We start from the raw sequence: 69,928 nt of genomic DNA, 5'->3' as shown, positions 1-69,928 counted from the left end.
TCAGTAGTGGCATTTTGCTGCACACTATATTTACACTGAAGACTAAAATCTCCCTTGCTTAATTTTTTTCGTTTGTTCTGTAGTTTGCATGGTCTCTTTCTGTCCCTTCTAGTGCTGGACAAACTACTTCTAAATAAGAAAGTGAAAAGATCCTGCATAAAAGCCAGTAAAGCTGCAGATTTTGGCTTCACCACTACAGGGCAGTCTATGGCTAAGAATGTAAAATCACTTAGGACACAAAAAAGCAAGCTGCCTCCAAAAGAGAGTTTGTACTTCCTCAAGTACAGGGTTCTACCTCTGAGAAAAATGAATGTTGGTATTTCCCCGCAGACACTTGTATGCTCTTAATAAGCACTGAAAAAAAAATTATTCTGACAGGAATTTACACGCATGCGCAGTGTTCCTTGTGTTGGTGTTCCTTGCAGTGCTCTGGATTATAGCAGCCGCTTCATTTTTGGTGCTGGGTCAGTGCTGCCCACAAGCAGGCTCCAAAGCGGGTGCTGTCAGAGAATTCTTGCTTACAAGTGTTTGGCAGTTCCAGGTCAAACTGTACATGTCAAACCTCCACCCCTTTCTGCACTTCTAGTCACCTAGAACTTTGCAGTTCAGTTCACACCTGTATTTCCTTTGGAACTGGATGACAAAATTGGACAGATTAAACTTTTTCCAGCAGAGAAATCCATAAATCATCTTTTGGAGAGAAGGAAGGAAATAAATTTTAATTGTCTATCTCTACAAAGAGAGTATTAGTGACAGTGAGCAGCACTTTTACTTGTTCCCACAACCCTCTTGGAAGTAAATGGAGATCTGTCCTACCATTTTGTTTCTTAAGAAAGAGCTGTTGGGTCTGCAGGTCACAAGCAGAGATTCATCTGAAAAACCCAGGGGACAAACTGAAGAAATATCTCACAAGGCAATGTCAGCCCTTTAGGGGCTCAGAGGAGGTGGTGGAACCTTCTGATCCCATTGTGTCCCAGGCAGGACCTACTGCAAAGGGCATTGGCAGCTTCATAAAAAGCATTGGTGCTGGAAGAGAATGTACTTGACTCCCACTGGCCTCCAAGAATGACTCCATTCTCCAGGAATTTCCTTGTTTCTAGAGTCTAGCAAGAAGGGAGCAGTAGCAAGAGCCCCAGCAGAGTTCAGCTGGGTGGTAGAGTGGCTAATACATTGTCATGCCTCCATGCCCAAGTCCTGTGTTCATCTCTTCTTTAGACTCTGTCTAGCCTCCCACTTTTGTTGATGCCAAAGGGTTTCTTTTTGTTTTGTTTCTTTTTCTCCAGTTACTCCAGTTTCTTAATCTCCAGTTACTCAACAATTTTAGTTTTGCCTTGAAAAAAGGGGAGAGGCAAGTGGGACTTCTAGACACACCGCCTTTGAAGGCACCAAAATTCAGGATACTAGGTCTTGCTCTCCAAGAGCTGCTTGGTTTGGCCTCACTTTGTCACATTGTCCCTAAGCAACAGATGAGAAGAGTTCCTCTAAACATGGGGATTGAACATGTCCCTGAGGCCCTCAAAGAATGACTTGAACCCTCTTGGACATTCTGGTGAACAAAACAAAATGAAACAAAACAAAATCATGGCCTTATTGCTGCTTTCCCTAAGGGAAGGAAGGGCAGATACAGGCTGAAGCTGGGATTTACCTGTAGCATGATTATTGCCTTGGTTGCCAGAGGCTGTGATTTTGAGTCCTTGCCTCAGGTGCAGACTCCTCCAAGGCATCTGGAAGCTCAAGAAAATCCTTCCCAGGCAGCTGCAGTCATACAGGAAGCTCCTCACAGCATAGAGCTAGCTGTAGGAGACCACTGCCAAATGCTGGAGCAAACCCACGTGGGTTGGCTGCAGCTCAGGGAGGGTGCTGTTACCACACGAGTAAAGAGCACTGCAGCTGAGGGCCTCCCGTGCAGCTCTTGACACACTTGGCCACTCTAATAAGCAAAAAGAAAAAGCTCACTGTCCCATTGCAGTGTGGGTTCTTTAGGGGAGATACACACGAGTATTCCCTTAGATGCACCCCAAGCCTTCCTTATGGTAGGTTACACGCTTCCCTGGAAGCAAGGCAATTGTGGCATGCACCTTATCTGTGGAAGTACATGGGCTTCATTCCCAGTTGTAGTCTTCTCCAAGGTAGACTGAAGCTCAGACAATTTCTTCCTAATTACCTGGAGTTGCACTGAAAACTCAGTGTTGTTCACATAACTCTACAGTAATACAGTGAGAACTTACCTCTGGAGTTAAAAAGGAGTTCTCAGAAGATTTGCTGATAAAGTGAACACAGCTGTATGAACTGTTACTGACAAGTGTTTTGGGAACACTAGGGGCAGAAAGAAAAATGCTTGTTAGCAATATGGAAAAATCACTGCTGCTATCTGAGGTGAGGCAGATGGGCTTCAGAAGGGAAAAAGACACATGCAAAACACGAAAAACCCTCCCCAGAATAATCAAGGTAGAGATTTCTGATCTAATAACTACCTTGTTTAGTGATATAACTATGCATTATAACGTTATCATTTTGTGCTGTAGAAGAGGAAGATGAAGATAAAATTTTCTGTATGTTTACTGTTGGAGTGTATTTTGCTAAACCACACTTCACTGAACTAAGTACATGTAACTCTGCACGTAAGCCCCAATGAAAGGACCAGCAAAGGCAAAACCCAAAGTAAATAATCATGTAGTTACTGTGCTTGTTATTTGAACTTGTGGAGCAAAGCAAACTCAGATACTGGGAAAAGAGGCAGAAATAGACTTACAAACTCTAAGATCATAGGAAAGAAAATTCTTGCGAACTTTGGGTCCCACAAAAACTGAAATAACTAAATAACTGTAGCATTGATTTATAATTTCTGAAATTCCATCTCCCAGCAGAATTTTTGAAGGGTAGGATAATTTTAAGGCAGAACAACTTCTTCAAGTTAAGTAGCGCTCTTCCTAGGCCAGATTTACTAAATTAACTCCATCTTTTCAGGCTGCCACAAACAACTGTGTTCTTAACTGGCAACCTCCCAGACTAACTTCCAACCAGGCTTCGTAAGTCATATTTCCATCACTAACGTAGAAAATCCTCTAAGATCTTTTTCAGTGTCAACCTTTTAAAATCTGATATGTTCAAACTGGACTTCCTTTAACGTTCCAGTTTTTTCACCACTCATGTAATATTCTTGAATTTCTTTCACAAATTTGTCTCTAGAACAGTGAAAAACACTATTGTAATTTTTTTCTTATTTCAAGACTTTGAAAAAACTCACCAAACATAGCAGAACTCATAATGTGTTTTCGAAATTTCTTCAGTGCAACAACTTGCATATCAGAATGTCTTTCTGTTGCAGAGTGATTTAAAGACAGAAAACACTTTATGTTACCTTTTGGCTAGCCTCCTCTCCGCATCTGACAAAGAAACAGGTTCTCCCAACTGCCATTGAGTTTCCTTCATTCCAGGAAATCATGGATCTTCCAGTGATAAGCAATGGTTTACAAAAAGTAGCTGGTAAGAATCATTTGGAAGTTTGTTCCTGGTCATATTAAATTGTATATTTGACAGGTGAAAACCTTCTCATTTGCTTTGAAGGCTAAATAGAAGGACTAATCATGAGATCCTAGTTCAGTTAGTCACACAAATGCTTATCTTTGCACATAGAAGCTACCACCTGACCATACCAAGACTGTTAATCTCAGTCTGACCTAACGATAAGAAAAACATCACGGATTTTCAAATCATACAAAGATTAACATGTATGTGGGGAGCAGGATAGAGAAGAAACTTCGGATATTACATTAAGCAACATGCATACAACTACCCTAATTGGCAGAAATCAAGTAGAGAGAAAGTATGGCAGAGCTGGGGTTGAGAAGGAGAACCTTTGCTTCATGCAGCTCTCTTCCAAGCAGTAACAAAAGGCAACAGGAACTGTGATCAAGGAACACGGCTTTACACAGTGCCTGTGACCTGACACAGCACTGAAATTTCCATAGCCTGTACCTTTGACTTGTGCAGTTGAGCATTTTTTGGACCTATGAGAGCTCTACACTCATTCTTCTTAAAAACACGGGGAGCCTGAGCTAAACACAGCACACTAAGGGCAGCTAGTTATTGGGTGGCTAAATCTGCAACACGCTAAGCAGAGGCCTGAGGAAAGACTGTGGTCTCATTTGTCTAGCTTTTCCTCAGTCTGGATAGTCATTTGAATTTAAAAGAAAATTGATATTCAGCTACCTACGAAACAGCTTTGGTTTTACAGTGTTCAAGAAAAGGCAAGCTCTGAAACTTGGATGACATAAAAAAATCAGTTGCTTACTGCAAAGTGCCACAGTTCATGCTGGAAGGATCATAATCTCATGAGTCCAGTAGAAATGCTCTGACAGAATTTTAGATCAGATCCTTAATAGAGACATAATGTAAGTCCAATTTAGAAGAAAAACCAGGCCAAGGTTGCTTAGCTTCTCGCCTCAACCTGTTCTCTGTCTTATCGCTCTGCTTTTCTTTTGTCTTGCCATAAGTTTCAGTCTTGGTGGACGTGGTTACTGCATATGAAATTTCATGTACGTTCAGGGTCATACAGACTTCAGTATTAAGTATGCAGTGGCTTTTTCTGTATTGTCTTGGCATCCATGAAATAAGAAGTTGCTTTTAAAAGAAGGGGTGGAATGTGCCCTAGACTGAAACCCATAAAGCTCAAATTCTTAAAGCAGAATGTTCATATCCTTTCCCCAAAGGGAACACGGGGCCCTGGGTTCCCTTTGTTCTGCTACTCCATATTTTTCATCAGGAAGGTTGTTTAAAAAAGAAAAATCTTTCAAGTAGAAAAAGCTCAAGGGCCCAACCTCCTGATGAGATGGCTTTCTATGCAGGGAGTCTTTCTTACGTGAGGAAGTGCCAATAGGTCAATGAGACCTGTGCGCACAAACACAAATCAGCCATGTCATTATTCCTTGTATGTGGATTTTGAAAGATCTACATCTTAAAAAAACCCAAAAAAACTCCACCAGAAAACAGAAAAGAGCAGCTGAACTGATTCCTTACAAACAGGAGTAATTAATCTCCTTGATTAGTTCAGGAAAAGTCAATAAATCCTATGGCAAGATGAGACGTTAAGGAGCTTTGTGTTCATTCTAAGGTAAACTGTAAGAAAACACCCAACCATCTCTTATCAAAATTAAAATACTGAAGGCGTTCTTCATATGTTTTAATTGACATTTAATGACAGAGATCCATTCCCAGCTTTTCCTCTGCCTGTTACAGATCACCTTATCACCTGACTGCCAGTCATTTCAAACTGAGTGGTGAATGCAAACCTGATGGATCAAATAAATCTTTGATGTGAATTTACTAAATTTTATGTGATTATATCATGGGTAAAAATATGATCCATATTGTTCTTGAATTCTTCTGGCAAATTAGAATGTGCAAATTAGTGTTGTAACCATCAATTATGTAAAATATTTTGCTAAATTCACTTCAGATTTTTTTATCATGTGGATTATCAACACAAGAGGGCTTGACACCAAACCCAAAATATTGTTTTCCTAGCCAGTATTATCTTGTTAACGAAGGAGACAGCATTTCTCTAGAGTTATTATCTAGGCTGTGCTTGTAGAACACCATTTTATAGTGGATTGACATTTTAAGAAGCAGTATCAGTTTTGCCTGAAATGAACTAGAATATTAGAGAATTTCCAAACTGAAACCCACCAGTGCTTGGACTGCCCCAGGATGGTATGTTAGAAAAGTCTTGGTATCCTTAACACTTTACGTATGGGATCACCTTTTGACAGAAGGGTATGATACAAATGCAGCTGCCAGGCTTCAGTATGGTGGCTGGCTATGAATGGCATTAATTCACCAGATGTTCCCAATCTGAGTGACTCTTTACCAATTCTGTATTAAAAAATATGAGATGCGAGTCACTGGTGTATTACATTAGCTTCATGGTGGTTTATCTCCAGTGAGTCAGTGGTGATAAAGAAGCTGAGTTAATGTTTACCTATTGTATTTACTAAAATCACATACCCTTTAATGGCAAATGATCCATGAAATGGGCTGTAAAGGGGCCAAGAGGAATTGTTCTTTTTGCTAGTACAGCTGCAGCAGATTGAAGGCCTGTTATGCTGCAGGGCCCAATAAAGGGAGGAGTTATTAATCCCAGTATGTCACTGCAGGGGGAATAGTTATAATTTGCATGCCTGCAATATCAGTGATTCAGTGGTAAGTGATCAACATATTCACAAGCTCCCTGTCAGTCTGAATTTCCTTCTGAAAAACTACCATGTATTTCTTCTGAAAACCTCAGTGTTGCCACACTTGAATATAAAAACATAATTTGAATGCAAATATCCTTCCCCTGTCAGTAGCCCTGAAATCATTGCAAGGGATTGAAGCACCTGGTGATTTCTAAGGAGTGTAGCCAGCACTCTCTGTGGAGAAGTCAGAAGCAGCTCTGGTTAGTCACTGAGAGGAACTGTTCTCCCCAAGAAATGGCAAAGGAATGGCAAAAATAACAGAGCAGACAAGCAGAGGTAAGAAATTGGCTAGATACAGAGCAAGAGGACTGGGTTTCCTGTTTCTCTGAGTAGCAAGTGATGTACTCTTGCTTTTCTCAGGGGAGTATCTCAGGTGACTAATACTACTTTCTCTGCTGAGTGGATGGTGGTTCAAGGAACTATTTGTTTTATTCTGTCTGTTCCTTGGACACAATTTTAACATGTGCTGTTCATGTTTTTTCCAGGATAAGCTGGGAATGTTTTTCCTAAGTGCTAAGTGGGGCTTGCAGTGTGAAATCCTGCCTTAGCTCATCCTTCCTGCCCACCCTGGGTTTCCCCTGAACCACCCCACATGTAAAAGACAAAGGGCTGGGAGTTGTAGTGGTCAGCCTCACCATGTCTTTGTCATCTGAGGACTACTCCAACCTACAGGGTATCTTTGGCAAGTAGTTCATATGCGGTTTCTGCTGCTTTTGTGCTGCCCGCTGGGAATAAAGGGATTTTTTTCTAGGGTCAGGAATCACACTCCTAGAGTCCTGTTCTTCTTTCTGCTCTCATATGAATGAAATAGGTGTTTTGATTTACTGGGTGGGAATGGGAAAGGAAGAGGACCATGATTAAAAAAATTGGACTCTATCTCAGCAGAGTTCTGCATTGGGATTTTGACACTGTCTTTGATTTGGGAGAATTAATAGGTTTCAGCTTTTCGTCTTTATCCTCAACTAAGCTCTATTTGTCAGTGTCTGTGGTCTACTGACCTATGTTCTTCTTCTCCTGGGCTTCATAGCCCTTCCCCACACCTGCCATTAATGCTGTGGCATGAACAAGAACTCAATTTGAAAGTTACCATGGGGAATCTGCTAAATTTGAGTGTTACTATTGCACTGTATTTGATTTCAGATCATTCTCATATCTACAATGTCATATCTCATGGTTCAGTTTATCTACTAGATATTCTGCTGGTTTACTTTGTAACTATTTGGATGGCAATCAGCAGGGAAGATGTGTTGTGATTAAAAGGAAAACCAGCAGAAACCTATTACTTCCATTACTGGTGTCGTAAAGGTTGTTGGTTCTGTATTCCAGCCAAATTGGCAGGGCTTCAAGAACAGACTTTACCTTCCAGTAGTGCCCTGCCTCAAGTGCGACTGACAATGGGATTAATGGGGCACGGACAGTGGGAAAGGGGTAACGTGAACTCATGTTTCATGTACTGCACAATGCTCTCGCCTGCTAGTGCAGGATTTTCTTAAGGGCAACAGCAGCAGCAAATCTTCATCTGGCAGATGTTTGCACCTGCAATTCTATAAGTCACTTGGTAAGCAGGTCATAACTGCGTAGGGAGAACAACTGAAAGAAACAGTGGGCCAGCTTTAGGACACTTAGTAAATGCCAGAAAGCTTGGTAAAGCAGTGAGCAAGGCCCAGTCCTCAAGGACCAGTTTGCTGTCTGCCAACCAGATAAAAGGCCATGCGTATTCCCCAGTGAGTGCATGGACACACTCGACCTGAGGACTTGCCACAGGGGTGAAACTACATCCACTTTAAACTGTATTTGTGCCCACTTACTACTGGCAATCATTCTGGCATTAGTACATTCCCAAAGGGGCATGGAACTGTTGAAAGTGTGGGAAGGACTGTTCCCTGTGTTTGACTTGCAGGGGATAGGTGAGAGGCTTCCTCTCTGTCAGGAGCAGTTCCCACATGGCACGAGTAAGGTCAGATTGTGCCAACAGAGCAAGTAAATCTCTAAAAGAGACCCTAAAATTACTGACATCAAACATCTGTGACAGGGGATCTAAGAACTGTCCTACTGTGGAATGTAGATCAGGTCATGACTGAGCCCACTGAATTTTTTATGGGTATGAGATAGGGTATTAAAGCACTCTGATAGCACCAAGGGACCCTTTTGCAACAGTGTAATTTAGGAGGTGAAGGAATGGATTGTGGTCTACATTTTGGTGGGACTTGGGCCCTGCTTTTTGGAGAAAGTGGTGTTTGGAGAAAGTGGTGTTTGGAGAAACCACCACTTCTGTGTGCTTAAAGAATAAATTAACTTTCCATGTCTGATGGATGCAATTGAATCCCATTTGTGCAGCAGAGGTGAGAAAGTTGCACTTTGTGCACTAATGCCACTCCTGGTCTGTTGAAGCAGTAAATCTCTGGCCTTTTTGGTAAGATATTTTGGATACACTTCTTAAAGGACATTACCCTCCTGCCAAAAGTTTTTGCTCTAAATAAACCATACATTATACCTGACCTTAGAATATTTTTTGCTCTAACACTTTGAAGTCACCATCAAACTAACAGAGGCAGCACTTTTTCTTGAGCTGGGGGACTGTGCTGATATGCAAGCCAGAAAAAAGCCCTGAAAGAGGGCAATGATTTCTTGTTACTAATCAGACGCTATAAAAAAGAAAACTATTGTTGCCAAAGAGAAAGCAACAGTGTAGAGGTGGGGGATGGGGGGACCTGTATTAAAGAAAGGGAAGAAGAAAAGGACAGCTGTCTTGACATAAAGCAAGAGCAAACTCTATACCTGTCTTGTCTGAAAGACAGGAGGTTGCTGGGTGCTAAACGTGAACCACTGAAAGAAAATTGAATGAAGCTCCACCTTTCAGGGACCCTGCCGTCAATGTTTTGTTCTCACGCCAAATTCCTGGACTATAAAAATCTGCCTATAAGCCAAGAAAAAAACACTTCCCTGGAAGGATTTTCAAGTTACTGCTTCATGGCAAGATGGAAATGAAAAAGGGGAGGTCATTTTGGATCTTCTGCCTAATTTGGAGTTGTTGCAAGGGCAAAGAACCAGTTCAGATAGGTAAGAAAAGATCTCATTCTCAGATTATTTGCTCACATATTGCTCTCCATAGGTGAGAAATAGAGTTGTCAAATGAAAATGTGTAATTTGTTCATGTAAGAGCTGTAGGCATGCCAGATACTGTTTAACATTGTACATTGTCATCTTTAATGTCAACCATTTAAGTATTTTAATTTTTTTCTTTCACTACTGGGCAGTTTATCAACTGGTTTATGTCTTAAGTGACTAATCTTAAAGAGGAGACTCTCTGGAAGAAGTTTGCATTATAAAAAAAATGGTGACACCCTTTTCAACACATTTCACATATTTTCTTTATAGAAGTATGTTACCATAATTCCTGCTAGGCTTGATTGACCAGTATGAAATACTGCATTAGGAGTAATCACATTTTTTGTGGTCTGCTGCACTGTTACCTCCTGGTTTGGTTTTGAATGTCTTACACTTTTCCCAGTTGTTTAATACACAAACAATTGATGTGATAATTATTGCAGTCTTAGTAACTCTGGCTATTCTTGGAAGAGGAGTTGCTAAACTTCCTCGTTTCCCCTCCTTGTGTAGAAAAGTGCTAAATTACCCTACTCCATTTTAGTGCTGTAAATGTCTATGGCAAATTACAGTCCCTCTAAATAGCTGTTTCTGTAAGGACTTCTTGGCACTTGAGTTTGTGTTACACATTTCTAACATCAAGATCTGAATTTTTCAGTGTTCCCCTGCTGGTTCTTAGGTAGGAATATTTAATAATATTCTAGAGTTCACTGAGTACATTAATGACTGGTTTTGATTTGATCTGTGATGGATGTTGCTATGATGATTTTCCTGAATGTGCTGCAATAAACAACACAAAGAATTCTGCCCGTTTTCAAGTATTTTCTGAAGTCATGTCTTATATGCACTTGAAGTATGTATCAATACCTTCGACAGAGGTACAAGTCAGACATCCAAGGCATGAGTTTTAGTTGAGATGAAAAACAAGTAGCTCTGAGCTGACTGCTGAATCTGGTGGCAACCTCAATTGCTGAGATCAGCAGCTGCCGTTTTACTGAAGAGTCATGCCACTTGTGATATCTCCTGGAAGGGACTCAATTTAAGACTTTGGACCAAAGTCTTGCCTGTGTTAAGAAGCATGATTTCAAGAATAGAAATGAGATCTAGGCAGCCAGGAGGGGATTCCCCTCACTTCACTTTAGACATCTAGAGTGGAAATGTATCTACAATGTAAATGCCGAGGGATGTCATCCACATTGGCATCCCTCAGCAACCTTTATAGACAATGGAGAGAAACATGCACTCTTGGATCATCTTCGACCTAGGTAGATATGTAAGATAGGGAAGCTGAACCTCTTCTACTTCTCACTGTTAACTTCAGAGGAGCCTGGGCTCACCTGCTCACATTGGAGGTATCTCTGGTATGGACTTCAAAAGTTCAGTGAGGTGAAACTCCTTCCCACAAGGTAGTATCTTCCAGGGGTTAACATTTTTGCCTTTGAAAATATCTCCTTTAATGTTTTTCAACAAAAAAAAGCTAAGCACCTCACGTGTGGTGAATTACTAAGCTCCCCTCCTATGGCTCTTTTTTTAGTCCAGGTCTCTACCGTCAGTAGGAGTGAATGTGCCACCTGGGGCAATTTCCACTTTCATACATTTGACCATGTTAAGTTCACTTTTCCTGGAACCTGCACATATGTCTTCGCTTCACACTGCAATGACAGCTACCAGGACTTTAACATCCAAATCAGACGCAGTGACAAGAATAGCTTCCTGATCTACTTCACTGTCACTATTGATGGAATGATCTTGGAGGTGAAGGAGACAGGCATCACAGTGAATGGGAACAAGTGAGTAAAGACCATACTGTTGTTTTCTTGTGCAGCAGTTTTATTGCTATGTATTAGCAACAGGTGGTCTGTCTAGAAGGTGGTCCTATTCTGCAGAGATGCAAACGGCTGTGTATGATATGTTCATAACACTTTGAACAGGGTATTACGAAGAGTCCACCCTCAGTGGTAGAGGAGGCAAGAAGCATGTAAACTACATCTCCCAGAGATCAACACCAACATGTCAAGCAAAAGGCAATGTCTATGTTATAAAAACAGAAGGTCTAGGTTTCCTGATTCGGAAGGGAGGGGTGGAGGGAAAGAGATGAAATCAACACTTTATTTATAGAAGGTTTTGATTTTGTAGAAACTTTGTATTTTTTTCTCAGAACATTATTTCTAACCCTACTGTTATACGTTGCTGTTCAGGAACAGATGGTCCTTTTAGAAAAAGTTTTCTGTTTCCAGATAGATTAGTCTAGAAAATTGGACTGCTTTGCAGATCACAGCTTGTCTTGGGATCTTCTTACACAAAAGACAGAAGTTTCAAGAAGTCAAAATCAACGCCTTTAATTCCAATCTGAAATGAACCAGAAAGCAAACTGCAAACAGAAGGGTAAAAATACTCCACAAGTAAAATGTCATATGCAACAGTAGTTGAAAGTTGGGCACAATTTTAAGGGCAGCCTTCATGAGAAATGCAGTGACCTGCTTCCAGCATATAGATAGGTATGAAGGGCCAAGACAAGCTTTGACTCTGGGGAAAAATCCTCACAATCTTGTTGGAGAGAAAATTGCAAACATATGGGCTGTCTTCTCTTGACATTCTTCTACAAACAACCAAATATAGAATAGTATCACTTAGATGTAATTGTAGTAGCAAAGCCCGTATGTATCTTCTAAATAAAAGGAGCAAGAAATCTCCTATCTTTTAGTAATTTTCTGATTTTCTAAGTTTTTCAGACTCCGGGAAAATGAACTGTAAGTGCCTTGGTGAGATAAAAAAATAATGTAGGTCTGAGTCATGTCAGTACTTGAGTAACAGAACAGAGCTCTTTTCACACCTCTGTGAATCCCAAATGCCAAGGAAAGGCTGTAGGGATGATGAGAAGCTGCAGTATCCTCATGTGGAGGGTCATTTTCCCAGTATCATGAACTTGTTCCTTATAGGCTTTTGGGTTAGGTCCTTGGGATATGTAAACAAACAGAGCTGCACTGGTATCAGTCAAGTGGCTAATGTAGTATTGACACACTCATGACCATACTACATTGTGTTGCAGATTAAGGTTGTTAAAAGGTCACAGTGGACAAGGTGATCATACCTAAATTTAATGCATTGTGTGGATGAAGGCTGACCTTGGAAAGAAGATCCCCATAGCTTATTTAACTCCTTTTGACTCTAGTTTTTCTTCCTGTATCTCTGAGAGGATTTCATCAGTCTTTTTTTCAATGCAATCTGTTTTGTTCCCTCCAATTTCCAGGATCCCCATGCCCTTCAGCTTGAAGAGCATCCTGATTGAGGACACCTGTACTTACTTCCAAGTCACTTCCAAGCTGGGCCTGACACTCAAGTGGAACTGGGCTGACACTCTCCTAGTATGAACAGCCAGTTAGTTGTTTTTCTCTTGGCGAACCTCATTAGTGCTGAAAAGCAGAGCTGGATGCAGGCACCGTGCTGATATAAGAGATTGTGGGGGGCAGGTATCACTGTATCCACAAGCTGATAGGGACATGTTAAACTAGGTAATAGTTTCATGGGGCAGGGGCATGGAGTTACAACCCCCAGGAATTCCCAACTAATTTTATGTGACACAAGGTGCCACTGTTAACCCTGGAGATAGCACCTCTGTAGTTATCTGCTTCCTCCATGGGGCACTGGCAGCAGCATGGATAGTCCCTCCAGCTCTGACTTGTTAGTTACTCTCTGTCTCGATGCACATCCTGTGTGGGAAACTAATCTGTGTGGCCAGTTCAGACCTTGGCCTCTCTCATTCCAAAGTCTTGCTATGTGGGAATTCCCCTCTGTACATTTCCCCCCCCCCCCCCCCCCCCCAATATCCTCTTTTGCAATAGTGTATTTAAACTTTTGGGTGTGAACACTTATCCTCCACCATCAGGACTGAGACTGAATAAATGAAAGTTATATGTCATATTTTGCAGTTCAGAGAGACAGAGAGAGGGCAGAAGGTGAATAGAGAGGAAAAAAAAATCAGGAAGCAATCAAGTGGTATTCAAATTCTGGTTTAATTAAGTATTTGCTTCCCCCCTTCCCCCGTACTAATTAATACCTGAAGTATTACAGGCACCACTGTAGAGTGGACACAGTTTTAGGGTGACACACATGTAGGAAAAGCACCGCCTCTTTTTGGTGGACCTGAGTGATGCCAGTACTAATCTCCAAGCATGTAGGAGTGATTAGGTGCAATAATTTTATCTAGCAAGGCAATAATGTGCTAACCTGGCTCTTTACTGCCCCTGAGGATGGGCAGAACAAGTTATGCTGGACAGACACCCCCCTGAAATGCTGTGAAGTTTCCCATTTAGCCTATGGACTAGAAAAAGCCTTAGATATGGCTAGCAGCTGACCAGAAGCTGCTTCTTTGCAGCATCCAGCATTAGAGCACAATTATCTGAACTGCCCAGGGTGGAGCTGTAGTACCTTGCAAGAGGTACCACCTATCTATATACCAGTTTCTTTATACTGGGAGACACAGGTCAAAGGATTGGTCCAGTATTCAGCATGTTTCAGTTAGCTCTTTAGTAGATAAGAATGACAATTGCTAGCGGATTATCTTCCTATTTAATTCAACCTGTCTGCAGGTAAGTTTTATGGCAGTTTTGTAACAGAAAAGGAGACTGCTACAAATTGGTAATGAGCATTTCTGCTACCATGCTTTTCTATTGTGAACCACTTTGTAACATGTGCTGCTGATGTGGGGAAAAGCCTTTAAACTCTGGGTTTCCTCTTTCCTTTTGTTTTGTAGCTGGACCTGGAAGAAACATATAAAGAGAAAATCTGTGGTCTATGTGGGAACTATGATGGCAGTGAGAAGAATGATTTGATTTTGGATGGTAGGCCACAAATACATCGTATTCCACATAGAACAGAACTGTTAAAACATGACACAAAACTTGATATCTGCTTCTTCTAAGCAGGGTTTCAGATTTTCTGACAGACAATCTGAAATACATGAACATTTCCATGTACAGGAGCTGTATTTTAAGAGGTTCTGAGATGATTTGGATTCCTCTGCTGTTTGCAAACTCGCTAGAGTCTCAAACTTCTTTGAACCAAATTAATTGCCTTACTATCATGCAGCAGCTTTGCCAGGTTTCCCACTGATAGTAGCAAACTTTAAGGAACTTGTAGGCTCAAATGAGGCACAAGTGCATTTTCTGTCCTTCCATTTTCATCATTTTACAGTTGGATATCAAGTGTGATAATTTTTGCCTCTGTAATGAAATGAAAGCATCATCACTGAGCCAGAGAGAATTCACTGAGCATCTTTGTAAAAACCGTGGTGCCATCCACTGACACCTTCAAATATTGCACTGAACTGGAAAGAGGCCAACACAGCAAACAGCTGAGGCTACAATCCCGCAGCAGATTGCATGAGCTGAAATGAAACCTGCACCCTGGGATATTAGCTGCAGAGCTGAAGCCAAAGTTATAACGTCATCCCTTCATATAATGCTTGGGCTTCTTAAGTCACCAGAAAAATATTATCATCTATCTCACCCATTCAGAAAGAATCCTGAGATTTCATTAAAAATACCACTTGTAGTGGGGTTCATTTTCATATTTCATATTAAGATTTTTAGATACATCTTAGTCATGGTTCTGCTCTTTACTTCCCAAGCGCAACAGCTGAAAATTAAAACTGGCTCAACTTTATCTGAAGAAACAGTTTGCTGTTGAGAAGCAATGCTCTAAGAAAAACAGGCTCTTCTTTTATGCGTCTGGTTCCACAGATAACAGGTTCCTTCATCCGTGGACCAGGTGGACTCCCATGTCCCTCCTTTCTGCTCTGAACACATTCTTCTCCCTGGGTTGAGAAGGCAGCAGTCAGTCTGCCTGCCCAGGCTAAGATCTACTGCACATAAAGGTGCAAAATTTATTCTCACTTTCACACTCTTTTCTCTCGAGGAAAAGAATTATCAGGAAGAAAAATCCTATTTCTGCGTGGCGTATCTCTTCTTGCAACTTTATTCGTCATATTATTTAATGTCAGTTGAGAGCCTTGGCAAATCACATGGCTCCAAGAGCTCAGGGCTTTAGAAAGGCTTCTGTTTCCAGAAAACTTAGTGGTAAAGCACCTGAAAACAATGCTTTTGTGGAAGTCATTCTCTCAGGCCTGCACTCAGTTAAGGGACGGAGCCAGTATAGGAGAATAGACCTGGTCAGAAATCCGTCTATTAAACCTTTTTTTAAAAAAAGAAAAATAATCGGAGAATGGCAATTAATGCATACTCCCTATAAAAATACATAAATTTCAAACTTTGTCAGAAAGATTTCTCACATCCAGGATTGAGTTTCTGGTAATGCATTGGGAAAATGCACTCCTCTAGCTAGTGTAATGGTTACATACATGTATTGTGTGCCTCTCTTCCTCCTGCTCTGTCTTCCCAACTTTTCTAGCCTGTAAAAAGTAATAGATTTCCAGATGATTGCAAGCGTATGCACCTAAGGCTGTACTTTAGGTTGTGATAGTAGAAGACAAACTAAAATGTATGACCATTACACATGCAAATACAAAATTCTGTAAGATCAAATACACCCATAAAAAACAGATGTCTTTGGAAGTGTTAAGGAGCAATAGGAAGGTTAAGGGCTTCATGTGATTATAAATTCTCAGGCTGACAGCAGACCTTGATAGAAGTGTGCCAGATTCCTGACTCTAGCTCAGCAGAAGTTACATCAGGCTGACATCCTCTACAATATGGATGCTGTGGTTAAATTGGGGCATTTGGTGAAGAGAATACTGCCTTAGAGCCCAAAGATTAAGTGCATCTGTATAGCCCATTAACTGATCTAAAGAATTGCAGGCAGTTACTCAGATGCATCTGGGGATTTTGCAGGGTATAAAATGCATCCGAGGCAGTTTGGGAACTTTCACAAAGTAGAGGATCCATCAGAAAAGTGTGCTGATGTGAGCCCAGATGACCACACTGGAAGGCATCCTAGGAGGGAAGACAATAGATGCAGTAAATACGTAAGTATGCATGGCCAAGAACTATAAACCTTCCTGAACAACAGCCCTGGAGAGAGTGTGTTGAAGCAAGTGTTAATTACAGAGCATGCACTGAACAGAATTTTTTGGGAGTCTACCCATGAATCTGAGAAAAATATTGATCTTATAGATGAAAGAATATCCTATTATAGTGTTAAAGAAATAGATAGTGGGAAAAGGCACAATTGAATGAGAGTTTACAGTCCAAGAAAAAGGATCTCAGGACAGAAAGTAAGAGTGGATAATCTCCCGAGGTCCCTTCCACCCTGAATTATCCTGTAACCCTGGAGTTGCACCATCAAGAATTGGGGTGCACATCCTTAAATCTGAAAGCTGGTAAAATGGCAAGTGTCACTTTTCTTTTCATTCTTCTCTTTTTTACAGAAAAAAAGATGCAAGAAACTTATGTCCCGTTTTGGTAATTGCCCCAAAGTGGTTGCTTTTGATGACTATGTAGATACCTGCACCGAAGACATGTGCCACTGTGCAGTTAATTCTTCTCACTCTGATTTGGTTTCCAGCTGCATATGCAGCACTTTAAACCAGTATTCTCGAGACTGTGTCCTCAGGAAGGGAGACCCTGGGGAATGGAGAACTAAAGAACTTTGCTGTGAGTAACTACTGCTCTGGCGATTTCTTTCAGGTTAGGCATATATGCATGTATTCTGATCCCAGCAGAGCAAAACTAGGAGATCTGTTAACTGTTGTGAATCAATCTATAGAAGTACTTTGACAGAAATATTGTTAATGAAAAAGCTCCTACAAATTCAACTTGACTTTGCTCCTTAAATTACAAATATATCTTAATATTGTCCCCCTCCTCCTTATGGCTAAGTTTTCTCCAGTTCTGTTTTGAATTTTACCATGCAGTTAACTCATAAATAGCCTTGTTTTAAATGTTGACATCTAGTCAGAAGAAGTCACTGAGAAGTCTCATGTGTTTGTCCTTAGCTTATCCTGTGTTTTCATACTCAGTAAACCCAGTGGGAAGACTACAAGTAGTTCTCCCAAACTGCTGGTGTAGATTGGGATAGAAAATTAATGCCAGAATGACTGATGCTTCAGGCAAAAATAAACTATTATGACTCCATAAATAAGTCCAGTGTTCTTTGCTTGTATCATGACTTCAGCCAACCTTGAGCTAGTGAAATAATGTGAAGTATTTCCCAGCAGTACTGTTTTCTCCAAAGATGAAGTAAAAGTGACCATAAAGAGTTCCTTTAGAGCTTAAACAAACATGACACATCTGGATAGAAAGTTTAGCAAACCAGATAAGGGGGAAAGGAGGAAGAAGGATTTGGGTGGTGATACAATGATTTGAGAGCTTTTATAAATATACCATTAACATACCCTATTTTCATTTGGTCTTGCAGATCAGGAATGCCCAAACAACATGGAGTACATGGAATGTGGAAACTCCTGTGCTGACACATGCGCTGACCCAGAAAGAAGCAAGATTTGTAAAGCTCCATGTACAGATGGCTGTTTCTGTCCTCCTGGTAAGGCAGTGCGCTTCTTCCAATGGGTCACACATATCAAGGGACAAAGAGGGAGTTTGTTCCCTTTCAGTTAGTGGCAATTTTTTTTCCTTTAACATTTTACACTAAAACCAATTAATAAACTTTTTATTCTAGCATAATTTAACAACTTTCTTATTGGAAGAGCTAGGTCTCTAAAGAGTCAAGATCCTGACACTGGAGGAGGGAAGGGAAAAGTTTCTGAGGACTAGAGAGAAAAAAATGGTACAGATGTGGGAAAATGGGAGTTGTTCTCTAGACAGTAAGAATGCAGGTGAAGATGTCTGATGAGGTGCCTCCCTGTTATGGGGCTAGATCTTGCTGTAGGTGAAGTCACACGTAATAATGCATCGCCAGGTTTGTGCATGTGTAAGTTTGCACATGAAGTAGAGGCTAAATAGGGGGTCTGATCTCTGTTAGATTCACTGTTAGAAAAGGATGGAAACTGGCTCACAGTGACACATTTCAGTAGCATGAAGAGATATTCTTTGGGTTTTGCACTGCTTTCGTATGAGCTCTAGTAAGAAATGTTTCCCATCCATTAACACCTGAAAGAGCCTGGTGTGGTGTTTTCCTTAAAACATATCACTATCCAGAAATGCTCAATACTCTAGAGTTTTTTCTTACTCTAATTTTCCGTGATGGTGTTTCCCAGACTCACCAAAGACGTATTAATTAGCCAATGTGTCCGAACAGGAACCATCCTTGATGACCTCGGTGGCAAAACATGCATCCCTAGAGACAGCTGCCCCTGTATGTTTCAAGGCAAAGTCTACTCATCTGGAGGGACTTACTCCACTCCCTGCCAAAACTGGTACTGTTGTGAACTTGATTGCACTAACAAGGCAGAGGCGTTTATTTCAGAGTGTTCATGAGTTGTATTCTGCTCTTTTTTTTTTTTTTTTTCCCCCCTATTCCTAACATTTGTCTTAAATAACAATGCAAAACCTGGGTCTGAATTTCTACAGTACGTGAAACTTAAGTGAGTCCACAACCTCACATAGTTATCACCCTCACTTGGAACTGCCAGCAAAAACTGAGCTCAAGATTTCAGAATGCAGAAGAATGAGACTCTTTGATGATTAGTTCAGAGGCATTGGCCACTAAAGTGAGGCAAGGAGCCATACCGTGTTAATGAGTTACAGTTCCAACCACCTCTAGATCTACAAAAGGCTCTTTCAAGGCCTGGATCTCAAAATTCCTGATCCTTGAGAATGATTTGATTTAGGAAAAACCCTGTAGCTTGAACCCATCTCCCCTCTACACTACTGAAAGGTGATAAGACTTCAGGTATAGTATTCTCAAAACAGTTTTATTTCTTACTGTGATAGTTATCCAGTGAATGAACAGCTGTATGTGTTATTTGAGCTCCTGCGACACAGCATCATTTTTTGAACACAGCCTAACCTTTACTATAGGGAGGAATGAAATATGCTGTGGTGCATAGTGGGGTAGGCCAGGTGTTCTGCAAACCCCTCTGGATTGAATATTTCCTGCATTTTAAGGTAATACTCCTCAAAACCTGCAGTTTTGAGGAACTGAACTTGATGGGCTCTGAATGGTTCCCACATAGCCACATTCTTACTCCTCACAAAGCCTGAGCTAACATGACTGTGCTGTTCTCTTGTGTGCACTGCTCTAAGAATTCTACCTGTTCATTACCTCAGCTTCTTCACAATCAGTTGCTGAAATGTTGCATCAGCAACTTGCTGAACAGTTGCATCAGTAGCATAAAATGTTGCAAGATCCTGCTTGAAGCAGTTCGTTCTTTCTTTAAAAAGTCAAGTAAATGATTTAGGCCCTGAAAAACATTTCTTGCTTGATTAACTCAGTATCCCTCTGAAGGATAATCATATTCTATGATTCTCCTGAAGGATTTTATGATTCTCTGGCCAATTTCAATTCAAGCTGAACTTCTGCTTTTCCAACTGCATCTCTGCACGCCCTGGCAATGCCCATGTAGTTCTCAACGGATGTTTGTCTGGTTTTCCATCTCTGGTTCACTTCTCTTTTGGTATTGAACAGACTCAGAAGCTCATATTTAAGCCAATGGGGTCTTTTGCTCCACCTACTTCCCTTACCTTTAAAGGGGATGAACTGTTTTTGTGCTTCCAGGTGTGCATTCTTGAAAAACTCCCAGCACTTGCTAGCTCCTCTATCCTCCATGGAAACTTCCCACAGAACCCCTCTCAAATGGGCTCTGAGCAAGCTGAAGTTTTCCCTTCTAAAATCTAAATCCTTGGTCTTAGTACTACTAACCTGCAGTGTGCTCAGCAGGTTCCCAAACTCCACAATATTGAGATCACTACAGCCAAAGCTATCACTAGCCAAGATATTACAAACCAGGTTTTCTTGGTTTGTGTGTAGCAAGCCCAGCAGTGCCTCATTCCTGGTTGGCATAGCTAACATTAGTATGAGGAAGCAGTCCTCTAGGCATTCCAGGAATTTGATGGATGACGTGTGAGCTGCTGTATTGTTCTTCCAGCAGATACTGCGTAGTTGAAATCACTCAGAAGCATCAGGTTCTGTTGACCCAAAGCTTCCTTAAGTGACCGAAATATTGTTTTGTTGGCCTTACCATCTTGGTTTGGAGGTCGGTAGTAGATGCTTACTGTAAGATTCCCCTTGGAGATGACCCTGTAGCTACTTCAAAGCCCAGTGCAGTTAACTCTCTCACTAAGAAGCATTCAACCTTCACACTTTAAGGGCCTAATTTAAAGTCTTCCTCCCACAGGGATTTAATAAGAAGCCAAATAACAAGTTAAAAAGACAGAGAGGGTGTCATCTGTGCAGATTCAGATCAAGATGTTATTTCACCTTTGCTCTTTTAAATCTATGTTTATTCTAACTGCTCCTTTTTGGGTTTTGTACAGTACTTGCAAAGGAGGTCACTGGAGCTGTATCTCTCTGCCCTGTTCTGGAAGCTGTAATATAGATGGAGGATTCCATATAACAACATTCGATAATAAGAGATTCAATTTTCACGGCAACTGCCATTATGTCTTAGCCAAGGTATGAACAATCTCCCATTTCATTCCTAAATCTCTTGAGTAGCATGAGGCATTAAGCTCTGCTGGAGCTTGATATGGCTTAATTTAATTAAACGGCACCAATCCAGCAAAGCACTTCAACACATGCTCAGTCTTAAACCCCATAAATTTTCCCATTTGCAATGGATTGCAAGTCAATTGCTTGATGCTTAGTATCAAAGTTTTGCTGCTTCAACATAATTTTACATCTTTGATTTTTTAATGAATTAGTTTTCTTAGTGGGTGTATTAGTGTAGATTTAAGCATTTCTCCTGAAGCTTTCTTCATGTATAACTGTTAAAAGGAAGTGGATGAGCAAAAATTCCTGCAAAAACATTGAATTCCACGTGGCAGTCTGCAAATATGTGATCCACACAAGTTAATAGCAAGGAAACAGAGGAAAGGCGGTGAACATTATTGATTTTGGCAATAAAATAAAGCAGTTTGCTCCAGTTCTTTCATTATTCCATTTCAGCTCTTCAGAGACACCTTTTTTCTCTTCTAGCTCCCTTCCTGTAACATACTAACAATATCTGCACATCCTTTTTCTTACATGTTTTCAGAATACTGATGACACATTTGTGGTGATTGGAGAGATCATCCAGTGTGGGACATCAAAGACAATGACTTGCTTAAAGAATGTATTAGTCACACTAGGAAGAACTGTAAGTAACTTGCTTTAATCAGTGACACATAATATGTCACTTTTATTTAGGTTCAAAGATGGGATTTCTCTAACACTGCGGACTCATTTTGATCTGTTGCAGTCCTGAGACCGCAAGATTAATGCCAGCAGATGATGCAGTGCATGTGTTTATTCAGTTTTGTTCTACAAGAGTTATTTCTTTTCAAGTTCTTTTGGATTCTGGTTTTCCCATTTTCTTTAGAGGTAGATGGCTAAAAATTATCCTTGTTGGCTTTCTCTCTCTTTTTCATGACTTCGAAATTTTTCACTTGTTTCTTTTTGAAAGATTGATATTTCTACAAGAAAAGATCCCCTTCTTTTTCCAACAGTTCTGAGTCCACAGGTTTTTCCTAATGCAGTGAGTGAAATAGCGGAATTTTCCAAATGAAGGCCAGAAGTTTCTCCTATTGAAGATTATGCCATGATTCAATTCAGTGGAAGCTGGGTTAGGGCTGGTATTTTTGCACTCCTAAAGATATACAGATACATTCTGTCCATCTGGAACTTAACTGGTGCAGTCCTAACCTTGTTAGGAGATCCAACATCCTAATCTCCTTCTATAATCAATAAAGGAAGATGGGGATCTCCAAAGGACAAGTCAGCCCAAGGTATGACGAGTCCTTCTGGAGGGGCCTGTCTCCCTCCATTGGTTACTGAGGGAGTTTGAGTCAGATAGCTCTCATTTTGGGTATGTTACGTTTCCAATGGGGTGGATCCAAACCTACACGTAACATCTCACATGTTGTTCTCAAAAAGTTAACTAACCTCTTAGGTATGTGAGAGCACTCAATAAAAAATGTTGCTTATGGAGAGGGTTTTTCATTTTTAACAAAAATGAAATGAAAATGGCCATAAAAATGGCCTAGAGATTTGCTCCAAGTTACTGTATGGCATCCAGACACTGAGTTATATTGACCCCAGAGGTGATCATGTTTTGAAGACACTACTTCTTAATGCTTAATGAAGCTTGTGAGGTTGCTATTATCTGTCTCATGTCATATGCATTCACTACTGTGGGCTTTTTCTTTTTCCCTGCAGACTATAAAAATATGTTCCTGTGGAAATATCTACATGAACAATTTCATTGTGAAGCTGCCAGTAAGCAAAGGTAAATGTCCTTCACATCTTCCCCAGACTAGCCTACACCTATTTACACAGGGATTCCTGCTCCTTTCTTTTAAAAGCACATGATCCTGCTCATTGTTAGGTCATTTGACTCAGGTGGATACTAGGTCTGGGAATCCGTGGGAATTCCTGTGTTACACTGGATGCACTGGTAAACAGAAGTTCCTATTTACCCAGCTTCATAAAGATTTGCAGGTACATGCATCTTTTTTCTTTCTTTTTTTCCTCTTTAGATGGCATCACCATCTTCAGACCCTCTACATTTTTCATCCAAATCTTGAGCTCAACCGGAGTACGGATTCAAGTGCAAATGAAACCTGTAATGCAGCTCTCCATAACAGTCGATCATTCTTATCAGAATCGCACATCTGGTAGGACACATCATGTTCCTTCAGTTTGCTATTAAATTGAGTTATAGCTGCTTGTCTATCACCTTAAGTGAACAAATTATTTGATTTTATATTGACTTTGATATGTTAGAACACCTGGTTAAATCTATAGCCTTCCTGAAACAAAGTGTTGGCTAAACCCTTCAATTTCCTGAAGAAAATTAGATAATCTCTGTGATGTTTAGTGTGTCTAGGTTTTTTAGACTCTATCTGTAAAAGCAGACCTTCATCAGAGACTTGTGAGATGCCAGCTATAGTCTTGATTTTTCCACCAATCTCCTGTTTACATCATTTAAGCTTTTTGTGCTTCTGTTTGCTATCCCTGTAATGGGATTACATCCTGTCTCTCCAACCCATTTTGTTTTGCTTTTGCAATTTCCTTTGCTTATAATCTTTTGGGGAAGGCACTTTTTTTTTGTCTGCCAGTGTTTACTGAAGCACATTTAAACAGCTTCCAATCTCTGTGCTATCACTAAATGCTACTGTAATGCAGAAAAATAATAATTACACTCTAAAGACAGGGTCCTGTCTGATTTGTGGGAACATCAGGAAGTCTGACAGAAAATGGGCTTCTCTCAGGCGAGGTCCGTTATAGAGTTAAGAGTGTTCATCTAGAAGCCATTCCTCTTCCACTCATGAATTGATTTCTTCTTTTCTTTTGCTTTTTTTTCTTCTACCCACACAAGGTCTTTGTGGCAATTTCAATAATATCCAAACCGATGACTTCAGAACAGTCACTGGAGCTGTGGAAGATTCAGCTTCTGCTTTTGGTAACTCATGGAAAACTAGAGCCAGCTGTTTTGATGTTGAGGACAGCTTTGAAGATCCTTGTTCAAACAGTGTGGATAGAGGTAGCAGACTTTTTGTCTCTGGATTACTAGTGCTAAATAATTTTCACATGACAGATAACTAAAAAAGTTTTAGAAATCTCACAAGCATCAAAAGCCACCACCTTTGAGGCTATTACTAGAGAGAACACATTGGGTTTTACAGGTCTTTAAGGTGACAGCTTTGCTTTTAAAACAAAGAAACCTTCACTGCTGGAGAAAGACCCAACACCTTCTTCACTGATGACTTGAAAAGCACACACAGCATCAATGAGAACAATTTAGGTTTAAGGCAGACCATATTTGGTTGTCAATATTTGGGCAAGATTGTCATCCAATCTAGGTTGTTACAGATGTGCTGAAGTCAAAAGGAATAAGTTATCAACAGTACTGACTTCATTGTACTATACCTGGTGCCCTGTCTGATTTCTCACTTTGACTGGATTTGGATATATATAGGATATTCTCTAGGTATTGCCACATGTAATTAAAGCTGCAACTCAGAGCCACGCAGCTCACTGATTATTACATGCTTGGTATTATTGCTTGACTATAAAGAATTTCCTGACTGCAAAGAAATAGGAAAGTTTGATGGAGAATGATGAAAATGGGAAGTTTTTGCAGATGTTCTGCTAATCCAGACACAGTAATGTGTTAATACATGGAGGGTGAAACCTTTCTCTTAGGGAGGTGGCTGTTCACCCATCCAACTATATTTATCACCTTGATATGTTAATGCCCTGTATTTCCTTCTGGCATTATCTGAACACTTCAAGACATTCTAGTTCTGTGTGATACCTGATAAGAATATTGATTCAGAGAGTAATGTGGTTTAAGTGACTATGGACAATGATATCTTTTTCCCGCTTCAGAAAAATTTGCCCAGCACTGGTGTGCTCTTCTGTCTAATACAAGCAGTGTGTTTGCTGCCTGCCACTCTGTTGTAGACACTTCTGTGTACATCAAGGTAAGGCACTGGTCCAAATGGGTGGTTTAATCCACTTGAGAGACTGATCTGCCAAGAAGGTAGTCTGGCCTAGGGCAGTGAAATAGGTTACAGTAATGCCTTTTTACAAAGAAGTTCACCGACGCTGATGAGAAAAATAGCAAAATGAAAGTTTATGCAAGATATGATGGACCTTTTTGGCTGCAGCCCTGAAAATGTTGTGACTGCCATCACTGACAGGTCTGTTGCATGATCCAGAAGCAGGAAAAAAAATGGGTTTACTGTTCTTGAAAACTGCTCACTCTTTCAAAGGCCAAATCAGTGTTTCTGTGTGGAATTGAACTGATATCTTTTTCAGCCCCATGGATTCCCTCTGGCTTGGTTTAAAAGTCACATCTAGGGGGAGAATATATACTAGATTTACATTGTTTATATCCCATTTATTACTGTGGAATCATGTTAGTCTCCTCATATTTAGAATGCAAGAAGCTGCCCATAAGTACTCTTGGTGTACAGCTCTATAATGCTGCTGAGGAAGTTGGCTGAGCTAGAGAGTTGCCGCATTTATATGAATAGTAAAAAAGTTTCTGCAAAAACACAGAAAATTCATGGAGGGGGTGTGTGTGATACAACTTACTGAGAAAATACCTAAGCCTGAAATTTTATCTAAAATTTAATATGTCTTCAAGCACTTTTAAAAATATGGCTTATGCTTCACCTCTCCCAACTTTCCCTCAGAAAATATGTCTGCTTGAGAATTCATCTTAACTATAAGTAAAATAGGAACTTGCAATTTTCAATTAAGGGAAAGTAAAAACCAGTTTCTTATGGATATGTCTGTTATTCCTGCTGATCTCATCAGATTTTAAACCATCATTCATGGAAGCATTCTCCACAACATCAGTAATGGCAGGATAAGTCACCACCTATGCAGTATGACCCTACTGCTCTTGAGTGACTGGCTGTATCTGGGTTCTTCTGTCCAGCCACGCAGTTAAAAGAACTTGAGCTTTGAATCTCCTTTATACTTACCTAACTAGTTCTTTAGATGTCATTACATACGATTTCCTATTAAACTGTTATGTGCCTGTCATTTGATTGGGTGTATCTTATCTACACACTACATAGGTACACAAGTGCCAGTCATCGCTGTGCAGTATTTTCAGCTCTGTATATTTTCACATGACATATTTTGACATGTCCTAGATTGTACATCCTCATGGGAAGCTGGTATAGACATTTCTTAGTGCATTAATGAATTATAGGTGCCCTCATCATTCTTATTATTCATCTATTCACCTGTGTTAGAAATAACATTGTTGCTGTTGCATGACTGTAATTGATTTCGTATTTCTCAGGTTTGCATGGTATTTCATTAGCATACATTTTCTCTTAGAGATATTACAAATTAAGTTTCACTGGTAATAATACTTTCTAAAATATATATATTGGTTGGCTACTTTTTAAATTGCTACGTATTTCCCTGTTTCTTTTGTGAACTGGGCATAACAATACCCATGTCCTTTTCTGTCCCCTAGAAATGTATGTATGACACCTGCAATGCTGAGAAGAGTGAAGTTGCACTGTGTAGTGTGCTCTCTACTTACTCCAGAGACTGTGCTACAGCAGGCGTGTCCCTGAAGGGCTGGAGGCAGGGCATCTGTGGTATGCGTCCTAAAATACCTTGGGTAGGGATATTGGGGAACAGCTTCAGGAGAGAGCAGCCTGTGGCAGTCAGTACCTTTGTGCTTAGTCATCAACTTAGTTGGTCTTTGAAAAGCAGTATAACATATACTTTATAAAAAACTTTTGCCTGCCAAAATCAGTTCATGTCCACTTAATGCTCTTATGATGCATGTTCCTTGTGCAAAATACTAGGTGACTTCAGTACTCAGAGAAGCAAAAGAATATGAAGTGTATTAATCAAATCACAAGAAGGAGTTGCAATTAGGTTAGTTTTGAACACGTGGACCTCCTCATATATTTTAATTCTGATACTTTTTTTGCAGTTTATGTCAGCCCTATTTCCCATGCAAATGGTATCACTCTGATTAACTGTATTTTTCCATGTTACAGTAAAATAGTAATGGTTTTTAGTAAATATATATTGGTGATATCTGAGAATGTGGAAGTGTTTAAAGGCATTTTCAGCTCAGGACTGGCTAACAAATGAATAAAAGTTTCTTGGACACACACATTGTCACTAAATCCTGGGTTCGGAGTCCACATGTGTATATCTTTGGCACAGCCAGAATTTATTATGAGATGGTATCAGAGCTGAGAATAAAACTCACAAGTCCCATCTTCTGAATTTTACTTCAACATTTCCATTTTTCCACTGACAATCAGATAGTTCAAGTGAGATTTGTCTATATCGACATGAAAATAGATATATTGGTTTCTTGACCAATAGCATCTGAATAGGAAACATAACAACAATTATTTTAATGCAGATTTGATGCAGGTATGATCTATTTAATTGCCTGATTTAGAGGCTAGCTGGGATATTTAATGGAGACAAACAATGTAACCGCTATGGTGCTTTGTCTAAGGCATTTAAAATTGCAGTAAGAACAATTTAACAAATTTGTGCTGAAATAATTCAAAGGGAACACAGTGTAGTCCACAGCAAATTATCCTATAATCAGAAGATTTATGTACTAGACACAGTCCGTGTTTATTGAAAGCCTTGTTATCAACATAGAATTACTGACATTTTTTATGTCTAAACAAGACTGGTTTGCAGCATGCGTTAGACTGAAATCTGTGGACTCATGGCACAGTAGTTCATATTGATTCAAGCACTACAGTAACCTTGTGAAAAAAATGCTAATGGCTTAATCAGTGCAAATATTTTAGGCCTTATTTAAGAAGAAATAATCTTTTGGGGACGTGCCTGTGATAAGATTGAAGGTTGCGCTATTCATGAGTGAAAGAATAAATAGTCCTGTGGTCTGTCCCATTGCGGGGGTTGGAAGGGCTCTTCCAGCTCCTGCAGCTGTGTCCAGCTGAGCCGGGCTGCAGGCAGCATCCAAGGCAGGTTATATCCTGAGGGCATGTCTACCTTGCAGTCAGCAGAGTGTCTGAAATAAGTAAATCCTACTAGCTAACTGTTGGCAGTGTGCTTATGTGATGCAATCTTTAGTGGAAGCATGAGCTGTTATTTGAGTTACTGGTTACCCAGAAGACCACTGGGGTCAGTAGTCTCTGTTAAGTCTGTTTTTCTAGTGCTCCTTGTGCAAGCTAGCTTGAAGCTATCTTTGGTATGCTCACATTCTCTGCATTCACATCTCCAGCTGTACGTGTGTAATCTAAGATTAGAAATCTGTGACCATGAGTACTACAATCAAATAACTTTTTTCTTACCAGATCTTGCTTTACCAAAATTGATCTTTTTCCTCTATGAAAAATTAAAGGGAGAAAGTAAACACCTTATTTTATTGTATTAATAGCTAACAACTGAGACATCCATTCACGTAAATCTTATGACAACTCATGTTCAACATCTTTATTAATAACCTCCTTATTTGGCCTATTTTTATTTACAAATACCAGTTGCTGCATCTTCATTGTATGCCTATAAATCAGGAGAATATGGCCTGCCCAATTTATACACAGCATATTGTGTCTGCTCCAGCTAAGACCAGGAAACCAGCTGGATTTTGTTGGTGGAGGTGGTGGAGTTGAATGCATTCACCAACCTAGAACACTAATTAATCTAAGAACGTGTACTATGGTCATGGACTGGAAAGCCATACAGAGCTTTGTTTAAGCACTGAACCTGTTGCCGATATGGTGATAACATTGCTGCAAAGTTGATTAGCACAATTACCCGTGAACAACTCCCCTGTACTTTCTAGTACATCTGTGTATCTGAAGAAGAGCTGTGGGGTTACATCTATGGGTGTTAGTTAGAAAGAGGTCTAGATGACTAGATCCCCAGTTCTTGTTGAATTTCAGAGGAATCTGGATGTCAGGCTTTCTTGAAAGCCACAGCCTTAATGTGGCTGATATTTCCTGACAATATTTGATGTTATCCCTATGGATCACTACTGCAGATTTTATGGCAGAATTTTGAAGGTGTTTCTTGGTAGCCTGTGAAAATTAATCAGCTTTTCACTGTCTTACAGAGTCAGCTGAGCTCTTTAGATTTTGGTATTTAACTGTTTGGTCCTCCCAGAGCTCTTAGAAACTGTTGTTTCTTATTTCCCCAGAGGATGACAACAAGAGTTTTCCTCAAGACACCTATGAGAATTCAAACACACTTTCTTCAGTAGCATCAAATGATTAACAGAGTTCCTTGGTACCACCCATTTAACGTCAAAATCTGCCCTTTACAAAATATGCTCATTTCTTTAACTATTCCCAGTCAAAGAAATTATTAGTAAAGGACAGAAAATTAATTTTTAACTACAAGGACAAGACAGAAGTTATTGGTTTCAGTTCTTGGCATAAGATAGCTAATTGTACAAATTACAAAATTATACTGATTCCCTTATTCAGTCAGGATATACCCTGCTGAGTATTTCAGTATTCAGTGTCACATAGTTTAGGATATGTGAGCAGACTTCACCCAGACCACTGGGAGACAAGGTCTTCTAGTTTGAAAAAAGCACATTTGTGGGTACCAGCATGCAGAAAGCTGCATTAACAGCATGAGTGATGATTGCACAGAGAAGGCCATACATCCATTTTATTTCTCTTGCAAAGATCCCTCTGAGGAGTGTCCTGAGACTATGGTTTATAACTATAGTGTGAAGTACTGTAACCAGTCTTGCCGCTCGCTGGATGAACCTGATCCGCTGTGTAAAGTTCAGATCACTCCAATGGAGGGCTGTGGTTGCCCTGAAGGGACCTACATCAATGACGAGGAGGAATGTGTAGCTCCAGATGACTGTCCCTGCTACTACAAAGGCAAGATTGTTCAGCCTGGCAACTCCTTCCAAGAGGACAAATTGATGTGGTAAGCTGCTCTGATGATGCAAAGGCTGCATACCTGGGGGATGTCAGGGCACACTGGGGAAATCCCTGCTCTAATCCCTGAATGGTATCATTTTACCATAAAGGAATGATGACAAATTTCTCCTAGATTACACCAAAGCAAATATTCCCCTGACAGGAAGTGCAGCCACAGCAAAGGTTAAGATCTTATGTTCCTGGTAGCAAACAAGAACCTGAAAACATGTTAAGTAGAGTAATATTTGCAATCTATCTCTATGCAGAGTTTATTGTGTGTAAAAAATATCCTTACACAGTGGGAGAAAGTTTTTTTGAAAACAGGGGGCTTGCAGAAGTTTCTGGCTTTGAAATGAAAAACCAAAGTAAAGAAAAACCAGCAACACACTATCCTGCAGACTATTTTAAAAATATAAATGATCCAGGAAAAAGCCCCAAAATCTCAGTTTTTAAAAGGAGTTTTTTAAAAAGAGAGAGAATTTTTGAGGAAAATACTAAAAATAACATAATTAATTTTCATCTGCAGAGAAAAACAATTGTCATTTTCTCATTTTCCGTCAGTTCAGGGCAACAATGAAAACACACCAGGGGAAGGCTGTTTTTCTCAAACTATTTCTATCTTTAAATATCTACATATCCTCTATCTCTTTCTTCCAACTCCCATATCTTTTTCTGAAGATTCTAGACTATTTTGAAAACACAGATTCACATAGTAATTTAATAGGTCTCTTATTTAAGAAAGTGTAAGTTTTATCTCAGGGAGTAGAAAATAGACGCTTAGAAAAAACTTGATTCAAGGAAAATACACAGTAAAGCAGAGGCAGATGAAGGAAAAGTATTTAACAGCTGGGTGTCTTCATCTTCCTTCCGGGGATCATAATTCATGTCTGTGAACCTGATAGCTGTAACAAATATTCATTTTGATAGGAATTTGTTATTTGTGTGTCTAGTGAAGCTTTGCAGTGCATTTCTCTCTAGTGAGAGAGAAATGTGCAAAGAGCTGACGTGTTTCATTTTATGGAATCTCTTTAGCAAATGCATTCAAGGAAGATTAGACTGCATTGGAGAAACTGTCCTGGTAAAAGGTAAGATTTTGTTAAATAATGGCATTACGGTATCAATTAGTATTTATGATGTTTTTCTGTGTTATCTCTCACTTTCCATAACATTTTAGTATTCTGCAGATTTTTGCCTTCTCCCTGAAATACGCTGGTTATTGATAATAGTTGTCTCTGTAAAAATGTCACCAGACTTGCTGAATTCTTTAAATGATGAAGATATTACCCAAAACTTAGAAGGTATCTGCCTCCTTCTCCCCACACTGTTGGTGGGCAGAGCAAAAGCTAATAAAAACTGTAAATGAGAGACACATGCTGACCTCTGAAATGCTCTGCTCCTGTTTACAATTGCTGATGGCATCCTTATTCCTTTCACTAAATTACCTTCTTAAAATGTTTTCTTCCTCCTATAGATTGCCCGGCTCCGATGTATTACTTCAACTGCAGCTCTGCGGGTCTCGGTGCGACTGGATCAGAATGTCAGAAAAGTTGTAAGACGCAGGACATGCACTGTGTAAGGACTTTACCTCCTAGGAGGAACATGGGACATGATTGTACATGTATGATTGTCCTTAACAAATGCTGATGGTAACATGTTACACTGTTCACAGACCAACTACTTTACTGATAACACAGCAGCTCAACCATGTAGCTGTGATGTTTGTAGTTTGTCTGTCATTAACTTACAGTTATGGGATTTAAAAAAAAATTCAAAAGTTTGGCATCCAGAGCTAGCATCTCTGCTGGTTCCCTGTAGTTTCTGTGCATTAATTAGTTGTCTTTTGTTGTGTCTTTATATATGCAGTATGTCACTGAATGTGTTTCTGGCTGCATGTGTCCTGATGGGCTGGTATTGGATGGCAGTGGAGGATGTATTCCCAAAGATCAGTGCCCATGTGTCCATGGTGGACACTTTTATAAACCTGGAGAAACCATCAAAGTGGACTGCAACACATGGTACGTTATTCCAGGGAGCCTTTTTTTATTACAAAGGTTGTTAAAATTTTCAGTGCATAGTGCACCCATGGGGGACGATGCATTTTGAAGCCTTCCTCTTCATCATTAGAGCCATCAGGCCTCTAGTAAAAATAAAAGGGGAACATGTCCTCTTTACAACATGCTGCATGAAGCTGCACTTGGGGAGAACAAGTACCAAGATCTTCTGTCAGACGATTTCCATCCTTTTCTGCAAACTGCTTCCACACCAACTTTAGAAGTACCAGCCTCATCCAGGTTGCTCTGTAGCTGGTCATTCTACAAGGGGAAATTGAGTCTGTGTCTGTTGGACACAGCTGAACCTCAGAAAAGGATTAAATTTAGAGGAGGGAAAAAACCACAATCTTCCAGTGACTTGCAGTGCTTCTGGGTGCGTAGTTCTCGGATAAGATAAATGAATGCTCTAGTTGCTCCAATTGCTGGTATAACTCTGCCATAGCCTTCACTGTTATTACTGATCATGGTGGGTAAAATGCCTTGAACCCTTACTGATTATTTAGGAGGATGAGACTGTATAGTCCTGCCAAGAGGATGCACAGAAAATAAGGGGCAGATCACCACTTGTACAGGCAGTCAAGTCTAACATGTGAAGCCAAACCCTGATAAGCAGTTGTTGATATTGCAGAGGCCATTAAGAAGTTTTATTGCAGTGAGGGCTTTGTTCTCTTATGAGAACAGGACACACATTGGAAAAAAATTGCAGTCTCTGTGTCAGGGGTATAACTAAAATTTTCTGTCTGTGGTCCCCCTGAACTGGAGATAAAGTTTGTCAAGGTGTGGTGGGTTGGCCTTGGCTGGATGCCAGATGCCCACTAAGCTGCTTTCTCTCTCCACTTCTCAGCAGGACGGGCTAGGGCTGGGGGCAGAAAATAAGATGGAAAAAACTTGTGGGTCAAAATAAAAGCAGTTTAATAAAACAAAAGAAAAGGTCGCACATGAAAACAAAGACCATGTGCAGAAGCAAAAGAAAACAGAAGATTTATTCTCTACTTCCCATCAGCAGGCGATGTCTGCCACTTCCCAGCAAGCAGGGCTTCAGTATGCATAGCAGTTGCTTCGGAAAACAAAGGTCACAATACTGAATGCCCCCCCTCTCCTCCTTTCTCTTAGCTTTCACTGCTGAGCAGACATCACACAGTATGGAATATCCCTTTGGTCACTTTGTGTCAGCTGTCCTGGCTGTGTCCCCTCCCAGGATCTTGCCCACCCCCAGCCCACTGGTGAGGGGGGAGCGTTGGAGACTCAGCCTTGATCCTGTGCCCGGCAGCAACCAACACCCTGCAGTGTCATCAGCACCTCTTTAGCTACCCCCACAAAGCACAGCACGGTTGGGGCTGCTACGGGGACAATGAACTCCATCTCAGCCAGACCCAATCCACAGGAGAAGGCAGGGATAATATTGGTTCATGCCACTGTAGTCAAGAACAGAACTGACCACAGGGTACCTCACAGATTAATATTCAGAAATGGTTGAAATATTCAGTTCCTCACCTTGAATTTACCTCCTAAATCTCCACTGTCTGCTGCCAATACTTGATTTAAAAGATATGTGAAGGAAAAGATAGAATAAAAATAGAAAAAGTTCAAATGTGTCTTGGTAGTAAACATGGACTTTCTGATTAGTAAGTCATCTTATGGCATGGTCTCAAAACAGTTGAGAGGGTAAGCCTGGAAGAGTGAGAGATGATTGCTTTCTTTGATGTACTGCAGAAGACAAACCTTTGAATTACTCTGCCCCTATTTGGGGTTCAGGAAAAACCATGTTTCATACAAAGATTGTGATTGTCTTCATTTTGCCCCCCAGCACCTGTAACAAAAGGCAGTGGAAGTGCACAGACAATCCCTGCAAGGGAACCTGCACTGTGTATGGAAACGGGCACTACATGAGCTTTGATGGGGAGAAGTTTGATTTCCTGGGAGACTGTGACTATATCCTAGCTCAGGTATCAATTTTTTTCACTTTTCTATCCATATGCTTTTCACAGCTTACACTGCAGGGTTCAGTCTGAGTAACTAAAGGGCTATTCCATGAAAAATAGTCAACACTGGTGAGCAGACCCTACTGCCCTCCTCTTGTACCTAGAGGAGATACAGTGAGATTTTCCATACAAAGGCCAAGCAATTAACCCTCGGAAGTGACACAAGAGGGCACTGTGTGATCCTAAACGATTAACTCCTGGGCTGGAGAGCCCTTTCCTGATGTAATTCCAGCATCTGCAAGGGAAAGGAATTGGTGTGGTGTTGAGAAGCTAGATGTTTCTCTCAGCCACCCAATACTGACAGTATTTTTGTTGTGACAGAAGCACGTAGAGATTAATGTGTCAGCCTCATGTATAATAATTACATGTAATGAGACAGTACTCAGTGAGACATTTTGTCATCCCCAAATTACAGTTTTGTTAATTTTAAGAAAAAATATTTTTACCTTTCTGACTGCGTGGGACTGGTGCTATAAAAAGCTCAGGTTTTTTTCCTTAGCTTTTCTCTGAAATTCCTGGTCAAATACAAACCTGCCACCCGGTCAGCTGCCATCAGATTCTTTAAAAATGCCCAGAGTTTTAGTGAACAAAAAACTGAGAAAATAGCAAAAGTCATATTGGAGTGTCATTCCTTCAGAGCCCCTGAACATGTTTAAGACTGGTTTAGTTGCTTGAAAAGATCTAATGCAATTTTATCTATTTTTCTAAGGATTTTTGCCCCAATAACATGGATGCTGGCACCTTCCGAATTGTAATTCAGAACAATGCTTGTGGGAAGTCGCTCTCCATCTGCTCCCTGAAGATCACACTGATTTTCGAGGTTTGTCTAGAATAAGTTATAACTGAGGAGATGTAGTCTTGATTTTGTAGCCATTAGTGTAGTATCCCCTTATATTCCAACTCAGTTGCTGCTAGAGAGTACCTATGGAAGTCAAACAGCCTGAAAGCAGAGGCAGGCATGCTGGGAAAGGTTTAGGTATTTGATGTTAACAGGTCTGGACACTTCTGTAGATGAGGGCATAGATGCAGGGAGTCAACAGCACCCTATGCATGTGCGTATGTGCATTTACATCTGTGACGTTAGTGGTATAGAAATGATAGTAAAGTTTTTAGAGGAGCATGGTATGAGCTCAGGGCAGGTGTAACTACAGAGGGAAGAGCTTCTTCCCTCCAGCTCAGGCTTAGCATTTCCCCAAAGTGTACACACAAAAAAAGAGATTTCTCCCATAGTGGGGGGTGAGGGGATGGTGAAACAAAGCAGACCGACAAGGGGTGTTCTAGTGTGCCCAGTGGCCTGTGCACTCAGGAGCTGCTATGCCAGCAGAACAGATTTATCTAGAATGCATATAATTTCTGTGGCCACAAGGTAAGACTTGTCCCGCAAGGGCAGACGTTTCCCATTGAACTCAGTGTGTCTCATCTGTGGCTCACATGTCTGGTGATAGACTAAGATGTAGTGCAAAGATTACAGAAAAAATAAGGTGAAGGACAAGAGGCAGAATACCAGTGCTGTTACACAAAGCTTTCTATTCGACTTCCTTCCATGAAATGTATCTGTTCCTTGTAGAGCAGTGAAATCAGGCTCTTGGAAGGAAGAATTCAAGAGATAGCCACTGATCCAGGAGCTGAGAAAAATTACAAGGTGGATCTCAGAGGAGGTTATATTGTGATTGAAACAAATCAAGGGATGAACTTCATGTGGGACCAGAAGACTACTGTTGTTGTTCATGTGGCACCATCTTTCCAGGTACGTATGAGATGGATTAAGAATTATGATTTTAAACTCAAAGTTATGTATCCAGAACTGGAGTCCCAGTTTGAAAAGCAGGGCTTGGAAAAGTGTTCAGTTAAGTGGACAAAAGGAAGCAAGCAGGCCATGTCTTGTGTTTTATTTCATTGTTCAGTCGGTATGAAACACTCCAGAATATTTGGAGCTAGAAATGAAGTCAGAGACTTTGCAGTATTGGAGGGTTAACAGAGTCATTTTATCACTCAAAGTTCAGCTTTTTCTAAACCATATTTTGATGGCAGCTTAGAAATTTGCAGCTATTTTGCCTTGGCCTGTTCTGTAGTGTATTTCTGTCAACCAGTGGGCTTCACTCAAAATAACCAAGCCATTACTTTGTCAACACAAATTACCTAGGGAAAAGTTTGTGGCCTTTGTGGGGACTTTGATGGCCGCTCAAGGAATGACTTCACAACCAGAGGGCAGTCCATGGAGATGAGCATCCAGGAATTTGGAAATAGCTGGAAAATAACAAGCACCTGCTCAAATCTAAACATGACGGACCTGTGTGCTGATCAACCTTTCAAGTCTGCCCTGGGACAGAAGCACTGCAGCATCATTAAGAGTAACATCTTTGAAGCCTGTCACAGTAAGGTAAGCCTGTTCTCTCCTCCTCATTGGTTTCACACTAGGTATTTGCTGCTATTATGCAGCACATTTGCACACAAATTTTTAATATTAAAGGCTATTACACAGCATCCTCAAGTACAAGAGCTACCTCTTTCAAAATCCCACTTTGCAGCTATACCAGTTGAATACTCTTGCACAGTATTGAGGAAACAACAGTGCCTCTTTTGAGCAACCGAAGACTAAGAGGATAATAGTTGGCCACTTTACTTTTAGAAGTAAAACATTAGGTATCTGTTTGCAAAATCTAGATATAAGTTAGCATAAGACTGTTTGTATGGGAATCCTTGGGAAAGTTTATTCAATTTACCTAAAGAAATTAATTATTTGTCTTTTTTTAGACACAAATTGAATTAATCTAAACAGAAACAACGCTATTAGTTCTTAATGAGAATGTCTATGCATAGATTCAGTGCAATTTAATAAGCCATTTCAAAAGCAAACTTGGCTTAATTTCCTCGGTTAGTTCATGTTGGCACAGGTTAAAACACAACAGAAGTGAAGCTCAGTGGAAATAGGATTTCCTTTTATACTCACTTAATCACTGTCTCGCAGTGATTAGAGAGTGCACATACCATATAGCTGTGCTAACCCAAAGTGAGGTAGTTCAGTCCTGCAGAAATTACACTCGAAAGACATTTTGGGTGTAAATGCCAGTATCACACACACAAGAATGAGAAGATTTAGAGTCTAATTCTACCAGGCAGGTGAAAATAGAAAACTACCTGTTGTAAAATATGATAGCTCCTTCATGACAAACCCAGTCTGTCACAAACTCGGCCTGGTTCTGCCAAAGAAACTGCCAGCTCATGGCAGAAATTCAGAGCCCTTTCTCTCATTAAAACACAGTGCACCAGGTACATCTGTCGTAACAGATCTGTTGGTATTCTGACAGGTCAACCCAATACCGTATTATGAATCTTGTGTTTCTGACTTCTGTGGCTGTGACAGCGTGGGAGACTGCGAGTGCTTTTGTACCTCAGTTGCTGCTTATTCAAGAAGTTGTAGCAGAGCTGGTGTTTGTATTGACTGGAGAACGCCTGCCATTTGCCGTAAGTATTGCACTAAAAATGCACAGCTAAAAGCAGTGCTCCATGCGCTCAGGCACATGGGAGATAAAGAGCAGAATTCTAACATGGCTGTGCATGTGTGATTTAACAAACTCTTGTTTACAAGATTTAGAAAATAACCCCTGCCTGGCGTCTGAGAACTGGAGGTTTTTTATTCTTCTGTTCCAGCCGTGTTCTGTGATTATTACAATCCACCCGACAAACATGAGTGGTTCTATAAACCCTGTGGAGTCCCTTGTCTAAAGACCTGCAGGAACCCACATGGGAAGTGTGGCAACTTGCTGTACAGTTTAGAAGGTAATTATTGCTTTACTTCAATGCAGTTTATGGGAGGTCAAGCTATTAGTCTGGTTTTCAATGTCTTAAGCATCAAAGTTGCTGAAGGGCTATCCCATTTGCCCCAGAAACTCATTGACCATTCATCACCAGGAATTCCCCATGTAATGGTGCCATTCATAGCATAATTTGCCTGTTGCCTTTAAATCTGTGATAGATAAAAGGTCATTCAGTCTAAATTTGCAAAGAATAATTATCTGTTGACAAACAGTTAATTAAAACTTTTGGGGTAGAGGGAAAAAGAGGACATGGAAAAATAATTGACAGGGTAAAGAACATTCATCCAGGGACCACAGTTTGGGATCAAATCTGCATCTGATAGAGGTATTTATGTGTTTTCCCTGGATCTATGTAAAGCAGACTAAGAATTCTTTGTTTACTTTAACTTTCCAGGCTGTTACCCTGAGTGTAGTCCTGACAAGCCATATTTTGATGAGGAGAGTAGGGAGTGCGTCTCCCTCCCCAACTGCACTTCATGGTAGGTCAGTTGATGGTGAGAGAGGTAGAAGAAGACTGGAAAGGACAAGATAGGCAATGTTTGGTTTATGTTCACAAGCAATGGCAATTATAATTAAATCCTCCAGAAATAGGCTTTTATGTAAAAGTAGATACCATTGCACACGTTATTCCACATACTGCTTCAAGTCAATAAAACAAGTCTTCTCCTTTTCATCTGCAGCAATCCTGAAGAGAAACTATGTATTGAAGACTCCAAAGGTAACTTTTCACCATCCTCACCTTTCATTGAGTGATGATGGGACTGAAACAACCCAACAACACATGTTACTGCAGGTGTATTGGTAATAGGACTCCAACTAGCTAGCTAGCTCAATAGGTGGATGTGTGTACAGATATACTTTGATGAGCAAAATGCAGCCTTTGACCTGAAGAACTATCTAAAGGATAATCACAGGGAGGAAGTAGAGAGGTGTGAAATGTGGGATTCATCTCACCCAGGTAAATGCCACTTCTCCAGATTTATACTTCCTTGGAGTCAATGAAGATGGACAGAAAGTAGTCTGAAGCAGGCCATTCATGGTACCTGTTTTAATAAGCACCTTTAAAACAGGACAAATCTTGTAGAGGTGCTATTTCCTGTCTATTAAACTCATAATAAGCCTAGACAGCTAGATCATGAGAGACAAGTTTGTGTGCCTAAAGGTATGGTATCAGTTCATTCCCATATCTGGGAGAAACCACATCCCAAAATGCAGGGTGACCCAGCAGACAATACATCTTCAGTTTTGCTGATTTTGTTACAGTAATAGATATATCCCCTTGGGTTCCTGACTGCACATTCTCCAAAACCTGGAGGGCTTCTCATAAATTTAAGTGAAATTGTTTATCACTGCACATTCCTCATTAGTAGATGGAAATGGCTGTGCAACACCTTCTGAGCCAGGGTTTTATCACTCAGCAAGGCAGTAATCCCAGTCACATTCCCTGCCAAGAGGGAACGCACCTGTGCTGTGTGAGGACAGTGCCAGTTCTGATGCTTTCACCAGCCAGTAATTCCTCTACGCATGCTAACTCCAAGAAACACCACCACCACCAACATAAATCCAACCCACTTTAAATAAATGAGGTAGACTCCCAGTGCAACTTCTCAAGTAGAAACTGAGAAAGTTTTTCAGCCAGGTAAATCATGTTTGATGATTAGTTACAGAAGGGTAAATTGAGAGTTCGGTTTTCTGTTTGTTTGTATTTACATTACAAGTGTCCCCTGTTACCATGGCATTTGCTTTTTTGGTGCCTCAGATTGCCTTTGCTGCTACCATGGAAAGACCTATGCCTTAAATGAAACTGTATACAGCCAAGTATATGGGACCGAGTGTGGTGATGCTGTCTGTGGCCCTAACGGAGAGATCATTAAAACACCCATCCCTTGCAGAACAGCATCCACACCAGCACAAGGTACTAGATTTATGAGAGGTTTGGTGGTGATTTTATGAGTGTCTGTAATAGTAATAAGATTCCTCCATCTTGGAAAAAGACTCCTACTGCATGTCTAGGTTAAGCACAGAATTTAAGGAAGCTGAAGGTTCAGGAACAAGGGTTCAGAGATTGTGGGTCTCATGGTGTTGACCAAAAGTGTAATTTGTATAGATTCTTACTGTCAATGGGGTAAAGACAGAAGAGATATATTTGGCCATTTTTCAGTACAGCTTTTACAATAACTTTGGGCATACCACAGTTGACACTGGTGGCATTAGTCTCAGAATTTTATACTTCTAAACCTTGTTTTTCTCCTTCTTATGACCTATATCACACTGTGGTTCTTATTGTACTGTTTTCTGCGTTGGAATAAGTCAGTCTCAAATGGGTCACTGAAGCAAGAAAATAAAACTGCCTGGCTGTTTACTCCCTTCCCAAAAGAGAAGTTGCAGGGTGAAGGGGATGTGAATGAACTGAAAATAAGATGTAAAGAGAAATAAAGAAAAGGTGGAGTTTTGCCACATGGTTATAGCAAAGAAAAATAAGTGCATAAGAAAATGTGTATTATCCTGGTAGCAAATTATACAGAGGGGACAAGGAAAATTAAAAGTTATCTTCTCTACTCAAGGGAGTGGAGGGGCTAAAGACTTGATGGTGAGACCACGCATTTGGTATTTATTAAATGTGTTAACAAGTGGAATAAGAAGTATAATGGAGTAATAGCTAGGAAAGGAAGGACTACTGAAAGCAGAGTGTAGGTGGCATAGTAAAATGTCTAAATGAACTGTCTGTATTTAAACCAACAGATTCTTCGCAACAAGGCATTAAAAGGCAAAATGGAGTGTCACTGGAAATCACCTCTCCAAAGTCAGGTTAAGTCCTGCAGGATTAGAAAGTTCAGAGAAACCTTAAGTTGGAATGAATAAGTGACAGTAGAAGGGCGGTTTATTGTAGTCTATATAGAAAAAAACTAACTAGAAGGGGGAGTGTGTGTGCATTATTCTAGTAGCATACAGTGTAATAGAGTGTATACAAATACAGAGAGGATGGTTTTAGTGTGTACATGTACAGAATGTGGTGGGGGCATAAAAATGATTATTTTTTTCCTCTTTTTGTTATTGTAGAGAAAGTAATAGATGACATAGGGCTTGAAAGTAGAGTAGCAGAGGATTTGAATATTAATTTATTTCATTTCCTGCAGAACCACATATGCAACCTGTAACATCTGCACCTCCATCGTCAATGGTAGCCACTCCCTGCTTCTGCAATGACAATGGACAATTGATACAAATGGGTGAGAAACCAAGCAAATTTTTTTCTGCACCATTGCTGTGGGAAGATGTACTGTTAGATAAAGGTGCTTCAGCAAGTGCTCATTCAGCCTGCTGCAGTTACACTTTACCACAAGTTGTTACAACTTTGAACTGCAACTAACACCTTCAGAGCTACAACTCTCCCATACCCTATAACTTTGTCCTGGTTTGGATATCCGTGGTGTAAGGAAGCTTATACTAGATGCTACCTTTAGTGGACTCCAGCAAAAACCCTGAATTCCAAACTGCTGAACATGGGCTTGTAATCCACAGTCATATATCAAAAACAAAGGAGGGAAGACTCTTCTTCATGTCTTAGTAGCTCCCGAACCACCTATCTCCTGCTCTTTGTAAAGACCAGATGCAATCAGTGATGTGTTCAGTATTCTCTCCTGTTTTACAATTCCCACTAATGTACTTAAGAGCACCTGTGGCCTTCCCTCAGCCTTTGCCATTTGGATGAATTGAGCCCTGGTTCAGTCACTGAATTCAAGGAGTTGCAGGCAGACAGTCACACCTGAATGTGGCCATGGGGTACAGGCAGACACAGCTAGTTAAATGCAGGGTTATGTGTCCAATCTGTGACCCACAGGCCTGGACAGTTACCATTTTCATGCACAGTCCCGCACTAACAGTTGGGTTTTGGCCTTGCAGGAGAAAATGTTTCTCTGCCAGTGAATGTATCAGGTCATTGTGCTTACTCCATTTGCAATGCATCGTGTCAGATTGAATTAATCTGGGCAGAGTGTAAAATTGGTCATGCTGAGGCCCTCAAGGTCTGTGATCCAGACTCCAAAGCCTGTCCACCAACATCTTCTCCCAGTGCAACAAGCCAAGTTCCTGCTTCCACAGAGACTCCTGTGAGCGATTGTCTTGGGCTCATTCCACCCAGAAAGGTGAGACACTTCAAAGAAGATGTGTTTCTTCAGTTACAGCATTGCCTAAGTTTGGTGTTCTTTTCTGATGCTGGTAACTACTGCTACAGCTGGACTGTAGGTGTGGTTGAATTAGATGATTCAGATGATAGAGAAGTATACCAGAAGCCCCCAAATAATTGAGGGAATAACTTGAAGATTATTCTGTTCTCCTAAAACATCTAAATGATTGTATGTGGGCAGAACTACCTAAGCTGAAAAAAGGTTAGGAAACCACATCTGGCAGTGTTCTATCATCAGAAGTGGTCAGGACCTTAATATTGAGTCCTATACAAAATGTTGTAGAACGGAATTAGATATCAAGGTTCTGTTGATTGTTATATGTTTCATATTACCAAGTTTCTAGAGAAAGAGTAGATAGCAAATAAAGCCATGCTAGGCAATTAACTGAATGGAGCGTAGTAGCTGTGCGTGATTTTACAAGTTTTGTTACATTACTTTGTAATGTGCCTCTCCTCTTCTTATTCAATCCATCAATAGTTTAATGAAACATGGAATTTTGGAAACTGCCAGATTGCCACTTGCCTGGGACAAGGAAACAATATTAAACTGTCCAGCATGACTTGCCCTCCTCAGCAACTGAAACTCTGTGTCAATGGTTTCCCATTCACAAAACACTACGATGAAACTGGTTGCTGTGAAGTCTTTGAGTGTCAGTGTAAGTACTGCAGCAGGAGGCTTCCTGCAACTTGCGTTATGTTCAGCTGGGCCTCGAGAAACATAAGTCTATGTGGTCAACATCTATATTACGTTCATATTAATTCAGTAAGATGTAATGGAACAGAAATCCCATCTAAAAATTGGCTGTTAAGAGCAGATAAGTGTCCTTGCTAGGCTAAATTTTTGCCTGTCACTTTGTCTTCCAGGTATTTGCAGTGGATGGGGAAATGAGCATTATGTGACTTTTGACGGAACATATTATCATTTTAAAGAAAACTGCACCTATGTCCTTGTGAAGTCAATTCATCACAACTTCTGGATTCATATAGACAACTACTACTGTGGTGCTGTTGATGGAGCAATTTGTTCAATGTCCCTTCTCATTTTTCATTCCAACTCTGTTGTTATTCTGACACAAGCAATGGAACATGGAAAAGAAACAAACTTGGTAAAGTATTGTGTTAAAATGAGTTGTCAATATTATTTCACTGTAGTTATATTACTCTACTGCCAACTGTCCTGTCAGGACAAAGGATGAAGCTTGTAAAAAATGGAATGGGTAGGAAATGCAATTACATTGCTTTCTCTCTCTTTTTTCCTTTGTGTCAACAAAAATTTGTATATTCTAAGAACTTGGGAAATTATCACATAATTTAAAATTGTGGTTTTCTTCCTGATGTGGGTATTCAAATATAAATTACAACATATTAAAAAGAAATCATACAGAACTGCTTAAATGACTGCATTTAACAGACTTCATTTGGTGCACCTGAGGTCTGAATTTGTGCTCCTCTACTTTCCAGTGGCACAAACCGGAAGAATGTCCATAGAAACCTTTTGTTTCTCTTATTTTCAGATTTTGTTTAATGATAAGAAAGTTGTTCCAGACATTTCCAAGAATGGTATCACGATAACCAGTTCTGGCCTTTACGTCATAGTTGAAATACCTGAATTAGAAGTCTATGTCTCCTACAGTCGACTTACATTTTACATAAAACTCCCTTTCAGAATGTTTTATAACAGTACCATGGGACTGTGTGGTGAGTGTCCTCATCAGCTGACAGTAACAAATGCAATAAGTTTTCCTCCTTCTTTCTCTCATCCCCTTGTAAACATCTCTAAATGCTTGCAACTCCAATGATTTCTATTTCTCACTAATTTTGATAAATTTATCTCTGTTTGGTGGAAAGACTGTCAGGAGACAGAGTTTTAAGTCACTTTCTTTTGTTCTGTTCACAATCTGTTGGTGGATGGAGATAGGCTCTTTCTAAGCCCTTTCTCTTGATTATACCTACTCAGTATGGGAATATATGAAATCTGGAGAGTCCTGTGCTAGGCAGATCCATCTCAGTTGCTTTAGCCACCACGAGAAATGCATCAACCAACATGTCAGCTCTGGTTTTCATAAGTAACTGGCAAACTATTTCTTCTAGCCTTATCTTCCTACAAACAGTTCTTGTGAACTCATCCAGGACCCCACATGTTGTTACCTTCCCCCAGGGAGAACTTCCCTCCAGGTTTTCTCTAAAAGTGTCTTCATCAGCATCAACTGTCCTTGAACTGTCACTTTGCTTCTATGTTGCTACCAGGTACCTGCACCAACCAGAAGTCTGATGATGCTATGAAGAGGAATGGTGAGGTTATCGAGTCCTTCAAAGACATGGCATTAGATTGGAAAGTCCCAGATCCTACCAACAGATACTGTAATCCAGGTGTCTTAGAACCAGCTGAGATTGAATATCATCAACACTGTGAGCCTTCCAATCTGTGTAAAATCATCTGGTAAGACAACTCCCAAAAGTGCCAGAAAAATAAGTCCACATGACAATTTTGTGATTCACTACATGACTTGGGTGAACTGCTTATAGGACATGATGAAAATATGAAGACTAGTATACCTTGGAAAACTGAGCAGTGAACTGATATGTGTATGTTCCTGAGTTTGGCAGATATTTTCCAGCAGCGTCATCAAAATCAGTCCTCCGTTAGTAGTGTCTGTTGCTTGGCAGTCCGTTTGCCTGCCAGTTCTGGAGAAGCCAACCAGGAACTAGCTATAATTCAGTATCTGAAAGCTCTGGAGGAAAAGGAACACAGTCAGAATATAGTAAGCAAAGGTGTGTCTGTTTTTAAAATAATTTTGTGGTTTAAAACAGGATAGTCAAACATGCTGACGTAAAAATGTCAGCATATAGAAATATAGCTGTGAGCTGTGCAGGAGATTTTTCTTTGAAGTTATCAGGCCAACATAAAATTGCTTCTTTTCAAAGCATTGTAAAGAAAGGGAGGTAAAACTCATTCTTAAGCTGTATGCGTGTATTGCCTATCTGAGCAAATTGTAGTTGTATCTTTACCTTGAAGCTTTCTCTGGGTGGGGATGGGTTTGGTTCTGAGTTGAATTCTTCTTTGGAAGTAGCCCAAGGAAGTGAAATGCCATGTCTGTCTCCTTGCTTTGCAAAGGAACCTGACTGAGTGCCATGGTGTGATCCCCCCCCAGCCCTATTACGAGGCGTGTGTGGCCAGCGGGTGCTCCAAACGGCACCCCAGCACTGAGTGCCAGAGCATGCAGATGTACGCAGCCTTGTGCGGGCTCCACGGGGTCTGCGTGGACTGGAGGAGGCAGGCGAATGGGCAGTGTGGTAAGCCTGCGAAAGACCTGCTGGTGGTGAAGCAACTCCGGTCTGTTCTTTCCTCACCTACACACCTGTTTGTGTTCCTCAGGCTTCAATCTTTCCTGAGCTGCTCTGGGCCTGAGAGAAAGCAAGAACAAATCAGAGTGGTTGTTCCAGTCCAGAACTGGTGCAAAACAAGGGGGAAACGGGCCCATAGTCTCTCCTGAGCAGCTCTGCTGAGGAACCCTGTGTGCTGCCTAGAGCTTCATCACTAGATGGCAACGCACAGCTTCTCTCCGCATGCTTTGCTCCGCTCGGGGGGACCCAGGGATTCAGGGGTACTGTCGCAACCACCTTGCTGAATCCACTGTCAGCTCTTGCTGAAGCTGCAGGGACACCCTCGCTGGGCAGGAGCCTGGGCTTTGTGGACCCATGGGGTGGGCTGCGTTAGCGTGCGTGGTTCCTCCATTGTGCATCAAAGGGTACACACGGGTCTGGGCTTTCTAACCTGTGCGTTGTAATGCTCCACAGAGGCCAGTTGTGCTCAGGATCAGGTCTACAAGCCATGTGGGGAAGCAAAAAGAAACACTTGCTTCAACAGGTGGGTCATTTCCTAAGGCACTTTTCAAGTCCATAATTTGAAAATCACCAAGGAAGGCTGGAAGTTCACATTCGCTTGGGATGGGTGTCTGATTGCCCTGGGGTACATTTCTGCCTCTCATTCATTCTTGTTTACATTGTAATTGTGCAGAGAAGTCGTTATGGACACCTTCAGCTCCCAAAATAACACACCAGTGTTTGTTGAGGGATGTTACTGCCCTGATAGAAAAATTCTGCTGAATGATCATGATGGCATTTGTGTTTCTGTCTGTGGTAAGAAATAATGTAAATGGTGGGATGGGAAGGGGAGATAAGAGCTTGGCTAGAAGTGCACATTAAGGCAGATGTTCTGGGTTCAGAGGAAACGGGGGAGACCTTGATACTGACTCTTTCTAGTTAGGCTGGGAATGTTTCAAATTGGCAGTTTCTGCCTGCTCTTATGCATAAAGTGCAACTTTCAAAAGAACGAAGAGGAGGATCTTTAAGATGTGACTTTGCACTCTGGATCTCTCTCCTTGTGACTGTTTCTCAGATTTCAAGACCTTCCTTCTATTTCTGTCATCCTGCTTCTGTTGTTTTCCCCAGTTCAGTTATCCCTAAAGGAATTTGTAATTCATTTTATAGGTTGCACTGCACAAGATGGGTCAGTGAAACAGGTAAGAAAAAGGAAAATACTGTCTTTATACTATAGCTGGGTGCTGCGACCTCCTGTAAAAATGACTGCATGAGTTTCTTCTTTTAATTCTAAGCTTCAATATCAATGAACTGCAATGACAGCGGGGAAGAAAACAGCAGATTTTATTAACTCCAGAACTTTATTAATCACTTGAGGTACAGAAGCAGAAATAGCAGTTTGTGGGAATCACTGTTTCCTGGTAGAACCAGGCTTCCCTTCTGGAAACATGTAAACCTGCAAAGGAAGGTAGCAGATAATAGCACTTTTTCTTACTGTTCCCTTCTCCTCCCTCTGGGATTTGAACTGTGATTTTCCTACATAATAAATTAGGACAACCCAGCCCTACACTGTCTTGCAGCAGACATCCATTAATATAATGTTGCTAGTTTTTGCTCTCTGAACAGTCCCTATTGTTTTCACAGCCTAGAGAGGCTTGGGAGCACAACTGTCAATACTGTGCTTGCGATGAAGCGACCTTGAATATCTCTTGCTTCCCCCGCCCTTGTGCTAAATCTCCACCTATCAACTGCACTAAAGAGGGCTTTGTACGCAAAATAAAAACACGTCTGGATGACCCATGCTGCACAGAAACAGTCTGTGGTGAGTAGATAATTCAGATGTCATAATGTGGCATCATTTGCCTTTAGCAGCAATCCTCAACTGAGATCTGGTACCCCACAGGTACCAGATTCAAATAAACACACTGGAGTGGTCATTTCTTCCATCAGGAGCTCTTGTTATCAGCAGAGACCTCCTCTGGTCCAGCTTATATTCTAAACCAGTGCCATGACCTGTCAGATATTTACATTGGAAAAACCCCCATGGATCACTGGGACCACCAGGTGTTTCATAGGACCCGCCGACTCTTCTCCCTTCTGAGAGGAGAGGGTGATCCTTGCACAGAGATCCATCCAGTAAGGGAGGATGTGCTCATCTTCCAGGCTCACCCAAGGCCTTCTGTGGAGGTTCTTGATATATGTTTGCCTTCACCTTTCCATTTGCACTCTCCAAGTCCAAAATGTCCACCATAGCACAGGACCTCCTCATCAGCCTGCTCCTAACCCTGGCCATTCCCAACACCTGTAGGAAGATGCAAGACAGGGAATCCTGGCAATGCTGGTGGGATGTTTTTCTGTTCCTCATCCCTTCATGCTGCCAGGCAGAGGTCCATTAGGCTCCTTGGATGCCTTGAGGGACCAGTGAGCACTGTCATGGTGTTTTGCTTGGCGTGCCCTAGCCTCTACATCTTTGGCTCTCATCTACTACCTCTTGATTTTTTTCACTCTCTGAGTCATTTACCTTTACTCCAACTTGTATGTCTCATTTCTCTGAAATGAGGGTGTTTGAGTTTTTTAGAGATGACATCCAGCGGGGAAGCAAAGCAGGAACAAGGGCCAGAAGTATATGTCCAGGGAAGAGCTTTACAATAGAGAAAGCTTAGAGATACTTCACCTGAACATGTCCCAAACTCCAAAAATGGGTGGTTCAAGAGTCATCTATTTCTAGATGATGCTTTGGCTTACTTTATCTCTGTTGTCTATTGCAGAATGTGATATAAAAGCCTGCATTATCAACAAAACAACATGTGACTTAGGCTTCCAACCAGTGGTTGCTATATCTGAGGACGGTTGTTGTCCTATCTTCTCCTGTAGTAAGTACCATGTTTCCTTAAGGTGTTTTATTTATTCCTTGAACTATTTATTTTTTTCTAAATGAGTCAAAATCATAAGCAGTAGTCTCTCACCTTCCCTCTCAGCCTTTACATTTGGAGGGTTTTTTTTGTGGAGGTACAGTAACTGCTGAAGGTTCTCTGTAGCTAGTATTCAAAGTTATGGATCAGATACTGAACGTCAGTTTCATTGAACCCTTCCACAAGCTCTGCTGCCAAATTATATTTCCAGATTGACATACTTGACCCAGCTTCCCATTGGCTCTGTTACTAGCAAGATGGTTAGCAATAAAGAAAGCCTCAACTAATTTCAAGTATAAGTAAAAAACCATGAGGTAAATAAATTTTTCCATATGGAAAATACAGGATATAGAATTACCCTCCACTTCATATATAACATAGAATCATAGAATCACAGACTGGTTTGGGTTGGAAGGGACCTTAAAGATCACGCAGTTCCAAGCCCCCTGCCATGGGCAGGGACACCTTCCACTAGCCCAGGTTGCTCACAGCCCCATCCAACCTGGCCTTGAACCCTTCCAGGGAGGGGGCAGCCACAGCTTCTCTGGGCAACCTGTGCCAGGGCCTCACCACCCTCACAGTAAGAATTTCTTCCTTATATATAATCTAAATCAACCCTCTTTCAGTTTAAAACCATTACCCCTCACCCATCTCTACACCCCTGATCAAGAGTCCCTCCCCATCTTTCCTGTAGCCCCTTTAAGTACTGGGAGGCCTCTAAAAGGTCTCCCTGGAACCTTCTCTCCTTCAGCTGAACACCCCCAACTCTCTCAGCCTGTCCTCACAGGGGAGGTGCTCCATCCCCCCGAGCATCTTCATGGCCTCCTCTGGCCCCGCTTGAGCAGGTCCGTGTCCTTCTGATGTTGGTGCCCCCAGAGCTGGACACAGCACTGCAGGGGGTGTTCTCATGAAAGCAGAGTACAGGGGCAGAATCCCCTCCCTCGACCTGCTAGCCACACTCCTCTTGATGCAGCCCAGGACACGGTTGGCTTTCTGGGCTGTGAATGCACATTGTTGGTCATAGTCAGTTTTCCACCCACTACTACTCCTAAGTCCTTCTCAGGGCTGTTCTCTGAGCAGATGTTACATGTGGGCTTCCAAGTAACACTTAGCACCATGTATTTTTTCCCCCTCCTTTTGAGCAGGCTATTAAGGCTAGTGAATAAACCTAGTTCTACTCTTTGTCTCCTCTAAATCACTCACAATTCAGAGATGAGTATAGTAACTGTTTATATCACTCCTAGCACATCCTTTTCATTTTATTTTTTCTTACAGTACCTAAAGGTGTATGTGTTTCTGAAGGAGTTGAATTTAAGGTAGGTCTTCTTCCAGACACTTCTTTCCACAGGTTAATGCTGCCTGAGACAGAGTTTCCTGAAATTGTTATTGTCAACACTCACATAAAAAACAGGATTTAGAATGACCTGTAATTTTTCCCTGCCAGTAGTCTTATGTACTATTGGAAACATTACTGAATAAATAATGCTAGAGGCCAGTAGCTTGCTTAGAGATTTTACCTGTGTTTTAGAGTTGAGAAGTTAGATTTGTGATTGAATACAAATTTTAAATCTCATTGGATGTTGAAAGATTAATTACTAGGTCAAACTGAGTGAAAATTGGTGCATGGAATATATGAGATAACATAATAACTCAGTTAATGTGATTGATGCACTTGGGAGTGTCAGCCTTGTGTTTGTTTTGTGATACTGACAGTGTGAGGTTTTAGAGATCTGGAGGTATTCATTTCAGGAAGTCCTTCCAAAAATAAATCCCAGACAGAAGCATTCATAGTCCAGGGGATCTATGTTTATTCTAGAACCCAGTGAATTCTTGCCATGGCCTGTCTCCTCTCTCCTCTGTATTTCCAGCCTGGGGCAATGGTGCCTAAAAGCTCTTGTGAGGACTGTGTGTGCACAGATGAGCAGGACGTTGTGACACGGACCAACCACATCCAGTGTGTTCCAGTGAAATGCCAAACCACCTGCCAGCAGGTCAGCGCTGCATGCTCAGCCTCCCCGACCACAAACAATGGCTGCTGAGGGGATGTACTATAAAACTGGGATAGTATAACTGCTTCCTCGCTGAAAGATAGCAGGATACAATCTTCTACTATATTTTTTGCAAATTCCTTTTTAGGGTGCTGGTTACTTTTGCTCTAGCAAATTTAGAGGTCACTCTTGGAAAGATGCCCTGAGGGAGAATGATTGCGAACCTGTTAAAGAGAAGTCCAACTGCTGAAAGACAGTGTTTGTGTCGTTCTGTTGGTGTTGCCCATTGTCCACCCAAAAATTCAGGTTGTGAAGAAACTCCACGGTGGTTTATATGTTTCCAGACAGTCAGCTGAGAGTCTGCACACAAGCTGTTCAGTCTATTACCGAATGTAAGAAAAGAGTGGTTTCTTTTCCATTCTTGCCCAGTTAAGGCCAAACCCACCACCAATCCTAAAAATGGATGAAACCATTATTCTTTATCCTGAAGCCAGCCACACCCTCCAAGAGACCAATGGATACCTAAAACACAGGGGAGGAAATAACATGCATGATCTTCACATATCTGACAGCAGCAATTCTTGTGGATAATCATATCAGACCAAGCACTGGTGGTATATTGTGCAAGTAATCATCTGCTGAATTAATTTACTTGGCCTGACTTGTGTGTTAGCCCAAAGAAGAATAGGCAGTGACAATGTCTTCATGGTAAATGAAGGGCCCAGAAGTCACTATTCAATAAGAGAAAGAAATTTTCATCTTTGATTGTCAGACTTAAAGTTGTTCCAACAGGTTTCTAAAGACAACAGAAATGAAACCAGAAGGTTGGCTCATTTCCTCTGTCATCTCCAGTGTGGCTTTGATCCAAAGTTGCTTCATGAACAAGACATCAGATAACATGGCTAAATGGAAATATTATTCCCACAGGGTTTCCGCTACGTGGAAGAGGAAGGCCAGTGCTGCAGCCAGTGTCAGCAAGTGGCGTGTGTGGCAAATTTTCCATTTGGCAATGTGACCATTGAGGTAAGCTCTCCCTTGCTCTGCACAGACAGCTGAATTATCAAAAAGACCTCAACATTTTTGAACTAGTGTCATACATTTTGAGGCTGAGAAGACCTGTAGGAGATTTAAAAATGTCTGTATTTCCAAAGTAAATGTAGATGTTTATAGAGCTGCTCCCTGCTGTGTGCATCTCACAGGCACCACTGTGTTGAAAATTACGCATCTCTGTCAGGAATGGAAATCATGTTACACCCCCACCTCCTGACACGCAACAGAGAGAAAGAATTTGGAGGGAATGATGATGTTGTGTGGTAATGCTCTTGCAGAGACACGTGAGCTGCCTTCACATCATACTGCTCCAATCTGGAAACAGTGTCATTATCTTCCCTGGAGATACAGGGCTGCGCAGTGTGAGCGAGCTGGTACAGCCGTACTACCACTAGTTCTGAACTTGCTGAGGCAGAAATCAGGAGTGGGGTAGCTGCTATAGTGTAGTGTGCCTCGGTAACACGCCCAGGTAATAATACATCATCTTGTGAGCGTAGCGTTGTGTAGACATGGGCTGAGCCTCAGGGTAGCTCTTTGGTTTTATTACAGCCTGCTACTCCTCTCTCAACCGGTGACTATTGTCTTACATGCTGTTGCTTCTCTGGTAGCTCTTGCATCTTTTCTATTCTGTATCTTTTCTCTTTCATCCTTTTATTCCTTGATAATTTATCATGCAAGCTAACTTCTCCAGTGCCAATATACAATTTTTATGTTTCCATGAGGAGGCTTTGCATTTATTCATTAACCTCAATTATGAAGACTTCTCTTTCATGCTTCTAGCTTTTCTTCCATCTATTAAAAAATAAAACTGTTGAAATCCTTTAAAATAACTATTTTTCTTTTGTGTATATTTTATTCCACATGCACTAACACACCTACCTTCTGGCATTTCTGTTCATACCTCTATGCTCATTCTGCCACCAGCTTTTGATTCTTTCCACTTAGGTGGTCACAAAAGGGATTTTGCATAGGCTGATAGTGGGTGAGCTTGGTACCTAATTTGCAGATGTGAGTTCTAGACATCTCAGCACTTTCAGAGTTATATAGTCCCTCTGCCAGTTCATTGACTGTGTAACTGTTGTGTTATTCTATTTTTATTGCTATACTATATTGGGTTGGGGTTTTTTTCCGGTTTTTATTCAGGTTGGAAAGAGTTACAAAGCTCCATACGATAACTGCACTCAGTACACATGCACTGAATCAGCGGGCCAGTTTTCCTTGACTAGTAGAGTAAAGGTCTGCCTACCATTTGAAGAATCAAACTGTGTCCCAGTAAGTATTTTAGAGCCAGAAAAAAAGACTGATGGTCTAGGAGCTTTCTCTACTGTTTTGAATGAACCACTTCAGTATTTCTTGATTTTTCTGAGCTGATCATCCTTGTTTGAAGGAAATGTGCTTTTTCTGTCCTGAATGGAGTGTCCCATGGAAGTAAAACAAAACTATTCGCAAACAACCCATACATTTTATTTGTGGGATAAGCACTAGAACATGAAAGAGAAGAATATTGGGACAATAGCAAGCTGGTATTTTTCATCATTTGAGAAACACCAGTGTTACAAAATGCAATTGAGCAAATGGTAACTCACAATGGACACCTGGGGGAACTGATGAACACAGTGTCTTCTGGTACATGGCAAAGCAAAGAAGTGGTACATGGATGAGCAAGGGGCATCCGTCAAGCCCTGGCTTTCAGCAATTAGTGGTTTCCAGTAACTTTCAGAAGCTTTGTGGGGCTTCGCAGCAGATCTGAAAACCAAAGCAGGGATAAAGATGGCCATTGACTTGAATTAGCTTTGGCGTAGGTTCTGTGCAGGTCAGGCTGTTCAATTCCTGAAGCAGCTGTCACTCTCTGGGGCTGGGTTTTTTCTGCTGACTTCAATAGCACCTACCTAAGGTCAGGCATGTGTTGCAGGACATCTTAATTGGCTTCTGAGAGGATATATAGTTTTAAGAAAATTCACTCCCTTCTTTGCTGGATTTTTTTTAAAGCAGCTTTATAGACAATTGGTACACAAATGGGTCTGATGAGGAATCTGTGTTGGTTAGAGATGAGGGAATATACCTGCACTCTCATCATTGCTACTAGCTGCTTAACAATACGTGTATCTGAACTGTTCTGATTACACTTGCTTTCAATACAGGGGACAGTTGATGTGACTTCAGATGGCTGTTGTAAAACATGTGAGTGCATTAAATCACTGATTTCCTATTCCAATGCTGTTAGCTTCTTCCCTGCTTGTAGTTTTGTTTCTGCATGCACCGAGAGTCTTCAGTTTCCACAGACTGGAAGGCTGTTCTTAGAGCAGCAGAGCTGTTTTTTACCTCACAGTTGAAGCTAAAAATCCACTCACAGCTGAGGCTAAAAATCTGCCTCATTCTTCCAATCAGGACACTAAAATTCTTTGATCTCTTTTTCTATGTTTTTAAATAGTTGATATACTGTTGGTTTGAACTATACTCCAGATAAGAAGTTTTGTATCAAATATGCTCTGTATTCTTCCATCTGGAAACTGCATGGAAAAAAAGGGTCTTTTTTCTGTAACATCCACCCAGAAATCATAGGTTGTTATAGAGTCACAAATGTCAAAATTCTAGAGTCAAAATCCTAAAGCTTAAATATAATTTATAACAATTTTAAAAAAAACAAATCCTTCATGTCTCCTTTAGGTCTTGGTTGAACAGAATCTTTACATGGACTTATACATAAGTTTTCATTTAAGCTGTTCTGTAAATAAAAAGGTACCTTGACCAGCAGGAAATCGCTTTGCTGAATTAGTGCCTCTTCACACTCTCATTCGTTTTTCTGGTTATCATTTGAACTGTAAAAAGTTTTAGTAGGATGATCTGCCCTTGGTTTCCTGTAAGATACCTTTCAAAACATTTACTCCCCAGTCTGAAGAAATCTAACAGAAATGTTCTCCTACACAGGTATCGACCTGCCGCATAAATGCAAACGCAATGTGAAAGAGCAGTTTATTGTCCACAACAACTGTAAGTCAGCTGCTCCAGTCCCAGTGCCCTTTTGTGAAGGGACATGCAGTACCTATTCTGTGTAAGTAGGAAACCTTTCTCTGTCCTCCCCCATGCCTGGTCTTCCTGGGTTCTTGTCGCCAATGGGCTGCAGCTGTTTGTCCCCTTTCTGCTGTTTAAAAGGACCTCGCTGATGAAACTGGGTGTGCAGAACAGCGGTCATTAGCAATGTGACTAAATGTCTTTAGTGTGACAGGAGTGCCTTATCTTAGTTAGAAAAATATGTCCCTTTGATAAGGCATCAACTAAATTTATTAACTACCTGTTCTTAAACATGTCCTTATGTGGGACTGGTGTTTAATGGAGTTTTTTCCTGCTCTTTGGTCTCTGCATAAATTGTTCTTTTCTGCCTTGCCAGAATGGGCTTAATCCAAAATTCACTGAAGTTACTGGGATTTTCCTCATTGGTGTCAGATGATCTGGCCCTGCGTGGCTAATAGCATCCTGAGGAAAGACTGTTATGGATAAGCAGAACAATAGATGGGAAATTTTCCTCCTCTGCTCCTTAGAAGTACCTCCACTTGGAGCAGCAAATACTGATCAGCTTGGGAAGACAACAGGCAGCAGACTGATGTGCAAATCTCATTTCTATAGGTATTCCTTTGAGGCCAATGAAATGGAACACAAATGCATTTGCTGCCATGAAAAAAGGAGTCACAAAGTGAAGGTGGAACTGGTTTGCTCCGAGCATAAGACAGTCCAGTTCACATACGTGCATGTAGATGAATGTGCATGTGTGGAAACAAAATGCTCAAAGAGGACAACATGAGCATGAACTAAAGGAAACATTTCAGCTCCCATTTAATGCTTCCCTAGCAAGTGAGTAGTTTAGAAAACAGCTGTGAGTAAAATTCAAATGACCATACTTCTCTCTTGTGCCTTTTCCTTCTGGTATTATAAGCACTTATGGAAATTAGCTCAAGATTTTACTCTAAATGTTTGTAGAATAAACTGCATTTCAAAGAGGACTTGTTCTGCTGTTTCAGTGATGCTGCTAAACAGGGCAAGGTGGTTAATGTCTTTAATCCCAAGGTGGTGTATAAACCAAGGTTATTACAAGAACTCTAGAGACAGATGATGCCTTTCAAAAGTCTTCCCTGAAGAAAATGCACATTGTAAAACCATAACCACTCGCATTGCTTCATTTCCCTTAGAAGGCAAACAGCAATCACTTCCACAGCTGCGGTTCAGTCAGCAAGGTGTTTTTTTCCTTCTGCACATTAAGCACAACATCAGGAGTGTAAAAAACACGTTTTACACATGCACTACGAAATTATTATATTCGCACCCTTACTGTGAGCCCTTTTCTCACTGGTGTTTTTTATTATTTGCCAACACCAAACTCTGAGCTGTATGTCAGGTGACTGATGTTCAGTCTCAATACTGGTTACATGACTATGATTTGTGTTATAGATGATTGACTCCCAGCTAGCACGTCCAGTGGTACTGGTGATAGTATCTTATGTGGACAGGGATCAGAATGGTCCAACAATACCTTCAGTGTATGCAAGGAAGGCACTGCCTTGAGGAATTTGGTCTTTTGTAACCTGAAAGAGAACTGAAGACTGTGACTTTCTTAGAGTTCAGTGTCCTGCAGCCTGCTCTGTGTGGGCTTTTGGGAATTCTTTTGAAGGGAATACTTTTGAAGTGACCAAGTAGATATGAAGTGCATTAACCTTTAGTTTTCCATTTTAAAATGCTGCAGGTACTGAGCCCCAATTCATCTTTAATTTAATTTAATTCTTTTTCATAATAAATCATTTCAGTTGACATCAGATTACTTTCATGTGTTCTGTTTCATTATGGTATCACCAATCTTAAGACTGTGGGACTTTGAATAGGCATAGGAGTTGAATGGTACATGTTTTTCTCCGCTCTCACCTGAGAGTCCCATGTTTATTGGGTCATCACTGTGATGCAATAGGGCAGTCTGTGTTATACCTATGCAGGATTCAGCTCAGATTGTTCTAATTAACCCATTCTCCAGCCCCTTTCTGGAATGATTTGTCTCAGGCTAAGACTGGTGTAAGAGCCCTTGGGAAGATACCAGTTTCTCAGCACTGGGTATTTTGAGAGCTAGGGTAGCTGGCTTAGACAGCTGAAGTCAGAGGAGCTGAATTTTATCCTTTGTTTTTATTCTGTTTCCTCATAAACAATAAAAAAGATGCTGGGTGTACCTAAGGATCACCGTGAGAATAGGTGCACTGCAGGTATCCTTGGGAAATATGGATGACAAAAGCCAACAAGGTGTTTGTGCTGAAGTAATGAATCATAGAATCATAGAATACCTCAGGTTGGAAGGGACCTATAAAGATCATCGAATTGAAGCTAACGCTCCTATTCCCAGCCTCTGCACTAGTCAGTGGACCAGTTTGCTTGATTATAAATGATAGGAATCTTTGTTAACTGTCAGTGCAATGCAACTCCCTTGGAAGACATGTGTTGCAATTGCTTGACAGTGAGTCTCATGTCTTCCAATTTCACATTAGCCCAGAAAACATTCTTACTGATACAAATCAAGTGCATGCATGCTTTTACAATGCAAAGAACAGCAACAAAAAAGGACATTCCTTTCTTTCCTCTTTGCCTTTCCCTGAGGGGGAAGAAATCCTTCCTGCATGCTTTTGTCATCAGAAGAATAAACAGACTCTGTGAGTAGTATCTACACACTCATGTAAACCTTGCAAATCAATCATTCTTAGCAGGATGGCTCAGCAAGAACACAATCAGAATCCTTTCCCATCTCTGCATTAACTTCAGGTGGGAGAAGGGCACAAAACACAATCTAATTTTACCAGGCGTACTTAGATTTCTTGTCTCCTGTGCGTTTTAGTGATGATGAACTTTATACAGAAATTGAGGATGACATCGACTTAAAGGAATACTTTCCTATTCATTTTTGGCATGCATTTTGCTTTTCAGGCAAGTGAAATGCTGTAACCAAAGGCATATTCCCATCTCCAGATTGCTTTTGAATAGAGGATTATGTGAAACCTCACATGCTCCTCCATTCCCAGTTACACCTGGCACTTCATTTACTCACTCAGTCCAGCATCTAACTGGCCTGTGCAATATGATTTGCAGCTCCGATGGCCGGGTATTAAGCTGAACTCATTGGTCCTCTGTTTGAAGGTGCAGAGTCCTGTTTAGCTGAGATGCTGCCAGCAAGGCAAAGCCTCTTTAATGAGAACTTTCAGCTTCCTCAGCTCAGACAGTCAATGGGTCAAACATTTCTGTCCCCCTCACACACACACAAATGCACAGAAACAAAAACCAGCCTGCAAGCTGCTCAATCTTGGGAAAGTGTTACACTGGAAGTAAATAGATGTAATGACCCACTTGTAAGCTGGCCCTTCTCACTGAATGTCTCTGCCTCTGCATGCAGCAGCACTGTTGCTTGCACGGAGCAAGCTGGACTGCAGCTAAAGTCTGTGTGTCTTTCTTTAGGCTGTTGTCACAAGCCCCCCCCAGAACTGGCAAAGTTAAACAAAGGCAGCTCTTCCAGGGAAAGCTTCTCTGTAAAAGCTTGACTTGGCCATGATCCTGCAGCCGCTGCTGTGTGGCTGATTCTCACGTGTGTGCGGTCAAACCCTCATCTGTAGCCCCAGGCCATCTCTTCCAGTTAGTGACTAGTCTCTGCAAGCCAAATGTTTCCCTGGTGTAAGTCCAGAAAAATCAGTGGCAATGCTCCAAGTACTGTTTCTTCCTCTTGCGTGAATTCTTTACACCAGCATCCACTTCAATAGGGTAACCCCAGGAGAACCAGCGTTCAGCTGAGCCAGTTGGGCCAGGGCTCAGCTGGTTTCAGCCTGTAGCCATTCTTTTCTTATCATGCAAGGATGGTACTCCCACTCACTGAACAGTTCTGAGGTAACACACCAGGAAGTACTGTCCCATATTGCAAAAATAAATATTTGCCAGAGATACTGCCTTGTGTCAGGTGAACAAGTCCTAAGACACTTTATCATTTCACCAGTGCGCTCTGAGTCTGAGTCTGGCATTATGAGATGAACTCTGACTTGCGTATTGTTTTGTGGCTTGGAAAGGTCAGTTCCCATCACTACTTTGACGTAGTTTAGCTAAATTTTTGTTTGGCTTTTGTTACCAATTATTGGTGTTTGCAAGGAGGAAAAGACAATTAAAGGTGTGCTCTGTATTTTAATTTGGGGAGAGGCACTGTTCTTTTACAAACTTTTCCACTGAGCAGATCCCCTGGTTGTGGAATCGGAACTCTAGTGTTATCTACGGTGTGCTGTATCGATATCAATCTATTCTGGTATCTAGAATCTTGAGCTGAAAACAAAGACTGTGAACTGTAAATGCTCTCTAATACAGAAGGGATTGTTTAAAAGAATGCTGCACCTATTTTGTTTCAGCATACTGGTTTAACACTTAGAAAGTTACAATGTAAACATGAAAAAATTTGTCTAAATATCACTCAGGAAAGTTATCTTGATTAGTAATGAACCAGGCAAATTTGATGGAACGTCTTTCACATAGGGCGGAGACCAAGCTCTGGGTGGTCTGAGAGCTGTGCCTGACTCTTCTACAGATTGTGTGCTCAAATACACGTTCTTGGCCTTGTTTATATTTCCTTTCTGATCTAAGATAAAGATGAAGGTGGGCCTTTGTTTCCTTTATGTGATTGTAACATTTAAGTTCATAAAGCCTTTTTGCAGTAGTGTATAACATGCTATTTGCAAACCTGAAGCGGCTAGACTCACTTTTGTCAGGCATCCCAAACATCCTTTAGGAGAAAGAACTGTGACAATTTTCCAAAGACACCAAGACAAAGATATCAGTTGTGAAAATCTTTCTGGTTTTTACACTTCAAAGGATCTGATTATTTAGTATCTTTAGGGCAACAATGGAGTCTCAGTTTACCTTGTACGAGGCCATTCTCACATCCATTTAATTCTTTAATAACCGTAATCCCTCTCTCGGGAAAGCTACTCCATCGGCAGTGTGCCCAGGCGATTGGCTTTGTGTCAAAAGTAGGCCAGGGTTTGATCCCAAACCTATAGAGAGGTTGTAATTGCTACGCACTTTCCTTTTCTCTAGGTGTGAAGACCCAGTTTTCGTCAGTAGTCTCTAAGGCAGGTTAATAGATAATCACTGGCTTTAATTTAAACGATTTTTTTTATTCAAAGAAATCTGTCCAGTGGCTTCCTGTAACTATAGGTTGACGCCCCTGTTTCACTAAAGTTTGTTTTTTTGTGAAGGCCTGTTTTTAAAATAACATCCTTATTGGAAAGAAAATTATTTAACTACTGATCCTCCAGAGGATCCTGTGCAGTGAGGTGTTCCATTGATACAAGTGAAGAAATCAAGGAGGACTGGTTGCGTAGATTCTGGTTCATCCCATCTACCTAAAAAAACATATGTATAAATTAGGACTTGAGGCACTGTAAAATTTCTGTGTAGTTACTGAAAATTGCTATGCATCTTACCTGAGAGCTCAACTGTCTTCTGGAAATGCCCCAATCTCTCCCTCTTTTGACTTTATAGGCAGTCTAAGGTAAGTACAGTCCTATCTTCTCTAAATCCTTCAAAAGCAATGTAAGAAGTTGATCCCAAATGCCAATTTTATATATTTGTAACGGGAAGCACCAGCTATTTACTGCAAATTCTGATGACCCTATGTCCTGCCTCAACATCTCCATCATCCTCAGGACTTCCAGTGAAAGACCCTTTCACCCTGATTTCTGATAAATATGATGCTGAGAACAGTTTCATTATTTTTGATAGGTTCCTTGGCAAGGACTTCTTCTCACTCGCTTTTAACATTCATAGCGGTCTTGTGAATTTTCCCTTTCTTCCCTTTTGGTTTTTTAGATGTAGGCTTTAGTAACTGATCTCATTCTCAACCCTGACACAGGGTGAGTCATATTTTGACCGACAGCAATGTCCCTTAGCGTGACTCCAGCAAATCAAAGGGAGATTAAAATTGCCTTAGCAGGCAGGGAATTTGCTGCCATTCCTATGTGTTTTATATGTTAGATTCAGCTTGAATTTCTGAAGGCCACTGAAGAAGTCCATAAACCCTTTTATGTTCCAGCTCTGAAATGTTTTTTTCCATGTCACCACCTGTCCCTACACTGTTATTCAAAGATGGTCATGAGGCAAGTGCATTGCCACTCCTTTACAGCATCTTGCCTTCACTTCTTACATATCCAGACATTTTTCTATATTGACCGATCCATTTCCCGTAACGCCATAAAAACCTGGCTTAAAACCAGGGTTTAATCTGACCCTCGGTAAGCATTGTTCTGTAAACAAAAGGCTACCAAAGTGCAATGTAGACATACCAGCTGCTACTTTATGGCCTGGAATTAGTTTTTCCCCCAGGGCTAGTTCTCTCATGGACCACAGCAGATACCTTTAGATCCACCAGCACCCCAATTTACTTCTAGCTCGCCCACTTATGCTTTCTGTTTGTTCTTGATGATGTTCTCTGGCTTTTTTAGATGAAGTCATTTCAGACTAGGCATGGAAAACATTTCCTGCATATACGATATATGCTATAAATCCGTCTTCCTCTACTGTTACCCCAGGAAAATTTTCAGGAACTGCTACAATTCATCACACCCTTCCTAAATAACTAGTTTGGGAAATCCTTCAAAGAATTTTTATAGCCTGCAATGCTTGCTCTGTACCATGAAGTGCCTGTCTGGAGGCTATTTACTGAAAACCAGAATAGCACTGTGGCACCAGTGTGGATGTTTGTTCTTCTCCATCACCAAATAAATTGGACTGGACATCTTTCCAGCAGCACGTAGTTGATTGTGTGACATTTTTGTATCCTATGTTGTGCTGCTCAGACTAGGTTATAATAATGACCCTTATAGCCTTTGTAAAAGGAAAACCAGTTTCAAGCACATTCTCACCCAACATCCACACTTTCATAATTGGATAATTAGGATTCAGTTCCTGGTCATGTGAAGATGTCTGGCAGAAACAGAAGCTATGTCTATTAATTAATCTTTTTCTCAAGCTCAAAGACTTGAAAAACATCTGGGGAAAAAAAAAAAAAGTTAAAAAAACAAACAAAGTTTTCCCAGTGGTCTCATATTTTGCTTTCAGAGCAATGCTCAGCTTCCCTGGCATGTTTTAATTAATAACTAATGAATTAAGCTGCTTGATTTTGATGTCGATTTTTCACTGCAGAGTAAGACTCAGTAAAAGGAGTTTCTTTGCATCCTTGACATGAGTGTTACCACTGTGTCTTAGGTCTACCTGACTGATATTTGTCCTGAGATAACATGACACTTCTGATAAGAAAATTGTCTGTTCTAAAAAAATCCTAAAGAAATCAGTCGTTATTTTATTTGATGAACAGTTCTACATCACTGTGTAAGTACTTGTAGATACTGGGGAATTCCATAATATAGTTACTCATAGTGGTACTTCCCTGGTTCTTAATAGCTTTGGGCCTGATTGTCTTCGAGTTTCTAGTTTATAGATCTGGAATAATTCAGGAATCATCTTTTTTTTTTTTTTTTAATCACAGTTTTTTGTTACATCTTTAAAGCTGAACTACAATTTTAGTTTTTATTTCCTTTACAAGGTGGTCTGCCTTGCCTAAGAAAGAATCTCCTAACAAAACAATAAACAACAAAGTTTTTCATTATCATCAGCCACGATGAATACTTTGTAAATGGAGCTTGTAAAACACTGCAGGCTCCAACTATTTGGACAAAATAGTCTGTTAATAATGCATGCAAGGGATTATTAGTAATTAAGAACTGTTTCTCCTTGTTCCCGCAGTCAAAACAACAGAGCAGACATTGAAATATGTAATCTTTGTTGCTAATGGATTCTGACTGGACTAGCAGGTCTTGCTTGGTCTACACAGCTTTCTTTGAAATACAGATTAATTATATGTTCAATCTACACTACAGCTGGAGAAATGAGATGGGTCAGTACTGGTCTTTAGAGTGAAATATACGCTTACAGCAGCAGAATCTGAAAGTGAGAGAAGCCCTTACTCTCCGTGAAAAACCCAACCTGTCATTCGATATGAGCTGACATTGAAAGCGGCGTTATGATGTGACAGAAACACTGTCAGCCAGCCAGTTCACTGAAGTGGAATGTTTTTAAAGCAAAAAGGGTTCTCCCATGCCAAAAAAATACCAGATACTTCCAGTCTCTACAGCTGGATTTTACCAGAGTGCAAAATAATAATCTGCAACAGGATGGCTCTCAGCAGAGGAACTACTGAGCTGCTGGACGAATCTGATTTTAAATAGTTTGATTAAATAGGTCTCTTGTCAACTGTGTTCATGAAGAGTGGGTCCTTTCCCCCAGTCCAGCCCCTACCAGACCACTGGGGTTGCCAGATCTCTTCAAGGTCACATCCAGCCTCTTTCTCTCCCTCACCTCTCATGTTTGGCTTTGGGTCTGCTCTTGGCTGCAGAAAGCCCCTGATTCTTCTCTCCCTGTCTGCACTCCAGTTGCAGGTTCATCCCATATCTTTCACACCCTGTCTAGATCCATTTGACCTCCCAAATCTTCTCCCAAACAAGGCTGTGAAGTTATTCTCAGGAAAGGAGACCTCTCTCCTTCCTCAAGAGGGTCTACTTCAGGCTGCAACAAGTACTGGGCAACCCCTGGTATCAGTGCAGACTGGGTGATGAATTGATTGAGAGCAGCCCTGCGGAGAAGGACCTGAGGATACTGGTGAATGTAAAATTGAACGTGAGCTGGCAATGTGCGCTCACAGCCCAGAAAGCCAACTGTCTCCTGGGCTGCATCAAGAGCAGTGTGGCCAACAGGTTGAGGGAGGGGATTCTGCCCCTCTGCTCCAGTCTTGTGAGACTCCACCTGCAGTGCTGTGTCCAGCTCTGGGCCCCCAGCATAAGAAGGACAGGGACCTGTTAGGTCCAGAGGAGATTCATGAAAATGATCAGAGGGCTGGAACACCTCTCCTATGAAGAGAGCTTGAAACTTGTCATTGTTCAGCCTAGAGAAAAGAAGGCTCTGGGGAGACTTTATGATATAGAAAGTGGGCTTATAAGAAAGATATAGAAAGACTTTTTACCAGGGCCTGTAGTGACAAGACAAGGAACAACAGTTTTAAACTGAGAGAGGGTAGGTTTAAATTGGATATAAGGACACTGGAGCATGTTGCCCAGAGAAGTTGTGGGTGCCCCATCATTGGTGGTGTTCAAAGTCAGGTCGGACAGCACTTTGAGCAACCTGATGTAGTAAAAGGTGCCCCTGCAGGGGGGTTGGTCTAGACAAGATTTGACGGTCCCTTCCAACCCAAGCCACTCCATGAATCTATGATTCTAAGTGTTCTTCTTCTCTACAGAGACACACTCTTTAACAGAACGTGCAATAAACAGCAGTTATTTCACCAAACTGAAAATCAGTACTGGTTACTTTGGGGCCTTTTATTTTTAATAAACACAAAGACCAGTGAAAAGCATGCCAGTGCTCTGCATCCCTCTTAGGCAGAGGAAACCACTCTTGTACCTCCCACCACCACCAAAAATCCCTCCTTGCTTGTTCTCTGGGCCCCTGTCTCTAACCTGTCAGGGCACAGCGGCTGGCTTTCTAGTTGTTTAACTTGCTGCTGGTGTCAGCCTTTTTGCATAGTCATACCCCAGATTTTTGTTCCCAAAAAATGTTAGCAAAGTAACCACAAGTTGTAGTAATTTCTGCTGTTAAAAAATTTCATGCATAGCTGCATCACTGCAACAGAAACCTCTTGTGAATCGGTTCTTCCTCTTCAGTGATGTTGTTACTCCTGGACTCACTACAAACACTCAGCATGACATCTTGCTTATTTTACATAAATCCTGGTTTTCTTTGAGCAAAGATTTGAAATACCGTGTCAGAAAATAACCTTCCTCTGAACCTTTTGCAGTGTTTTTAAATGTGGCAAATTGTCAAGGTTAAAAATAATCCAGAAATGAATTTTTTTAAAACTGTTTGACTTAGGTTAGATTGCTATACTGCTATATTCATAATATATTTGTGCTCTGGCTTTTAAATTGTACAATGGGTATTGTAGGCATTCCAGAAATGAAACTTTATAAAGTGCCAGTTCATTCATTCTGGCAGGCCTTGATCTTTCCTTTATGATATATAGGGAGCACAATTCATACGATGAAGCTATTAGCAAATTAAAAGCCAAAAGTCTATGTTACACCTAAAATTACCAAGATGCTTCCTCATGTTTTGATAAAGGATTAGACTAAACTGAATCCACAAAGGTGAAATTTTAAGGCAAAAAAGCTACAGTTTGATCATGTGTCAATCCTAGGTAAATGTTTTCTTGATTTACTGGAGATTATTTTTGGATTTAAGGGAAACATGAGAAAAATTCTTTTTAAACCACTTCTGGAGATTTGATTGTATACCAATCCTCTTATTGCATGTATCCTGTTCTCCTAATTCCTACTTACAACCATAATCTCTCTGTCTGTAAATATGAATGTTTGCTGAGAACCAAAAAGATTTGATGCTGACAGAGCTCTCTCAGGTGAAGGATAAAGAGCTGATTTGCATATTTTGGTGCACACACCATCTGCACCCAGAAAGTCAATACAAGAAGGGTGGAATAATCAACAAGTTTTACAGAGGTATTTGTTTTTTCTTCCTTAATTTGAAATCAGACATAGTTTGTAAGCCATCAAACATGAAAAGTCCTGAAACAATTTTTCTTAGCGAATGGCAAAGGCAAAAAAAATGATTAGGTTTAAGGTAGACATCAATACATTTATGCAAGATTACCTGCTGTGATTCCTTCTACCTCCAAGAAAGGAATCTGGTGACCTGAGAACTCTCTTCCACTTTGAGGTTCTTAATAAATTTCATGGCTAGACGAAGGACATGAGTTTTAGTGGCACAAGTCAGGAGGGTCATGTTGAGGCTTTTAGTGCACGCTAAAGCCCATATTGCCTATTTGAACAGCATGTTCCTGACCGTTGGTGTATTTCTGTCCAGAGAGCCAAGTTAAACTTCATCCTCTTGCTTTCAGTACCTGATATGACATAAATCATGGCTGCAACAGCATGTCCAGGACCTTTGCCAGACTGAGCATTGAACGTAGCTTACGTCCTGAACTCAGCTTACGTTCCTTACTCAGCTCCCACACTGGATTTTTAACACTATCTTTATAATTTCTATTGCAGTAATGTCATTGAATGTCACCTTGTCTTATCTGTGACCCTTTCTTCACCATGAACGTGCCAGTCTCAAAGCCTGACATTAAATCAAGTGACCTGGCTTTTTTTTTTTTTTTTCTGCTGTGCCTGACAGGGAGATATGGAGGTTTGAAAGACTGTCCCTGTTTCATGATTCGCAAGTTATTTGAAATTCACCGTCACAAATTCAGACTCTCTTGGGTGTTTCTACTGCAGAAAAAGTGCCTGTACCTCCTTCATCCTAGATCAGCCATATTTTCTTTTCAGGATACCATATCCTGTGGGACCAAGTGTTACTGCAGTGGTATACTGCCATGCTTTGGGAGGTCCCAAAGGAACTTTAGTGAAACAAACTCCTGTGTGTCACTAGTGGTGTTCTTGCACTGGACAATGTTTGCTTTTCAAAACCCGTGTTCAATAGAGGTAATAAATCATTTAATTGCTTTCCACATGTCTGCTGCAGCACAGCTAACCTCCTGCTTAACTGGCCAGGCAGACTTCAGCAAACACTGTACACAGGAGAGGTGAAAAGGGGCCCAAACATAATGGCAGGAGAAAATTTGTTTCTGTGTTGGCAAAAGCAACTCTTTCTCCCTAAATCAAATGCCAGCACAATGGAATCACCCCAAAATACAGTATATTGTGTTGCTTTTAGGTTTTAGCATAGGAGTCTGTGCCCTCATTGTTCTTTCCCGTGTACCAGTAAGCAGTAGTGTTTACTGTACAATTTCCATGGGTTCAGCTTTTGTGCTTAGTTAATTACGAGGAAGCAGCTTCAGTTTAAAGTCATTGCATTTCTGGAAACAGGACAAAGCCCTACCAGACAAAACTTTTATGTTCTGCAGCTGAGCAAGCGCTTTTGAAGGCTTTTAAGACACTACAGACTTCATTCTTCCTATCCATGTCCAGCCCCGGGTCTTTTCCATCATGTACCAGTGAACTCCATGTCAAAGGTAAACAAATTTGGGAGTTTAGTAAATTTGCAATGTCAGCGTAAGTGACAGGAGCTACCTTGGGAACAGCAGATGATCTACACGGGGTCTGGAGAAGTCCTGTGGCCTGTTGCTCAAAACACGTACAGTGGAGGATGACAAGGGCCAATACTACAAAAAGGTACTGATGCAAAAGGCTTTTAAAGTAGCTATTGGAGATGCTAATGAAGCAGGAATGAAACAAACCCAGGTCTGCTAGACAGGACTACCGTTTTCCTGTAAAAATGACCCAGACTTAAAGAATCAGCTTAGTTGCAAAGATGATGGACCCATCTCCTCCCTTTTAAACTGTACCTCAGGTTCACAATGTGGAAATGTTCCTGTGCAACAAACTTCCTAAATAATGGGCTAAAACTAGCTGCATTCATGTTTTCTCCTAGTGATGTTACTAAAGATTCCTTATTTTTTAGCAGATTTCAGTTTCTTTTGATGACCGACCAAGAGTGAGTCTGCAGAGCCAAATGTTAGCATAGTCACTGGAGGGTTTGCCTCTAAGCTTGTCAGATGTATTGCACATCACCCAATGTCCTGAATGGTTCAAGTATACAGTAAAACCACTCCCAATGACACCACTGGCTTTGGAAAAGCTGCTGCTTAATGAGGTTCCTCACCTTGTTTTACTTTCCTTTACATTCAGCCTGTCCTTGTCAATGGTTTTTTATTATTTTGCAACCATTTTATGTCTTGGTTCTCACATTATTTTTTTCGGCAGAGTTTATCAGCAAATGCTGGCTTGTTGAAAAAGAAATGTTTCTGATGGAAACTAGTATGGGAGTACTTCTGTCATTTTACCTTTGACTTAAATTGAATGTAAATCCTGGAAAATAAATGAAGTGGTGAAACCACACCTCCTGTTCTTCTTTCTCGACGTATACCGGTTGATTAGTGAATTTACTGAAAGCTTATCTCTTTATGGAAGTGAATTTGGATTAAGGGTGTGTGTATGAATTTAAAATGTGCTGCTTGTCATTGATTGGCTTCCTGGATGATTGCTCTTATCTGGGAATTAAGAGTGGTCTGTGCACAAAGCCAATTCAGAATAAGATGCTCTTTCCAGCTTCAGAAAGCTTTTTTTTTCTGATTTCCCTTCATCTACAAAGTACTGGGATAATAGGGTCACACAGGGAGTGAGTGTAAGTCCTAGCATGAGATGTTCAAAAGAGGCAGGAAGTGCTGGAAGACAAGGGCTGTGCTATTGGCCCTATAGAGCATCAAGCATGAACACGCCACCTTTTCCATAACCCACAAGAGCTGATATCGGTTGAGACAAAAGACATATATTTGCTGCTGTTAAGTCTCCATATGCCTTCTGTGCATAATCTGGAACCTTGGACATTTATAATTCTTGCTTCTTCGTGGGCAATACAGTATTCATAATATTTTTCATAGAGGTAGAAATGTTAGCAACATGGCACCTTGGATATATTCCAGCATGCATACTTCCAATTTGATTACCCTGTAGTTTCAGCTCCTGTAGCCAAAGCATTTGCTTCTTCTTCTAAACTGGCAAATAACATCCATGTTGTCAGTCTGTTGACTCACAGGGCAGGGCATTCCTACAGCTTGCCCTGTTATTACATCTGTCTGGTAAAGAAAGCTCATTGTATCACCCATGCACAAAACATTTTAGCTAACACTGTCTTTTCTTCATTCTTTTAACTACTCAAACATTTACCTAAGGAATAGGCATTTTCCATGCTTGGCCAACAAGAGATTTGGAGTTTGTTTTGTTTTGTTTTGTTTTACTGGAAAAATAGTTTCCAGATTTCTTTTTTTTTTTTTTTTTTTTTTCAGAAATGCAGTTTGACTTCTTCCTCTGACATGAGTAATTGCCATTCTTTCTCTTTTCCCTATTTTCTGATCCTTAGGTATCGTTAAAAGGGCCAGTAGGTATAATTAACATACTATCTCTAAGATCACAAATGAAAATCTACAGCAAGAAGAATAGAGATTGATTAAATCTTGACACTGGTCTTGTAAGCAGTGCCAAAATTGACTAATTCTACTATCTACATTGTCTAATGATAATAATAATATAGTCACAGATCCTAAGAGGGAAAAAAGAATTAATCATTTCTCAGCATTCTTAGAGTAGCACAGATTCTGTGCTCTTGCCCCCATCACTCAGAGATGTTGAGGCAGTGAAGGCAGTGATGGGACAGACTCTATGTGCCATACATGGTAGTAAGCATTTCACTGTCCAGTTCCTAACAAATTCCTCCAAACCATCTGTGTTTAACCCTTGAGCAGTTAGAGAAAGAGCAATCCTTGGATTTAAAGACATACCCAACTCCCTTAAACATTTCTTTGTTTTAGTTTCTGATGCGACTATCCCTGCAGACCTGAACAAAACTATATGAGCCTTGCAGCCCATCTGTGCTTACTGAATCAAGAATTAAGAGGACATTTGTTCATTCGTCTACATAAAGATGTAGGGATTGTTTGTTTATTTTTAACTGGGATACCTAGCCTAAATTGCCAGGTTGTATAGTCTAATGACATTAAGCAGCATGAGTTACTTTTAAGAGGGTTTTTCCCAGGGTTGATCTCACATACCATTCTTGAGTAAAAACAGCACGCACTTTCCTGCTTCACTCAAGACTGGGCAATGAGGGCTTACCTCATGTTTTCTGCACAGCCAGAGTGTCAACGGTAATGGCTGAACAGAACCATTCAAATACTAATATTATTCATTAAGGAGTCTTTTTTCAGCCACTGATTTTTGTCTTGTTTTTTTTGAAAATCAAGAGAAGTCAAACTTAACTCAGCTAATGGCTGTAGCACTGAAAAGAAATGAAGAGTTCCCCTAGACAGATTGCCTAATGCTGCAGATTTCTTACACATTTATTTTGGTGGAAAACATTTTGTAAGCTCTGTGGAGGAAAGAGCAGAGGCATGTTTAACAATAAAAAAGGCACTGAAAATGCAATAGATTGGTAGGAAATTTAATCTACTTACATTTTAAATCATGATTTACAGGCAGTGCTGGGATGTAGGATATGTTTCCAGTTAAGATAGCACACACAGTACAATCACTTTATTTCATAAGAGCATTAGGATTCTTGGTGAAGAAAGGCTCTATTATAAATGCAACACGTGATTATAATTATTAATATGTTAACAAGTGTAAGAATTGTTGCAAGGAAGTGAGCTATTTCTTCAAACAATATCATTTTATCATCAGTTCCTATCTATGCACAATATAAGTGGGATTGAATCCAGTCCACGATAATGTCAAAGTCCAACTGAATTTCATTTACAGTGCATTAAGCAGGAAAGAAAGATAATTTGGGAAGCGTGGGATGTTTGGACTTTGCTTACTTTGGCAAGACCTGTTCCTATACATTCCTGGCTCTCCCATTTTTGTGGTCAACATCTATTTTTTCAGTGCCAGAAGATCGTTGTGCCTCTTACAAAACAGAGTTACATAATGCTTCTGCACATGTGAGCCGAGAGGAAAAACCCCTCTATTCCATGTCCTGCAGCCTTTTGAAGCCTGTGTTGCCATTTTTTTTCACTCTGCTGTACTTGGTTACTTTTTTTTTAACTTGCTGTAAGTGAAAAAAAGCAACCCAGTGTTCTGAATGAATGCATCTGTCACAGAACTAGATGGACCTCAGCCAGATGCAT

The 69,928-nt window shown here is 40.7% G+C and overlaps 1 protein-coding gene across 2 annotated transcripts; it reads left to right on the top strand.

The window, feature by feature from the left end:
* Positions 1-9,191: 9,191 nt before the first annotated feature.
* LOC141931049 (mucin-5B) lies at positions 9,192-55,121 on the top strand. Of its 2 annotated transcripts, XM_074842704.1 has the most exons (48): positions 9,192-9,296; positions 10,876-11,131; positions 12,592-12,706; positions 14,095-14,182; positions 16,190-16,323; positions 16,726-16,951; positions 17,715-17,840; positions 18,555-18,672; positions 20,732-20,870; positions 21,451-21,552; positions 22,611-22,680; positions 22,931-23,068; positions 23,773-23,937; positions 24,786-24,880; positions 26,398-26,524; positions 29,570-29,822; positions 30,848-30,900; positions 31,287-31,387; positions 31,679-31,830; positions 33,674-33,812; positions 34,558-34,668; positions 35,416-35,595; positions 35,992-36,228; positions 37,157-37,313; positions 37,500-37,628; positions 38,061-38,145; positions 38,347-38,384; positions 39,426-39,581; positions 40,409-40,474; positions 40,804-40,896; positions 41,570-41,811; positions 42,331-42,508; positions 42,717-42,958; positions 43,367-43,550; positions 44,100-44,292; positions 44,968-45,146; positions 45,651-45,720; positions 45,871-45,992; positions 46,344-46,375; positions 46,818-46,995; positions 47,942-48,046; positions 49,361-49,401; positions 49,954-50,076; positions 51,001-51,096; positions 52,267-52,395; positions 53,265-53,304; positions 54,052-54,175; positions 54,748-55,121. In XM_074842704.1, exons 1-48 carry the CDS (start codon positions 9,215-9,217, stop codon positions 54,920-54,922), a joined length of 6,384 nt encoding a protein of 2,127 aa, XP_074698805.1. In that variant the 5' UTR covers positions 9,192-9,214; the 3' UTR covers positions 54,923-55,121. The 2 variants fall into 2 exon arrangements, with proteins under 2 accessions (XP_074698805.1, XP_074698807.1); XM_074842706.1 differs by lacking the exon at positions 40,409-40,474.
* Positions 55,122-69,928: the final 14,807 nt, after the last annotated feature.

The sequence above is a fragment of the Strix aluco genome, chromosome 16 (assembly GCF_031877795.1).
Source record: "Strix aluco isolate bStrAlu1 chromosome 16, bStrAlu1.hap1, whole genome shotgun sequence".
Lineage (NCBI taxonomy): Eukaryota > Metazoa > Chordata > Aves > Strigiformes > Strigidae > Strix > Strix aluco.
The sequence above is the reverse complement of the archived record's forward strand: the minus strand, read 5'-3'. Positions and strand labels throughout refer to the sequence as shown.

Bases quoted from the DNA above. Each gene is read 5' to 3' on its own strand.
- LOC141931049 (XM_074842704.1), top strand. From the start codon at position 9,215: ATGGAAATGAAAAAGGGGAGGTCATTTTGGATCTTCTGCCTAATTTGG. The intron at 46,376-46,817 runs GTAAGAAAAAGG...TTGTTTTCACAG, and splicing joins AAGATGGGTCAGTGAAACAG to CCTAGAGAGGCTTGGGAGCA. The intron at 48,047-49,360 runs GTAAGTACCATG...TTTTTCTTACAG, and splicing joins TTGTCCTATCTTCTCCTGTA to TACCTAAAGGTGTATGTGTT.